Genomic DNA, 72,089 nt, shown 5'->3' on the forward strand with positions numbered 1-72,089 from the left:
CTCACTTCAGCACCAAGCGAGACTATTTGGTTGGGTTTAACTTAACTTTAAGTAACTTAATCTAAACTTATTTCTATCATGCTGAAATAATATGATGATTAGATTTGAATGAGGAAATGAAGTTCCACACCGTAAACATGGCAAATATTATAATCCATCTGCCAAGTGCCTTTACATATATTTTTTCTTAAACTTAGATAGTAAATTAGATACATTAAATTCTTTGGAGGTTATGATATTTTAAACATTTTTTAATATCTTTTACAAGTTTTTTCAAGCAAATTAAACATGTATTATTTCTTCTTAGAACTTTTTATTTTTGATAAAACCTCACCGAAATTAGGGAATTTTATTGAACAACAAAGAAACTAAATACACCTAAAGAGGGGGATATAATGAGTCTTACCTCTTGAAAGCGTGCTAATGCATAATAATTAAAACAAAACAAAAAATGCCTAAGAAACTAAATGCATATATGCACACAATTAACCAAAAGAGAAATGACACAAATTATTTTATTCTTTTGCAAGCTTGAAGACATTCTACTTAATCAATTGTCATGGTTTGATTGTTTGAAGGCATCTAGGGAAGATCTATTGTAGCTGAAAACATATGAGAAATCATTTTCATGGTTGCCCTAAAATTTGGATTGGAATCCAAGCAATCAATTGCTAGCTTTATGCTTGCTATCAATTGATCTTGAATAATAGGTGGAGGAAGTGGAAGGCATTCGTCCAAAACATTATTCAGTAACAAATGCTCCCAAGTGAAAGGAGAGGATATAGTAGGAATGATATCTCCCAAATGCTTTATATTGATCACTTCCAATACTAACTCCCTAAAGCTATATACATCACATTTTTCAGTTACCTTCATTGTGTAAGCGTGAAAGATAAATGATGAGATCACCTTTTTTTTTTTTTTTTTTTACATAAGTAACTAAACAATCAAGACAATAATAAATGAATTATATATACCTAGATCAATATATCCGTATATGCCTGCAACTTGTGTCCAATTGGATGAGTCTGGCTTAAGAAATTTGGCAATTCCAAAGTCTAAAACATGAGCTTCATATTTTGAATCCAACAACACATTTTTGCTCGATATGTCTCAATGGACTATTGGTGGGAAGCTATTGTGGTGTATGTAGGACAAGGCATTACACACACCTTTCCAAACATTTACTCTCTTACCCCAATCCAATTCTCTTGTTGTAGCTTCATTACTCAAGAATATGGCCAAGCTACCTCTTTCAAGATACTCATAAACTAAAACAGAGTCTCTAGAATGTACACAAAAACCGAAAAAATTCACAATGTTTCAATGTTGTACCTCTGTTAATGCCCTTATTTCATTAAAAGCTCTTTTTGGTCTTCTATCTCAAGGGAGTGAAATTTCTTTATCACCAAAATAGTCCCTAACAGAAGCTATGCTCTATAAACACTTCCAAATCCTAGACCACCTTGAATTGAGTCGTAATGCAATATCAATGTTGTACTTTGTGAGAGAAGTTACTTCAATTGTTTATATGGTAACGCATGGAAGGATTCAGGTGGAAGAATGGTTAACAGCATGTGCTTGTATAAAAGATATCATGAAGCAACCAGGTCACCTCAAGTCACTATATGGAGAAGCAACAATTATGTTTATGAAATCACCTCTCATTTATGTACTCAAAGATGGGACGTCAACATTGAAATTACTTCTATCCACAAGAAATCTCTCTCTCTCTCTCCTTTTCTATTTTTTTTGGCAATGGGCAAATGAATATTATTACATCCACCAAAAGAAAATGACTATTATTGCCTCAAAATTGGTACAAAGATAACTAGTTGATAGTATTTTTATTTAGTTAAAAAAGAGAATTGGGACCTCAAAGATAATCTAAAATAAAAACTATATTAATATCAAAGTTGAAAATCAAACCAAATCATCTAAGTTAGGAACATAGAGATACTTTGATGTGTCAAGGAATGTTTCTTATATGTTTCCACTGAGCATGTTGCCACTCAAGAACCTAATAAGAAGAATGTGACATATTTAGCGTGATATAATACTTCATTGTAATTGTAACAGTACAACAATTGCCATCAGAAAATAGTGACTCTGAAACATAGTTGCTTACATAAAGTTTGGAGTCGTTCCAATGCCATTAATTTCTCCTTCCAGCTTGTTAAAGGTCAGATCGCTGTATAAATACGGGGGAGTTTATTAAAACAACCTCTCAAGTTTTAATTTAATTAAAAAGCTATCAAGTTTTAAAGTTTTAAGTAAATAGTCATATTATTGATTAAGGGTAATTAAACTTGATTAGTGCTTAATTATGATTAAAGAAGTATTATGTAATCTTTTCAAAATTATACTATATTCCCACAAACCCGAAATTGTTGCAAACAAACCCAAGCACCCTTCTTCTTCCTCCTGCCATTAACGCATCTCTACCTCTGCATCTTCTTCTCTTCTTCTTAGCTTCGTCTATANCAGAAAATTTAGGGGTGTTCAAAAGAACCGGTTGGAACCAGAACTGGCAGGTACCCTGGGTTTGGTTCCGGTTCCTACCCAGAACCATTTGTCAATGGGTAAGTTCCGATTCCAAATTTTTGGAACCGTTACTGTGCAGTTCCGGTTCCTATTCCTATAGTTAGGAACCGAAACCAGGAATCAGGAACCGAGACTAATATAAAATAAAATTAAGGATTAGAGGGGTTAATAAAAACTTTTTGTAAAAAAAGTAATGTGAATACATTTATATTTATATCTCATAACATTTAAAGTAAGTTGGTTTGACTTTTGAGAATCTACCTTTACAAAGTGATGGAGTTTGTAATTTATAAGTTGTAATTTTATTTTTGTTAACAAGTACCGGGGGGGTATTTGTAAGTTTTTAAGGGTTTTTTTGCCACTTTTTAAAAATTTTGGGGGGTCATGTAATTTTACAGGGTACCCAGAACCGGAACCGTTGTTACAGGTTCTAGTTCTGGGTACTTAGGAACCGAAACCATTGGTTTCGGTTCTGGTTCCAAATTTCAAGGAACCGTTGGTTCTGGTTCTAATTCTGGTTCCTTCAAAAAGTGCAGGATACCCGGAACCGAACACCCCTACTACTCAATACTCACTCAAGGGTTTTATGTTATCTATAGTGTTTTATGATAGAGTTAATGACAATTATTCCCTAAGGTTCAATTAAATAACAAAAATTCTCACAAAATTTATGGGAAAACAGAAATCCCTATATTGTTAAGTTTTATGTGTTAATATTAACGATGAGAGGGCAATTTAGTAAATATTCATTAACTCATAATGATGTATGTTCTAACAGTTTATTAATGGTTCATTAACAGTAAAGGGTATATTTGTTTTAATATTTTTTCCCATCCTATTCATACTATTTCCAAAATATACGCTTGTTTCTTTATTATGAAAATACTATTATATGTTATTCAATTATTTTTTAACCCTTTAAGTTTATTAATTTTACTAAACACCCTCAAAAATAGTTTAGAAATTGATAAAAACACCCCCATCCACTCACATTTGCCAGATTCCGGTCACCACCACTAGAAGGTGACCGAAATCTAGTATAATGGCACACTGNTTCTGTCTTGTATTCATTTCAAAGGACAAACTTGGAAAGCACCACCGGCGAACTTATTAATGATACTTTTTTGGAATTTCTCAACAAAACGACAAACTTGGAAAGCACCACCGCCGAACTACGAAAAGTACTTTTCAGTAAAAGTTGATAATATGGTTCAGATTCTAGTCAATGTCTTGCCTCAATTTTTATTATATTTTTTTTTCTATATAACAAGAATTAAGATAGTATCGAATTCGAATGCACGTTTCAGAGTTAAAAATTAGCATCCTATGAAATTATTTTACACCATTATAAATAGAGCATCCATGGCCACCCAGCTTTGCCAATATACGGAATTAATATAGAATTTATATGAATGAATTGCTATACAACAATACGGACGATTAAGATAAAACTTAAACATTGATTTGATCATTGATATACTTTTTTATTAGAAAAACTATATATATATATAAGTCATTAGATGAATATTTAGACAAAGGGATAATTGTATAGAGATAAATAATATATATGATAGCACTCCCATAGTCTCACCGGTATTAACCATCTTTCATCATATAAAATATCATATGTATTATGACTAAAATTTATCCATCCATGCAAGCATAGTAATCAAAACACAAACCATTCATGACAAACATATATATTAGATTACTGCACGAAATAGAAACTAATACGAAACCAAGATTATAAATATAAATAATAATATGTGCGATTTACTCTTGTTCACTCAATTAACAGGCTACGTCAAACATAGTCAATATTATTGTAATACTGCATTACTTAATATTATTGTAATACTGCATTACTTCTCTCGTAACAATGAAAGTAATTTACCCTATGATTATTATCACTCGTAAACATACTAGGTTTAAAAGACTAAAACCTAACATTACAAGAATCTCTATTCCTAAGCTCAAACCCTATAAATAATTAATAACTTAAAGAAATCCTTCAACAATAGCTCTGAATGCGTCTGCGTGGCCCATTAATACTAAAGTGGTCGACAACTCCAACAATTATCTATTTAATTATATTGGCTAATCTATATCTCCTCAATAACATATTGTTTCAGTTGTTAAATAAAACAAGAAGAGAGAATAAACTCTATAAATTTCCAATTTTAATGACATACAATCCTAAATTAGAATTTAATTCACCTCAACTATTTCTTCTCCACTTCTAGAACATCAAAATAGCATACCACACAAATTTGAAGAAGAAAAGTACACAACTAGGTAAAATTTCCAGGAGTTTTGAAATTTATATTGACTCGATAGAAACATGTAAGACAGAAAATTACATAATCCCAAAGCTACTAACAATATAACTATCATAGAAAAAGACTCAAAATGAACGAGAAAACTGTTGTGGCGAGCGAAATTGAGAGAAACAAAGTGAAGGTTGCCGAATCGGGAAATTTCGTAACCGCTGGGAAAGGGTTGATTCATGTCGGAATTATTTGATTCAGGCTAAGATTGAAGGGGAGAACCGGAGAAATGAAAGAGACGGGGTTAGAGAGATAGGGAATTGAATTTGATGCGGGTGAGAAATGGGTCTTTTATATGTCTTAAATTTTTTTTCTTATCTACATTTGATAATATTCTTATTTTGGCGCAGGGTAGGTGTCAGGATTCAACCAATAGAGCATCCAAACACAGATACACGATGCCATGCCTACGCTGGCATCACATATGACGAGATGCGAATTCACCAACGACTACCTTGACGCAAGCGACATCGGGGTATTTGATAAATATGCCGATGCCAGAATGGTGTTTTGCACCTAAGCATCAACACATGCTTAGGTGCAAAACAATTTTTCGGTAGTGATAAGAGTGGTGTAGGCTTGACGTACGTTGTGTTTCACAAAATTATACCAGCGCCATTTGGCAGGGATAGATCCAAGAAGAGGCCCATTTCTCGACATCTCTATTTAGAAGAAAATAAGTTCACTCTAATACTAAAAAAGAAAGCATTTAAAAAAAATTGTTGAATATCACAATAAGGATCAGGCACATTTAGACCTTTATCTTTCAAGTTTATTGATAGGGAGAACGACTTACAGGTACCCAAGGTTTGTCGTAAAAACAAGTTGGTCCCCAAAAGGTTTTGAAACGACAAATAGGTACCTTCCGTCATGTTCTGTTAGTGGTTTCTGTTTATTACTGTTTATTAATAGTAAAATGACTAAAATGCCCTTAAAGGTTTGAATTTTAGTTTTTTATAAATTTCTAAAAAACCCCCTAAGTTTACAAATTTAACTAAATACCCCAATGTATAAAAATTTTGTAAAATAACAAAAACACCCCCGCCACCTGCAGTGCCAGATTCCGGCCACCATCGCCGGAATCTGGCCGGAAAGTTGCGTTACGACACAGACCCGTCGGATCTGTGTCGTGACGCGTCGATCTGGTCTTTTCCGGCCAGATCCGTGGCTGATCTAGCCGGAAAAGGCCAGATCTACGGCTAGATCTGGCCGTTGACGCCGCAAAACTCCATCTACGGCGTCGACGACTAGATCTGGCAGTAGATCTGGCCCTTTTTGGCCAGATCAACCACGGATCTGGCCGGAAAAGGCCAGATCGGCACGTTACGACACAGACCCGACGGGTCTGTGTCGTAATGTAGTTTTCCGGCCAGATTCCGGCGATGGTGGCCGGAATCTGGCACTGGGGGTGTTTTTGTTATTTAACAAACTTTTTATATATGGGGGTGTTTAATTAAATTAGAAAACTTAGGGGGTTTTTTAGAAATTTTTAAATTTATAAAAAACTAAAATTGAAACTTTGAAGGGCATTTTAGTCTTTTCACCATTAATAAACAGAAATCAGTAACAGAATATGACGGAAGGTACCTATTTGTCGTTTCAAAACTTTTTGGGTACCAACTTGTCGTTACGATAAATCTTGGGTATGCACAAGTCGTTCGGCCTTATTGATATTTCAGCTTCATCTGCTCCCCCGTATTAAATTGTGCAAATATAATTCACTTTTATGTTTCAGTAACTAGATTACGGCTTTCCCTCTAATTGATTAGTCATAGTTCTTCTACAATCAACTAAATCCATTATAACAAATACACAAACGTGCATGAATTAATAGCCGAGTCCCTAACTTTAGATAGATGAATTTCCAGGTCAAGTTACTTTGCGATCTGTTTACCATGAAAGACATGTGAGCATGCACATGGTTGACTTTGAAATAGAAAAATCCCTTTAGTTATAACCAGCAGTCAACAACCATGCTAAATATCATTTTGTTAAGGGACAATTTTTGACACATTTGACAAACATTTGAAAGATTTCAAAGGTGGCAAAGGCACCATGAGAGAATCATGTATTTTCTTGTGAGTCTATGTTCTCCAAGATCTGGCTAAGTTTCTGAAAGAATTTACTATATGATGTTAAAAACATGATATAAGCATTGCCATGGTGAGCGAATTTTTACATAGTGCTGTTCACTTGGAAAATATTAATTTGTTGGGACAGATCCTGACATATTCAAGCTTCTTAAAATCCTGAAGTCCAGTTTTATGTTATTTCATTAATTTCGACTGCCCTTATTTCTATGCTAAGAAGCTTAGCATTACATCAATGAAAACACACAATTAGAAGCACTAAGCATACAATTTTTCGAACTTCTTGCTGCTCAGATTTGGAAAAGCAAACCCTGGCCCAGTCATATCAGAAATCCTCCTACATATAAATACGACATTACTGTAGTTGAATATTCAAGTCCCTACAGTTAATGGGCAAAAAGTTGAGAAGGTTCTTTCTATTTACAGGTCATTCAAACTTCCTAGATCAAAAATAGTAGCAGGGACGGGTCCTTCTAGTCCACGTGAATTCATTTCCCTTCAATAATGCAGCAACACAATGGAAGCGGACAAAAAATTGAGGATCTATATAAATCAGGATCCTACTTATGCATTTCAAAATCAAAATTTGTTAGAGATCAAGATCTTACAGCATTGTGAGATTAGTCCATCCCCCGATAAATTCTGGTACAGTGCCTTTAAAGCTATTATCACTTATTCTACTGCACACAACAAAGTGAAACGTTTTTTTGTTGATATTAAACAATCTAGAATTAGTTTGTAAACATTACTCTTTCACACAACAATGTAAACTGTAAACTACAGACTTAAGAGGAAAACTTTTTCTGCACCTTTCTCTTTACTCAATATGGAGGAGAAAATATATGAGAAATACTTACACAACTTTGTCATGTACTTCAGTTTTGCTATTGTTGAAGGCAAGCTTCCAGAAAAATAATTAGAGGAAAGTTCCCTGAAATTGTGTACTCATGGCAACAAACCAACATAATTATATGATTAGATATTCTCAATTATAGTTGCACATCTGCTGTACTTTCAAGTTCAGATGGCATACAAGTCAATTAAGGTGACCGAATTTCCAAGCTCCTGGGGACAGTACCAGATAACTGGTTGGCTTCAATATTCCTAAATTTAACTTTTGTTGAGACTATGATAGGAACCTAACCAACATGGAATTGCTTAGAGATAACAGAAGCATTGAGTTTTTAAAGATCAAAGCATACAAGATAGTGAGATTGGTAAAGTGTCCCCAGTCAGTAGGAATTTCCCCACATAAATTGCTCCCAGTAAGGAAGCTGCAAAGAATATTCATTGGTCATATCATGAATAAGTGAACCCTAAATCATGATCAAGATCATAGTGGGAAAAATTTCCAACCTTTAAACACACTGAGGTGTCTATATTTTCAAATTTCTTAAAAAAGTACCCTCATGTTTACTCCATTGAAATTAAGAATTCAAGTGCCCATGATAATTATTAAACATTTATCAATGAAAAGGTTACTTTTTGACGAACTTTGAAACTGCAGAAATTCTTAAATTTGAAGTCCACAAAATTAAAGGGTCGGTAAAATTTTCCCTTCAATAAACCAGAAAAAGATGAGTAAACTTTTGCTTACATATTATTCAAATGCCGCATTGAAGCCCATTCTTTTGGAAGTGTACCACTAAGGTAGTTGCGGGAGAGGTCACTGTAAGGAGAAGATAATGAATATGCTATATGTCAAGATTTTCTCCTGAAACAAGTTAAAATTAAGATGCCAATAAGACTACTGTAGTATAAGCATAACCTCAATCTAAAAGCTCCTCCAGTATATTCATAACCTTAGTCTAAAAGCCTGATACAATGTGTGGTTAACCACATTTTGTATTCATTATTATTGTGAAAATATTTTTAATTAAGAGTACGAACTCAAAACAGTATTTTGCCGTTTAAAATCATGCAGTAACATATTGGAAATTTGCATGAATAGGAACTCTTTATTTAATCATTCAGAATTTATTTTTTAAACGGTGAAAATAACAAATAAGTCTTCCAGAAAATTGAGGTTCTTTCAGAGCAATTATTTATTTATTTATTTTTTAATGATCCTGGAAACAATTAATCAAACAAGTTTTGTATTCAATGAGAATACAGAAAACTGTTTTTAGTATTAAAAACTACTTTGGAAACAGAAAATCTAAATTTCCTTATAATTATGGTTATACCTTAAATTAACCCGCATTAACCAGAAATGTCTATTACAAAACAAATCACATGCATAAATCTATTAATGAGAAGACACATAACAAACATAATTATAAAGAAAAGTAGTAATTATATAAAGATCTCAAAACAAATGATAAATTGTTCTTACATTTCTTCTAGATAGGGAAGGTTCACCAGCTCCAGTGGAAGCCTACCTTGAAGGCTCAAAAATTTGAGCTTTCTGCAGTTCAAGGAAGAAAAAGGTCTCAAAACAACAAAATGAAAAGTTCCTTTGAACCAAAGATGAAGCCCCCATAAAAAATTTGATTCGATTCATTGCAGTTACACATTTTGAAATCATTTTAGACTATAGGATTTATTTCATTTAAATTGAAACAAAGAATTTGGTAAAATTGGCAATTCAACAAGAATAGGTACAATTCGAGATCGAACTCTCTTCAACTATCGCCCACTTATAGTAAAATTAAACTACAATGTCCTACCTGCATCCATATCCAAGTATAACTTTAAAACTAAAACCCCAAATTCTAAAATATAAGTATATAATATTTTAGATTATAAATCTCTACGTGAATCGACATTTGAAGCACAAAATGTCCACTATTATTACGAAATAGATGAGACATCTCGCTTTACTATCTTGTTAAGAAAGTGTTAGATCCAAAACATTAAATTATTAAGCAAAATTCTAACATTAATACTAAATTATTAGCTTTAATATCATGTTGAAGTCAATTTGATAATTTCAATTTTGGTTCCATTAAGTAAATAGTAAATCAATTCAATTTTATGTAACTGAAATCGATTAATGTTAATCTCTCATCAAAACTTCACAGAGATAGAGGCTGAAAAAGAAAGAAGAAGAAAGGGAGACTCGCATGTGTTATCGATTAAATCAGAGAAATTGGGGAAGAATTATACCGTTTGTTATTGATTACTTCTAGAACTTACAACACTTATATGGTACTGTAACTAACTCCAGTAAAATATTAACTAAACTCTAGTCAACTAACTATAACACTTTACAACTCAGCTTAACTGTTACAACAACTCAGCTCTATTCTAACTACTGTAACTGTAAAGTATATTACTAATACCCCGTCAAGTTGGAGGGTGATAGAGATTAAGAACATCCCAACTTGTGTAACAAATGATGATGAGTCCTATGGCCAAGAGCTTTGGTAAACAAATAATTTGACTGAGAAGGAATATAAGCCGTCTGAATCAAACCAGCCTTAAGCTTCTCATGGACAATATGTCAGTCAATATCAATGTGTTTGGTGGGCTCATGATATATAGGATTAAAAACAATATGATTAGAAGCCTAATTATCACAAAACAAAGTAACTAGAAGCAAACTGGAGAAACCAAGCTCAGTAAGAGGTTGAGCCAGCCAAACAATTTCACATACAGTAGATGTCATTGCCCTATATGCAACCTTAGACGAAGACTTAGAGATGGTAGCTTGGCGCTTGGATTTCCAAGAGATAAGGGAAGAACCAAGAAAGATGCAATAGCCAGTAATAGACTTTCTTGTCATGAGACAAGATGCCCAGTCAAAATCACTATAAGCCATCAAATTTATGGAATTATCAGTAGGAAAGAATAAACCCAAACCAAGTGCTAACTTAACATACTTAATAATTTTTAGAGCAACATTCAAGTGAGACTGTTTGGGATTATGCATGAATTGGCTCAACACATTAACAGAGTAAGTGAGGCCAGGTCTTGTCATACATAAATAAAACAAGTTGCCAATCAATCGTTGAAAACTGCCTGGGTCAAATAAAAGAAAATCATCAAGAGGTTTAAGTAGTTGATCATAAGCTGCAGAAGTCATCTTCGAATTTTGGTCCATAGGAACTATAGAAGGCCTAGATCTAGAAAGGCCAGATTCAAAGATAAGTTTCAAAACATACTTGTGTTAACAAAAACCAATTCATTTAGAAGACCTGGCCGCTTCAAACCCTAAAAAATACCTCAATAAACCCAAATCTTTCAATTTAAAATTGGAATGCAACAATTTTTTAGTTTGAACAATCATGGCATAATTGTTCCCTATAATGACAATATCATTCACATAGACCAAGATCATCACAATGTGAGAATTATCTCTTTTAATAAAGAGAGAATAGTCTGACTTGGGCAGTTGAAATCCTCCGTAAAAAAGTTATGTGGTAAGTTTATGGTTCTAGGTATGAGAAGCCTGTTTTAATCCATAGAGTGACTTGTATAACTTATAAACAATATTTGACCCCCTCGGTTTAGCAAAACCTTAGGTAAAGTCATCTATATTTCTTCGTGCAAATCATCTTGAAGAAAAACATTATCAAGATTGAATTGATAAAGAGGCCAATGATGTGCAAGGAGGACCATTTCTACGGTTACAAGTGTTATTGTTCACCTGCTCCTCTCCTGTGAGTTGGATGGGGAACGGGAGCATCCTGACTGGCAAGGATCCACATTCGGATTCACGAGTTTAGAGTTCAATGTCTCAGCAATGTCTCCGATAAGGCTCATAGAAACGGAATGGCGCCCACAATTGTTAATTTTTTTTAATTATCTTAAATTATTTTTAGTAATAATTATAATATGCATATAATTAATTATAAAATGTTTTTGTGAAATGATAAAAAAAAAAAAAAAGGTCACAAGTTTCAAATTTATCAATTGAAGGATACTTATTACTTAAGATTGTAGTTAAATCTAGGGAGAACGACTGTTCCCACCCAAGGTTTGACAAAACGACATTTTCCCACCAATCAAGTTTCAAAATGATACTTTTTCACTATTCGTTAGTTTCTGTTATGTTTTTCATTAATATTTTACTGAAAATATGAAAATATCCTTAAATATTTTACTTTATAAATTTTTTATTATTTTTTAATTAGCCAAAAAGTCAAATATTAAAAATTCAAAAAAAAAAAAAATAGTTAACCTCACCTAAAAAGTTAGGAGTAATTCTATAAAATTGTTTAAAGTTAAATAATCTTAGTATTTATTTATAATGTCATCAATATCACATCACTATTATTTATAATGTTTTTCATTTTTACTAATTAACATAAAAAATCAATATTCCTAATTAATTAAATAAATAAAGAAAAAATGTATCTTTATATTTGGACTAATAAATAATTGAATAAAGACTTTGAATTAACTAATTTTAATTTATAATAAACTAATTAAGAAATAAATATTTAAGGATATTTTCGTCTTTTTAGTCAAATATTAACTGAAAACACTAACAGAACCTAACGAAGAGTGATAAAGTGTCATTTTGAAACTTGATGGGTGGAAAAGTGCCGTTTCATCAAACCTTGGGTGGGAAAAAGTCGTTCTCCCTTAAATCTAAGAGAAAATTGTATGAAGACTTAAAATACCCTATATATTAATTTCCTTTAATTTAAAATTAAACTCTAAAATTTAAAAAAACCATAATAGTAAATAATTGAATCAATTTCTGATTTGAAAAATCCAAAAGAATAAAATAATTTGACTGGTTTGTATTCTAATTTTAAGAAAATTCTATAACAAAAAATCGAAGCCACCCATCTTGCATCTCCTTATACTCTTTTTTCTCTCTTTTTAATATCTAACACAAAAAATCAATACAGCTGTAGCCCTGCTCCGCCACATGCGATGCCACTGTGGCTTTGCGAAACCTGATGCGGAGTTGGTTTCTCTTGTTTCTTATCTTGCTCTTTTGGGTTGTTTGAGTTTCTCAATGATTTTGATAAAAATTTTGTTGATGTTTTAGATTGGATAATGTTTGATGTTGTGCTGCGTGAAATAAATAAAATTGGAAATCTAAGAACTTCGATGTTACAGGGTTTGATCTATCATCTGTGAATTTTCCCTTTGGTTTTCATGACTTGGACCCAGCCAAGCGATTTGGCAGATGATTTTTTTTTTTTTAATTTTAAAATTATGTTAATTCTTTAGTATTTGTTAGATCCATGTGTCAAATTATGATGTGATCAAAGTTTTCTTAATCGACTTGCTTTTTGCTTTTCTTTTATAACTTATTTACGTAATTACTAAGTTGCCCTTGGTTCATGGGTAATGCTACAGTTACCGACTGATGTGTACCGAATGACGTAGCACAATCCTGACCGTTTATTTATTATCAATTAATATTAATCAACGGTCAGGATTTTGTCACGTCATTCGGTGCACAAATTCGGTACACATCAGTCGGTAATTCTATCATTTTTCATGTTAAATTTAGCTGCAATCTTCTTTTAAGTATCCTTAAATTGATAAATTTGAAACCTGTGTCCTTTTTTTTTTTTTTTATCATTTTATGCAAACATTGTACCCTAATTGACAATCTCCCTTAATTAATAATAAATATGAATGAGAAATATATTAATTATTAAAAAATTAATTTTTCATAAAATTAATTAGATTAAAAATATTAATTAAAGAAAATAAGTTAATTATAAATGACTGGAAGCTAAGCATATGTTGTCACAGGCAGAACACAACAGAAAATAAGAAAAGAAAGAAGAAGCAAGATTGGTTTTATAAACATGAACATTTTTCAGGTTGAAGAATTTATTGATTTGAATTTCAGGTTGTGGGTTGGGGAGAGAATTGATTTAAATTCATAATTTATGATATAGATTTGGCAATTAGTTAAGGTTACTAAATGAAGTAAGAAATATATTTTTAAATTTTTGCAACAGTATATTGTATTACATTTTCTGCAAATTGAGGAGGGGCAATTAGACGTTTAATACTGTGTTCTTACTAGGCACACACACATATATATAAAGAGAAACTTTTCACACATACATATATATATGTGTGTATATACATATGAAACTTTTCATAAAATTAATGACTATATACACAACCAATTAATTATAAAATGAGTGTATGTTATCAAGTCATTGCCTAGTGAACAGGGGCGGAACCAGCCCATTTGAGGGTAAGCTTTAGATTTAAAAAAAAAAAAATTACTGATATGTAGGCCCACAAAAAATTGCTATTAATATATACTCAGGCTTATTTTCAGATTTAAAAAAAATAAGAATTATTATATATATTCATACTCACAAAAAACTTGCTCTATATATATATATTTCAACTCCACATCATATTAAAAGTTTAAAACTTTTTTCATGGCTCCACCTGTTTTTTATGATTTTATCCCCAAAATTCTTTACTCTCTCATTCTCTTTCTCATGCTATTCGCTTTTAAAACTTTTGAAGATAAAAAATGTTGAAGGTTTTACTACTCAAGGTGCCACAATTAGCTCGGTTTTCTGTTTTATCAGTTTTAGATATGTGTATTGGTCATTTCAATTTAATTTATTTTATAGTTGAATCATGTTTGTTTTTTATTCTAATTTGATGGGAAAAGGCATGGATCTTGTGAGTTTGTTTTGTATTTTGTGTCTAAGAATGTTTCTGCTTTCCCAAATTGAACCTTAACTATATTTTACTGGATGTTATTCTTTATCCTTCACCCACCACTTTCTTACATTTCAAACGTCATCGTTTAGCTGCTCAAAATTATTAAAGAAATTTGAGTTACTATCTATGTTTATACCAATAAAATTCCTTTTTTTTTTAATTAATTCATATTAAAAGTAAATGTAACGTTGACTTGATTTAAGTTTTGGTTTACTTTAGCTTAGGCTAGGTCTGATCAAAGTCATGAAATTTTATATTATAATCTTTGGAAGCCAAAAGAAAAAAAAAAAGAAAGAAAAAATAAGAAATTTGTGTGGAATAGTTTTGGTGGATTGTGATTGTTATAAACTCTTTTGATTATATTGGATTTAAGAGGATCGTTAATTAGATTCCCGAAGAGGTCTTTGTGCATAAAATTTTTTTTGTGTTTCCTTCTGAATTGGATGTTATTTTCAACACATTTGCTCAAACTTTTGCTTCTCATAGATTTATTCAAGTAGGAAAGTATTATGTTATTTCATTCTTTCTTTTCAGGTTCTTGATATTGTATCATTTCATTTGCTTAAGGTTTTGTGATTTTTTTTAAATTTTCACTAGTGGTTTGGCAAACAATGGCGGAGCCGCAGAGGCCCACCTTCAGCAAAAATCCTAGGTCCGCCACTATTACTGACAGTGGTGGAACCCAAAAATTATGTTTAATGAAGAGGTAGATCAAAGTGGAGAAAAAACATATATTAAGGGGATAAAAAAGTTTAAGAAATATGAAGGGTCAAAGGGAGAAGAATTATATATATATAAAGCCTAGGGTGGGGGCGGTCCTTCGCTGCCTATAGAAGACTACAAAAGTTATCATGCACAAGACAACGAGGCTATTTGGCTTGGTTTATCTACGAGTTAGCACTGTTTATAGGATTCCCCTTCCCTTATCGTAACGACGATGCGTGATATACGCCGCGCATTTAACATAATTAATCACAGGCCGTAAGCTCCTTCCAACCTTACCCATAGCTTTTCCTTGCATTTCCACACCCATCGGCCCATACTTATCTTTTCCATAGGACCAAGGGTTTCCTTAGAATATCATATCTGGTGGTTGACAAACTTTCTCCATAGTCCATCAAGCCTTCTGCTACTCGAATTGCTGAGGCCAGGTACTGTAGATTTCGTTTTTGCAGCTCTTTCTGTGCCCACTCCTGGAGACCCATCTCAAACCTAAACACCGCTCTGTGGGCTTCTTCTGCCATTTTCCCGATTTAAAATAAGTTTATCAAATTTTGAGCTTCTCCCTTGAGTTCTTTTTGAACTTATTTAAATTTCAAAAATATCCTTATTTTGTTTTATAAATTTGACTTGATTTATTCTTGTATATTAAAACATTTATTGGTAAATTAATATTATAATTTTCTTTTACATTTCCCTAACCAAAGAACTAACAAATGTTTCATAAAAGATATATTTTCATAAGCTTTACTCCAAGAAGCTCTTCTTCTATGCTAGCTCTACTCGAATAAACCATAATAAAGGAACCCATCAGCTAGAATTGAAAACAGGTAAATTGGGGAGTGAAGAATTACAAATATTTTTCTTCACTTATTTTCTGAAATCTAATAACAGAAATAGAAAAATACTAATTTTGGGATTCTGAAGGCTGTTTAAAAGAAAACTTCAATTTTTAAGAGATTTCAGTTCACATCTTCAAAGTCACTTAAGCTTTAGAGCTACTTCCTAATTTACTTGAGCACCACATTTGGGCCCAACTTTATCTACTTTATCTCCTTTTTCGTTGGACCCAAAACATACAGAGAAATGAATTTTAGTCTTCTAGTTATAACATCATTAATCCGTTATTAACATCTCATTTATATTTTAAAGTATAATGATTAGATTTAAAAAATGTGGAAATGAGGTCCCACATTGTAAACTCGGCAGGCATTATAATCCATCTGCCAAGTTTCTATACATATTTTTTTTTTTCCTTAGACTTAGATACTAAATTAGATACATTAAATTCTTTGGAGGGTATGATCTATGATATTTTAAACATATTTTAATATTTTTTTACAAGTTTTTTCAAGCAAGTTAAACATATTTCTTCTTGGAACTTTTTATTTTTGATAAAACCTCAACAAAATGAGGGAATTTTATTAAACAAAAAAGAAATCAAATACACCTAAAGAAGGGGACGTAATAAGCCTAACCTCTCGGAAGCATGCTAATACATAAAGATTTAAAAAAAAAAAAAAATGCATATGCCCAAGAAACTAAATGCATACAAATAACCAAAAGAGAAATGACACAAATTATTTTATTCTTTTGCAAACTTGAAGACATTCTACTCACAATCAGGTGTCTTGGTTTGATTGTTTGAAGGCATCTAGAGAATATCCGTTGCGACTCAAAACATATGAGAAACCATGTTCATGGTTGGCCTAGAATTTGGATTGGAATCCAAGCAATCAATTGTTAGCTTTATGATTGCTATCAGTTGATCTTGAATAGTAGGTAGAGGAAGTGGAAGGCGTTCGTCCAAAACATTGTTCAGCAACAAGTTCTCCCAAGTGAAAGGAGAGGATAGACTAGGAATAATATCACTTGGATACTTTCCATTGATCACTTCCAATGCTAACACTCCAAAACTATATACATCACATTTTTCAGTTACCTTCATGTGTAAGCAAGTTCTGCAAAGTGAAAGATAAATGATGAGATCATACTGTGTAAACTATATGAACAACAGTAGAGAGTAGAAGAAAAACAGAGGAGAAAGAACAAAAAGTATATATAGATCGATTTGTTTATAATTACATTTGAGCCTCCATGATCGAAATTCAATGTGGCTCCATATTCAGCACCATCACCTTCATACATGGTATTGTTTATAATTACATTTGAGCCTCCACAATTTATATGGAGTGACCGATAATCTGGCACATATGTAATGCAATCATTAGTACCATTGAAATAATTTTCCAAGTGCATGATCAAAACTCTGTTATTTTGACCAGCATATATAGCTTAATCTTACTACACAAAGCCTTAGTCACTGCTATTTTGGTCAGCTATAGATAAATCTGATTCTAAAACCAATACAACAAAAGATCATGTTAAGCTTAGCTATCTTAATACCATTGCAATACTGATGCTACAAGACAGTCTATTGGTACTAAATGAGGAGACAATACTCAATATATGTAAAGTCCTAGAAGTTGCTGGAGAAAGTACTCCGAAATCAGATTGTATTCAAATTGAAAAGTTTCAAAAAATTGCAAATCACATTTTGATCCAGGAAATCGTACTTACATTTTTGACAGCGGGATATTCTGGGGCATGAAAGATTTCCACTTCTATATGACATGAGAATCTAGATGTGTTAGTATAACATATATAGAGGTAACCTTCACAAGTTTGATATCATTATATCCGATCCCTAACAAACAAAGCTCTTATAGCATGTAAAGATTCTACAAGTGAAGAGAGTTATGATTTTACACATTGTTGACATCATATAAAGAATCAATTCCAGCTTAAATTTTTATGCAGACTATTGAGGAAACTAACATGAATATCTAGAGAAATTTGGCTAGCATTCTTCATTTATTTGTTATTTTTTTTTTTCAAAAATAAAATTGAAATGAAAATAAGAAGTTCTAATTTTGTATTTTCAAACTTTGAGAATGCCTGGTTTACATTTTCTTAAAACAAACTGAAAAAATTAATATTTATGTTATCATCTTATGAAAAATATGAAACATGTTAATAAAACAGAGAAAGAAACTGTAAAAGACATCCTTCACATATTGTTGTATTTTTAGCTTTATTTGTACATGTGATTTTCTATTTTTCCGTTCTATTTGCAAAAATGGATTTGATCAAGTGAATGGATATCACACATTTTTTAAGACAAATATGAGAAAATGAGACAAAAATAGAAGTGAATTTTCGGTCAATCTTTAGATAATATTATTAAGTCAATACGGATAGTTAGGTCATATGTGTTGTTTCTTATGGTGCAAATGTCTGTACTAGAGAAGCTTTGAGGTAAGGGTAATATAAATTCAAAAGTACTGTTAACCTTAAAGAAAATAAGAGAAGCCTTACATGTTGTTCTTTGAATAGAAGCTTCGGAACATGTTTAGATTACTGATAAAACAGTTAAGAAGACTATGAGTGGAAGATTTAAAGGGAACTAAGCTGACATTATGATATAATTTGAATTTGTTTACCTGTTCTCTGGACAACTACTTAGTGGTGTAAATTTATTAAAGGAAAGATCACTGCAAACAATGGATAAAAAATAAATTCATATATCTACTTTTAGATTAAATAATTGTACAATGAATAGTTACTAGATTTAGAAAAAGAAAATTCAAATAGTGGCCCTCAAATGAAAAGCAACATTAGAACTAACCAAAGTTGATAATCTTGATGGGTGGAAAAGACCTTTTGTGCCACAAAAAACAAAGAGGAAATTGTACATGCCATCCCAAAGTCAACAACAAGAAATCGATTAAGACATAGAAGAACAGATTTTGAAATAAGAGAGCATTTTCAAAAAATGTTAATGAAGATGTGGTTGATTACGGAGCTTCAGGTTCAAAATTATTAAATCTGGACTTCCATCCAGGTTTCAAATTATACCGGAAGTAATAACTACACAAGCTAATCACTTAACTCTAAAGATGCTACCAAAGGACAATGTTACAGCACCTTGTCAATAGGGTAGGTCCCTCCCTAAGCTCATCAAATATAGTTTCTTATACATTTAATAAAACAACTCAAGCTCTGAGCTATTAAGGAAGCAGTTGGCCATAATTTGGAGCATACATCAGGTATACCAGGTTTGGCAAACAGCTTGACAGAAGGTGGTGGTGATGCCTAGACCTTCTTGAATTGAGTCGTAATGCAATATCAATGCTGTACCTTGTGAGAGAAGTTACTTCGATTGTTTATATGGTAATGCATGGAAGGATGCAGGTGGAAGAATGGTTAACAGCATGTGCTTGTATAAAAGATATCATGAAGCAACCAGGTCACCTGAAGTCACTAGATGGAGAAGCAACAATTATGTTTATGAAATCACCTCTCATTTATGTACTCAAAGATGGGACGTCAGCATTGAAAGAAATCTCTCTCTCTCTCTCTCTTTTTCTATTTTTTTGGCAATGGGCAAATGAATATTATTACACCCACCAAAAGAAAATGACTATTATTGCCTCAAAATTTGTACAAAGATAACTAGTTGATAGTATTTTTATTGAGTTAAAAAAGAGGATTGGGACCTCAAAGATAATCTAAAAAAAAAAACTATATTAATATCAAGTTGAAAATCAAACCAAATCATCTAAGTTAGGAACATACAGATACTTTGATGTGTCAAGGAATGTTTCTGATATGCTTCCACTGAGCATGTTGCCACTCAAGAACCTAATAAGAAGAATGTGATATATTTTAGTGTGATATAATACTTCACTGTAATTGTAACAGTACAACAATTTCCATCAGAAAATAGAGACTTACATAAAGTTTGGAGTCGTTCTAATGCCATTAATTTCTCCTTCCAGCTTGTTAAAGGTCAGATCGCTGTATAAATACTAACAAAAGTTTAAGGAAATATAAAAGACTGAAGGTTATACGTAAAGGTATAAGGAAAAAATATGTTCTTCAGTTTAAATTTATTACTAAATATGTCACATAGCATGAACACAGCAGAAACATGAGATAGACACAATACAAGTATGATATGAGACAATACCATAGCAACATGACAAGAACATGGTATGGGTCTCATGCCTTGTCATGCCTAAAATTAGGTTCATCATGTTTTCCATGCCTTTTTTGAGGCCCATTTATAAGAAAATACTTCCACTCTGATAGGAACATAAAACATTTTAAGTGGAAAAAAAAAAGCAATATGTTGATTAGCACAAGAAGGATCATGCACATTTAGGCCTTATCTTTACAGTTACCACCATTTACTTCTTAAAATGATATTTCAGCTCCATCTACTCCTATATATTTAATATGTGCAAAAAATAATTCACTTTTATGTTTATGTAACAATACCACGACTTTCCTCCTAATTTATTTACCATGCTTCTTCAACATTGAAATAAATCTATTATAACAAATATAGAAACATGCAAAATTAGCCATGTCCTTAAGTTTAGATGGAGAATTTCCAGGTCCAAGTTACTCTGCAATCTATTTACCAGGAACACACATCTACACGGAAATGCCACTTTGAAATAGGAAAGACCCTTTCACAATAAATGTAGTAACCAGCTATCAACAACCATGCTGAATATCATAATTTTTCAGAGCCAAGCTTAAGTGTTATCAACTCCAATTTTATAACATGTAAACAAACATGAGGGTTATTGTTGTAAGATTTCACAGGTGACTAAGGCACCAGGTAAGAATCATGTCTCTTATTCTTGTGAGTTTACGTTCTTCAAACTTCAGTGATACTGAGGTCCTTTAAGCTTCTGAAAGAATTTACTAGGTGATATTAAAACATACAATATATAAGCATGGCAATTAATATTTGTAAACAGATATAAATACATTGGTGAGTGTAGCCTTACAGTGTGGTGGTTACTTCGAAATTATTGGTGTGGACAGATCCTGACATATTCAAGTTTCTCAAAATCCTGAAGACAAGTTTCACGTAACTGAGTGATTCTGACAGCAATTACTTCTATGATACGAAGCTTAGCATTAAATAAATAAATACAAAGAATCAGAAGCACCAAACATACAATTTTTTGAACAGGTTGCTGGTCAGATTTGGAAAAGGAAACTTTGGTCCATTCATATCAGTAATCCTCCTGTATATAAAGAAGATTTACAATTGTAGTTGAAAATTCAAGTCCCTACAGTTAATAGGGAAAAAGTTGAGAAAGTTCTTCTACTTACAGGTCATCCAAACTTCCCAGGCTGAAAATTGTAGCAGGGATAGGTCCTTCTAGTCCACTTGAATACATTTCCCTTCAATAAAGCAGCAACACAGCGGAAGTGGGCAGAAAAAAAAAATGAGGATCTATCTAAATCACAATCCTTCTTATGCATTTCAAATCAAAATTTGCTACAGATCAAGATCTTACAGCATTTCAAGATTAGTCCATCCCCCAATAAATTCTGGTACGGTGCCAGTAAAACTATTATCACTTATTCTACTGCACACATCAAAGTGAAAGGTATTCTGTTGATTTTAAACTATCTCGACTGGAGGAGAAAATATATGAAAATACTTACAACTTCTTCATGTTCTTCAGTTTTGCTAGTTTTATAGGCAACCTTCCAGAAAAATAATTGGAGGAAAGTTCCCTGAAATTGCATAGTCATGGCACCAAACCACCGTAGTTGTATGATTACTATTCTCAATAACAATTGCAAATGTAATATCAAGTTAAGAGTTAAGATACCATACAGGTTAGTTAAGTTGACCAAATTTCCAAACTCCTCAGGGACAGGACCAGATAACTGGTTTGCTTCAATGTTCCTAAATTTTGTTTTTACTGAGATTATGAAAAGAACTGAAACAATATGGATTTTCCCAGAGATAGTAGAAGCATTGAGTTTTTGAAGATCAAAGCATACAAGAAAGTGAGATTGGTAAAGTATCCCCAGTCGGTGGGAATTTCCCCTGATAAGTTTTTGGCGGTAAGGGAGCTGCATACAATTATTCATTAGTCATTATTCGTTATTCATTATTCATATCATGAAGAAGTAAACCCTGAATTGTGATCAAGATCATCAAAGGAAATTTTTTCTAACCCCTTAGTCTAAATACACTAAGGTCTCTATAGTTCAAATTTCTTCAAAAAGTACCCTTATGTTTACTCTCTTTGAAATTAAGCATCAAAGGGTCAAGTGATCATTTCTGAACATTTATCAATGAAAAGGGTACTTTTTGGTGAAATTTGGAACCACAGAAATCTTTTTTATATTAAGTCCACGAAATTAAGGGGTCAGTAAAAATTTCCCTTCATTAAACCAGAAAAAGTTGTAAATTTTTACTTACATATTAGTCAAATGCTGCATTGAAGCCCATTCTTTTGGAAGTGTACCACTTAGGTAGTTGCGGGCTAGGTCACTGTTAAGGAGAAGAATATGTTACATACAAAAATTTTCTCCTGAAACAAGTTAAAGTTAAGATGCCAATAAGACAAGGGATATTCAGAGAATGGAATGCCATGTTCTTTCCAGCAGTTCAGACCTCTAACACATACTTTTAGCGTATTTATAATATCACCCTAAAAGCTACTGTAGTATATCCATAACCTCGCTCTAAGAGCGCCTTGGTATATTAAATTATTCATAACCTTATTCTAAAAGCCTATGTCCAAAGGATGATTCAGGTTACAGTTAGCTTCATCTTGTATTCACTATTATTTTAAAGAATGAGAACTCAAAAAAATATTTTTTTGTTTTCAATTACAGTGTATTTTGATAGTTAAAATTGTGTAATAACATATTGAAACTTTTCATGAATAGGAACTTCTCATGTGATCATTCAGAATGATTTTTTAAACAGTGAAACTAACATGTATCTTCCAGAAAATAGAGGTTCTTTATGAACAATTTTTTTTAATGATCCTGGAAACAATTAATCAGCCAAGTTTCTTATTAATTGAGAATACAGAAAACTGTTTCTGAGCATTAAAAAACTATTTTGGACACAGAAAATCTAAATTTCCTTAACAACTAGGGTTTTAAACCTAAAATTAACCTGCATTTACTAGAATTGTCTATTATGAAACAGATCACATTCATAATCTATTAAAGAAAAGATTCCTAACTAACACAATTATAAAGAAAAATTTTTATTATAGAAAGATCTCATGGCAAAGACATAGAGCACAACCTGTCCAATAAGTGTTAACGAGATATGATAAAATGTCCTTACATTTCTTGGAGATACATAAGGCTCACCAATTCCCGTGGAAGCGAGCCCTGAAGACTCAAAACTTTGAGCTTGCTGCAGTTCAAAGAGGGAAAAGTTGTAATGAGGAAAGTGATCTCAATACAATGAAATAAAAACTTCCTTTGCACCAAAGACGAAGTCCCCATGAAAAAAAACTATATCCGATTCCATAACAATTACATAGTTTGAAATCAAATCATTATAGACTGCAGAATTATTTCCTTCGAAATTGAAAGAAAGAATTTGGTAAAATTCACAATTCAACAAGTATAGATACAATTTGAAATTGAACTCTCTTCAATAATAACTAAAACTACAATGTCAGGCCTGCATCCTTATCCAAGTGAAACTTGCAAAACTAAAGCGCCAATTTCATAACTCTGATATAAACTTCTACATGACTTTAACATTTGAAGCACAAAATATCCTCTCTTATTACGAATTAACAGTGTTCAGAAACAACTTGACAAAAGCCGAAACAGAACAAGGAAACGGAGAGACTTAATGGAGTGAATTGAGGTACGGGGGGATTCGAACTTGAGATAGGTGAGACATCATCTAGCTTTACTATCAAGTTAAGAATTTATTAGGTCAAAAAAAATTAAATTATTAACTTTAATATCATGTTAAAGCTCAATTTGATAATTTCATTTTGGTTCCATGCAAAATTAAGTAAATAGTAAATCAATTCAATTTCACCTAATTGAAATCGATCAGTGTTAAATTTTCTTATCAGAACGTACTAGAGATAAGAGGATGAAGAAGAAGAAGTAAGGGGGACTTACATGTTTGTAATGTGAGAGAAGGAGCCAATTGTGCGGTTACAAAAGATGGTGTTAGTCTGGCCATCTCCCGAGTGTTGAATGGCTAACGGGAGCATCCCTAATTGGCAAGGATCTGTAGAATTCAGGAGTTGGGCGCCCAATTTCTTAGCTATCACTCGAAGTACAGCAGCTGAATAAGACTCATTAGAATGGCGCCCCCGTCATTATATTTGAATACAAAATATTATTAATTTTATACGCCGCTAATATTTTAAATGCCCCAGGAATTATTAAAAACTATCAAATACCACCCTACTCACTCAGGGGTTTATGTTATCTATAGTGTTTTATGATACAGTTAATGACAGTTATTCCCTAAGGTTCGATTAAATAACAAAAATTCTCATAAAATTTATGGGAAAACAGAAATTGCTATGTTGTTAAGTTTTATGTGTTAATATTAACAATGAGAGGGCAATTCAGTAAATATTCATTGACCATCAACGATAGCCACATCTTTGGCTGTCGTTGACCATCAAACATGGCCAGATCTAGCCATCAATGACCAGATCCAAGGTGGATCTATTTGGAAAAAGTCATCTCGACGCATAATCAGTCAGATCCTATTGGTCATGCTCCAATACGGTGACTCCAGCCACCCTCTGGCAGTGGTGGCAGGCTGCTAGTATTCAATGGGTAGGTGGGGGTGTTTTTGTAATTTTTAATGTTTTTATTACATGGGCGTTTAGTAAATTAACAAACCTATGAGGTTTTTTTCATATCTTATCTCGTTATTCCCACCTAACTCTTACTTTTTCAAAAATTATATCCAAAATAATAAAACAAATTGACCAGAGAAATTTTTATTATTTTAGAAATTTCAAGGGGTACGTTTGGTTTATTATTTTGGATATGATTTTGGGAATAATATTGGGTGGTTGAATAGGGGAGTATTACGAGGTAAAATTTAAAAATTTATAAAAAAAGCCCCTAGGTTTACTAATTTAATTAAACACCCCAATATATAGAATGACAAAAATATCCCCACCACCTGCAGTGCCAGATTCCGGCCACCATCGTCGGAAACTGGCTGGAAAATCGCGATACGACACAGACCGGTCGGATTTGTGTCGTAATGCGTCGTTATGGCCTTTTTCGGCCAAATCCACCACGGATATGACCGGAAAATGCCAAATCTACGGCCTACTATGGCCGCGACGGCCGGAAAAGGCTAAAACGACGGCCAAAGATATGACCATCGTTTTCGGTCAATGATGACCAGAAAAGGCCAGATCTGACCGTCAGCAAGATATGATCGTCGTTTTCGGTCAATGATGGCCAAAATTTGACCATTTCTTTGGCCATCGCTGACGGCCAGATCCACTGTGGATCTGGCTGGAAAAGGCCAGATCGGTGAATTATTAGCTAGTTCCTGTTGGTAATTCACCGTTGTGGCAGATTCCGGCTACCATCGACGGTGGTTGCCGGAATCTGGCAAGTATGGGTCATGGGGGTGTGTTTGTTAATTTTTAAACTTTTTTTCAGGGGGTATTTATGAAATTAATAACCTTATGGGATCTAAAAGTAATTAAAAAATAGGGTAATATTTCTAGAATAATGTGCCAAACATTATTTAAAGAATAAGATTGGAAATATGGGTAGAAATAATAAGCCAAACATGCTCAAGGATATTTTTTTATCATATCAAACCTCAATGGCTCTATGTCTTTTAACTCTTTATGAGGGGTTTTATGATATTTTATTATGATATTTTATTGGGGTTATATTTAATAATGTTGGAAAATCACTAGGGCCCTTTGGACCCAATTTAATTATCACTAGGGACAAATGAAATAAACCTTAAATTTAATTACAAACCCCATGTATAAATTAATTACTATATTATATAAATCTTTTTTATAATTTATTGTCACTTTTTACCCTTACCTCTTTAATTTTCCCTATTTTCAATATCTTTCTCAATCTCTTATTATTTAGAAGGCATATTATCAATTTAGGTACAATGTTTTATCAAAATAATCAAAAAAGGGATACAAGTTTCAATTTTCTTTAATTTAGGGACACTTAATGGTGATTTACCGTTAACTTTAAAAAAAAAAAAAAAAAAAAAAGTCTTAAATACTTTATTTTAGTTTTTTTTTTCATTTATCATAAGCTAGAAATTCATTTACCTATTACTAAAATCCAATCGTCAAAATCTTGTGACTAGAAATTCATCACGAATTTTAATATTAAAACGACCGTCTTTGAATGATCTATCTATTTATGCAATTGTTAGTGACAACAAAAGTGACACCTTATTTGGATTTGATAAAGAAATAAATATTATGTGGTTGAAATTTTCTCCATCAAATATGATCAAATGTTGCATCCATTGCTATATAAAATTGTAAGTAAGGTTAAATAAATTATTTAGAAACGATTATTTTGATACTTACTGTTTCCAAAATAAATTGAAAAAAAAGATTTTTATTTACAGCAACCAAATTCCAAACCAATTACCGTATTAAATTTTATTTTAAATAAATTAATCATGTCTTATTTAATAGTCTTAAGTAAGTTTATATCTATTATGAAATTTAGGTAATTATATAATTACAGTATAATTTATCCTTTCTCTTTTATCGATTCTCTGAAATTCAATAAATTAACTGTTAAAGGAAAAAAATACCATAATGATTAAATATTACGAATTGGATAACAGCTAAGATATGACAAAGAAGTTGGGAACTATAAATGAGTGATTAAAATTACCTTCTCCGGGATGCAATGGAAGCTGAGCATATGTTGTTTCAGGCAGAATGAAAGAGAAAGTAACAAGAGAAAGTAGAAGCAACAACGGTTTGATGAAGATGAACATTTTTCAGGTTGAAAAATATCTTGTTTTTTGGTTAACGGATGTGAATTTCAGGCTGCAGGTTTAGAAGAGGATGTGTGGGAGATTAGATTTATAATATAATTGAAGTCGTTGATATATTAAATGGATTCCTAGATCTTGTGGACGACATCATATGATGGACCAGTAGAATACAATCGAGATCGAACTCCTTCAACTATCGCCCACTTAAGTAAAATTAAACTACAATGTCCTACCTGCATCCATATCCAAGTATAACTTTAACTAAAACCCCAAATTCTAAAATATAAGTATATAATATTTTAGATTATAAATCTCTACGTGAATCGACATTTGAAGCACAAAATGTCCACTATTTTCGAAATAGATGAGACATCTCGCTTTACTATCTTGGTTAAGAAAGTGTTAGATCCAAAACATTAAATTATTAAGCAAAATTCTAACATTATACTAAATTATTAGCTTTAATATCATGTTGAAGTCAATTTATAATTTCAATTTTGGTTCCATTAAGTAAATAGTAAATCAATTCAATTTTATGTACTGAAATCGATTAATGTTAATCTCTCATCAAAACTTCACAGAGATAGAGGCTGAAAAAGAAAGAAGAAGAAAGGGAGACTCGCATGTGTTATCGATTAAATCAGAGAAATTGGGGAAGAATTATACCGTTTGTTATTGATTACTTCTAGAACTTACAACACTTATATGGTACTGTAACTAACTCCAGTAAAATATAACTAAACTCTAGTCAACTAACTATAACACTTTACAACTCAGCTTAACTGTTACAACAACTCAGCTCTATTCTAACTACTGTAACTGTAAAGATATTACTAATACCCCGTCAAGTTGGAGGGTGATAGAGATTAAGAACATCCCAACTTGTAACAAATATGATGAGTCCTATGGCCAAGAGCTTTGGTAAACAAATAATTTGACTGAGAAGAATATAAGCCGTCTGAATCAAACCAGCCTTAAGCTTCTCATGGACAATATGTCAGTCAATATCAATGTGTTTGGGCTCATGATATATAGGATTAAAAACAATATGATTAGAAGCCTAATTATCACAAAACAAAGTAACGAAGCAAACTGGAGAAACCAAGCTCAGTAAGAGGTTGAGCCAGCAAACAATTTCACATACAGTAGATGTCATTGCCCTATATGCAACCTTAGACGAAGACTTAGAGATGGTAGCTTGGCGCTTGGATTTCCAAGAGATAAGGGAGAACCAGAAAGATCAATAGCCGTAATAGACTTTCTTGTCATGAGACAAGATGCCCAGTCAAAAATCACTATAAGCCATCAAATTTATGGAATTATCAGTAGGAAAGAATAAACCCAAACCAAGTGCTAACTTAACTACTTAAAATTTAGAGCAACTCAAGTGAGACTGTTTGGGATTATGCATGAATTGGCTCACACATTAACAGAGTAAGTGAGGCCAGGTCTTGTCATACTAAATATAACAAGTTGCCAATCAATCGTTGAAAACTGCCTGGGTCAAATAAAAGAAAATCATCAAGAGGTTTAAGTAGTTGATCAATAAGCTGCAGAAGTCATCTTCGAATTTTGGTCCATAGGAACTATAGAAGGCCTGATCTAGAAAGGCCAGATTCAAAGATAAGTTTCAAAACATACTTGTGTTAACAAAAACCAATTCATTTAGAAGACCTGGCCGCTTCAAACCCTAAAAATAACCTCAATAAACCCAAATCTTTCAATTTAAAATTGGAATGCAACAATTTTTTAGTTTGAACAATCATGGCATAATTGTTCCCTATAATGACAATATCATTCACATAGACCAAGATCATCACATGTGAGAATTATCTCTTTTAATAAAGAGAGAATAGTCTGACTTGGGCAGTTGAAATCCTCCGTAAAAAAGTTATGTGGTAAGTTATGGTTCTAGGTATGGAAGCCTGTTTTATCCATAGAGTGACTTGTATAACTTATAAACAATATTGACCCCCTCGGTTTAGCAAAACCTTAGGTAAAGTCATCTATATTTCTTCGTGCAAATCATCTTGAAGAAAAACATTATCAAGATTGAATTGTAAAGAGGCCAATGATGTGCAAGGAGGACCTTTCTACGGTTACAAGTGTTATTGTTCACCTGCTCCTCTCCTGTGAGTTGGATGGGAACGGGAGCATCCTGACTGGCAAGGATCCACATTCGGATTCACGAGTTTAGAGTTCAATGTCTCAGCAATGTCTCCATAAGGCTCATAGAAACGGAATGGCGCCCCAATTGTTAATTTTTTTTAATTATCTTAAATTATTTTTAGTAATAATTATAATATGCATATAATTAATTATAAAATGTTTTTGTGAAATGATAAAAAAAAAAAAAAGGTCACAATTTCAAATTTTCAATTGAAGGATACTTATTACTTAGATTGTAGTTAAATCTAGGGAGAACGACTGTTCCCACCCAAGGTTTGACAAAACGACATTTCCCACCAATCAAGTTTCAAAAATGATCTTTCACTATTCGTTAGTTTTCTGTTATTTTTTCATTAATATTTTACTGAAAATATGAAAATATCCTAAATATTTTACTTTATAAATTTTTATTATTTTTAATTAGCCAAAAAGTCAAATATTAAAAATTCAAAAAAAAAAAAAATAGTTAACCTCACCTAAAAAGTTAGGAGTATTCTATAAAATTGTTTAAAGTTAAATAATCTTAGTATTTATTTATAATGTCATCAATATCACATCACTATTATTTATAATGTTTTTCATTTTTACTAATTACATAAAAATCAATATTCCTAATTAATTAAATAAATAAAGAAAAAATGTATCTTTTATTTGGACTAATAAATAATTGAATAAAGACTTTGAATAACTAATTTAATTTATAATAAACTAATTAAGAAATATATTTAAGGATATTTTCGTCTTTTTAGTCAAATATTAACTGAAAACACTAACAACCTAACGAAGAGTGATAAAGTGTCATTTTGAAACTTGATGGGTGAAAAGTGCCGTTTCATCAAACCTTGGGTGGGAAAAAGTCGTTCTCCCTTAAATCTAAGAGAAATTGTATGAAGACTTAAATACCCTATATATTAATTTCCTTTAATTTAAAATTAAACTCTAAAATTTAAAAAAACCATAATAGTAAATAATTGAATCAATTTCTGATTTGAAAAATCCAAAAGAATAAAATAATTTGACTGGTTTGTATTCTAATTTTAAGAAATTCTATAACAAAAAATCGAAGCCACCCATCTTGCATCTCCTTATACTCTTTTTTCTCTCTTTTTAATATCTAACACAAAAAATCAATACAGCTGTAGCCCTGCTCCGCCACATGCGATGCCACTGTGGCTTTGCGAAACCTGATGCGGAGTTGGTTTCTCTGTTTCTTATCTTGCTCTTTTGGGTGTTTGAGTTTCTCAATGATTTTGATAAAAATTTTGTTGATGTTTTAGATTGGATAATGTTTGATGTTGTGCTGCGTGAAATAAATAAAATTGGAAATCTAAAACTTCGATGTTACAGGGTTTGATCTATCATCTGTAATTTTCCCTTTGGTTTCATGACTTGGACCCAGCCAAGCGATTTGGCAGATGATTTTTTTTTTTTTAATTTTAAAATTATGTTAATTCTTTGTATTTGTTAGATCCATGTGTCAAATTATGATGTCAAAGTTTTCTTATCGACTGCTTTTGCTTTTCTTTTATAACTTTATTACGTAATTACTAGTTGCCCTTGGTTCATGGGTAATGCTACAGTTACCGACTGATGTGTACCGAATGACGTAGCACAATCCTGACCGTTTATTTTTTATCAATTAATATTAATCAACGGTCAGGTTTGTCACGTCATTCGGTGCACAATTCGGTACACATCAGTCGGTAATTCTATCATTTTTCATGTTAAATTTAGCTGCAATCTTCTTTAAGTATCCTTAAATTGATAATTTGAAACCTGTGTCCTTTTTTTTTTTTTTATCATTTTATGCAAACATTGTACCCTAATTGACAATCTCCCTTATTAATAATAATATGAATGAGAAATATTATTAATTAAAAAAATTAATTTTTCATAAAATTAATTAGATTAAAATATTAATTAAGAAAATAAGTTAATTAAAATGACTGGAAGCTAAGCATATGTTGTCACAGGCAGAACACAACAGAAAATAAAAGAAAAGAAGAAGAGCAAGATTGGTTTTATAACATGAACATTTTCAGGTTGAAGAATTATTGATTTGAATTTCAGGTTGTGGGTTGGGGAGAGAATTGATTTAAATTCATAATTTATGATATAGATTTGGCAATTATTGGTTACTAAATGAAGTAAGAAATATATTTTTAAATTTTTGCAACAGTATATTGTATTACATTTTCTGCAAATTGAGGAGGGGCAATTAGACGTTAATACTGTGTTCTTACTAGGCACACACACATATATATAAAGAGAAACTTTTCACACATACATATATATATTGTGTATATACATATGAAACTTTTCATAAAATTATGACTATATACACAACCAATTAATTATAAATGAGTGTATGTTATCAAGTCATTGCTAGTGAACAGGGGCGGAACCAGCCCATTTGAGGGTAAGCTTTAGATTTAAAAAAAAAAAAATTACTGATATGTAGGCCCACAAAAATTGCTATTAATATATACTCAGGCTTATTTCAGATTTAAAAAAAATAGAATTATTATATATTCATACTCACAAAAAACTTGCTCTATATATATATATTTCACTCCACATCATTAAAAGTTTAAAACTTTTTTCATGGCTCCACCTGTTTTTTAGATTTTATCCCCAAATTTCTTACTCTCTCATTCTCTTTCTCATGCTATTCGCTTTTAAAACTTTGAAGATAAAAATGTTGAAGTTTTACTACTCAAGGTGCCACAATTAGCTCGGTTTTTTCTGTTTATCAGTTTTAGATATGTGTATTGGTCATTTCAATTTAATTTATTTTATAGTTGAATCATGTTTGTTTTTTATTCTAATTTGATGGGAAAAGGCATGGATCTTGTGAGTTTGTTTTGTATTTGTGTCTAAGAATGTTTCGCTTTCCCAAATTGAACCTTAACTTATTTACTGGATGTTTATTTTATCCTTCACCCACCACTTTCTTACATTTCAAACGTCATCGTTAGCTGCTCAAAATTATTAAAAAATTTGAGTTACTATCTATGTTTATACCAATAAATTCCTTTTTTTTTTAATTAATTCATATTAAAAGTAATAGACGTTACTGTGATTATGTTTGGTTTACTTTAGCTTAGGCTAGGTCTGATCAAAGTCATGAAATTTTATATTATAACTTTGGAAGCCAAAAAGAAAAAAAAAAAAGAGAAAAAATAAGAAATTTGTGTGGAATAGTTTTGGTGGATTGTGATTGTTATAAACTCTTGATTATATGGATTTAGGATCGTTAATTAGATTCCCGAAGAGGTCTTTGTGCATAAAATTTTTTTTTGTTTTCCTTCTGAATTGGATGTTATTTTCAACACATTTGCTCAAACTTTTGCTTCTCATAGATTTATCAAGTAGGAAGTATTATGTTATTTCATTCTTTCTTTTCAGGTTCTTGATATTGTATCATTTCATTTGCTTAAGGTTTTGTGGATTTTTTTTAAATTTTCACTAGTGGTTTGGCAACAACATGGCGGAGCCGCAGAGGCCCACCTTCAGCAAAAATCCTAGGTCCGCCACTATTACTGACAGTGGGGAACCCAAAATTATGTTTAATGAAGAGGTAGATCAAAGTAAAAAAAAAAAAAAAAAAAAACATATATTAAGGGGATAAAAAAGTTTAAGAAATATGAAGGTCAAAGGGAGAAGAATTATATATATATAAAGCCTAGGGTGGGGGCGGTCCTTCGCTGCCTATAGAAGACTACAAAGTTATCATGCCAGACAACGAGGCTATTTGGCTTGGTTTATCTACGAGTTAGCACTGTTTATAGGATTCCCCTTCCCTTATCGTAACGACGATGCGTGATATACGCCGCGCATTTAACATAATTAATCACAGGCCGTAAGCTCCTTCCAACCTTACCCATAGCTTTCCTTGCATTTCCACACCCATCGGCCCATACTTATCTTTTCCATAGGACCAAGGGTTTCCTTAGAATATCATACTGGTGGTTGACAAACTTCTCCATAGTCCATCAAGCCTTCTGCTACTCGAATTGCTGAGGCAGGTACTGTAGATTCGTTTTTGCAGCTCTTTCTGTGCCCACTCCTGGAGACCCATCTCAAACCTAAACACCGCTCTGTGGGCTTCTTCTGCCATTTTCCCGATTTAAAAATAAGTTTATCAAATTTTGAGCTTCTCCTTGAGTTCTTTTTGAACTTATTTAAATTTCAAAATATCCTTATTTTGTTTTATAATTTGACTTGATTTATTCTTGTATATTAAAACATTTATGGTAAATTAATAAATTTTCTTTACATTTCCCTAACCAAGAACTAACAAATGTTTCATAAAAGAATATTTCATAACTTTACTCCAAGAAGCTCTTCTTCTATGCTAGCTCTACTCGAATAAACCATAATAGGAACCCATCAGCTAGAATTGAAAACAGGTAAATTGGGGAGTGAAGAATTACAAATATTTTTCTTCACTTTTTTTCTGAAATCTAATAACAAATAGAAAAATACTAATTTTGGGATTCTGAGGCTGTTTAAAGAAAACTTCAATTTTTAGAGATTCAGTTCACATCTTCAAAGTCACTTAAGCTTTAGAGCTACTTCCTAATTTACTTGAGCACCACATTTGGGCCCAACTTTATCTACTTTATCTCCTTTTCGTTGGACCCAAAACATACAGAGAAATGAATTTTAGTCTTCTAGTTATAACATCATTAATCCGTATTAACATCTCATTTATTTTAAAGTATAATGATTAGATTAAAAATGTGGAAATGAGGTCCCACATTGTAAACTCGGCAGGCATTATAATCCATCTGCCAAGTTTCTATACTATTTTTTTTTTTTCCTTAGACTTAGATACTATTAGATACATTAAATTCTTTGAGGTATGATCTAGATATTTTAACAATATTTTAATATTTTTTTACAAGTTTTTTCAAGCAAGTTAAACATATTTCTTCTTGGAACTTTTTATTTTTGATAAACCTCAACAAATGAGGGAATTTTATTAAACAAAAAGAAATCAAAACACCTAAAGAGGGGACGTAATAAGCCTAACCTCTCGGAAGCATGCTATACATAAAGATTTAAAAAAAAAAAAAATGCAATGCCCAGAAACTAAATGCATACAATAACCAAAAGAGAAATGACACAAATTATTTTATCTTTTGCAAACTTGAAGACATTTATCACAATCAGGTGTCTTGGTTTGATTGTTGAAGGCATCTAGAGAATATCCGTTGCGACTCAAAACATATAGAAACCATGTTCATGGTTGGCCTAGATTTGGATTGGAATCCAAGCAATCAATGTTAGCTTTATGATGCTATCAGTTGATCTTGAATAGTAGGTAGAGGAGTGGAAGGCGTTCGTCCAAAACATTGTTCAGCAACAAGTTCTCCCAAGTGAAAGGAGAGATAGATAGGAATAATATCACTTGGATACTTTCCATTGATCACTTCCAATGCTAACACTCCAAAACTATATACATCACATTTTTCAGTTACCTTCATTGTAAGCAAGTTCTGCAAAGTGAAAGATAAATGATGAGATCATACTGTGTAAACTATATGAAACACAGTAGAAGTAGAAAAAAACAGAGGAAGAACAAAAGTATATATAGATCGATTTGTTATAATTACATTTGAGCCTCCTGATCGAAATTCAATGTGGCTCCATATTCAGCACCATCACCTTCATACATGGTATTGTTTATAATTACATTTGAGCCTCCACAATTTATAGGAGTGACCGATAATCTGGCACTATGTAATGCAATCATTAGTACCATTGAAATAATTTTCCAAGTGCATGATCAAAACTCTGTTATTTTGACCAGCATATATAGCTTAATCTTACTACACAAAGCCTTAGTCACTGCTATTTTGGTCAGCTATAGATAAATCTGATTCTAAAACCAATACAACAAAAGATCTGTTAAGCTTAGCTATCTTAATACCATTGCAATACTGATGCTACAAGACAGTCTATTGGTACTAAATGAGGAGACAATACTCAATATAATGTAAGTCCTAGAAGTTGCTGGAGAAAGTACTCCGAAATCAGATTGTATTCAAATTGAAAAGTTTCAAAAAATTGCAAATCACATTTTGATCCAGGAAATCGTACTTACATTTTTACAGCGGGATATTCTGGGCATGAAAGATTTCCACTTCTATATGACATGAAATCTAGATGTGTTAGTATACAAATATAGGTAACCTTCACAAGTTTGATACATTATATCCGATCCCTAACAAACAAAGCTCTTATAGCATGTAAAGATTCTACAAGTGAAGAGAGTTATGATTTTACACATTGTTGACATCATATAAAGAATCAATTCCACTTAAATTTTTATGCAGACTATGAGAAACTAACATGAATATCTAGAGAAATTTGGCTAGCATTCTTCATTTATTTGTTATTTTTTTTTTCAAAAATAAAATTGAAATGAAATAAGAAGTTCTAATTTGTATTTTCAAACTTTGAGAATGCCTGGTTTACATTTTCTTAAAACAAACTGAAAAAATTAATATTTATGTTATCATCTTATGAAAAATATGAAACATGTTAATAAAACAGAGAAAGAACTGTAAAAGACATCCTTCACATATTGTTGTATTTTAGCTTTATTTGTACATGTGATTTTCTATTTTTCCGTTCTATTTGCAAAAATGGATTTGATCAAGTGAATGGATATCACACATTTTTTAAGACAAATAAGAAAGGACAAAAATAGAGTGAATTTTCGGTCAATCTTTAGATAATATTATTAAGTCAATACGGATAGTTAGGTCTATGTGTTGTTTCTTATGGTGCAAATGTCTGTACTAGAGAAGCTTTGAGGTAAGGGTAATATAAATTCAAAGTACTGTTACCTTAAAGAAATAAGAGAAGCCTTACATGTTGTTCTTTGATAGAAGCTTCGGAACATGTTTAGATTACTGATAAAACAGTTAAGAAGACTATGAGTGGAAGATTTAAAGGGAACTAAGCTGACATTATTATAATTTGAATTGTTTCCTGTTCTCTGGACAACTACTTAGTGGTGTAAATTTATTAAGGAAAGTCACTGCAAACAATGGATAAAAAATAAATTCATATATCTACTTTTAGATTAAATAATTGTACAATGAATAGTTACTAGATTTAGAAAAAGAAAATTCAAATAGTGGCCCTCAAATGAAAAGCAACATTAGAACTAACCAAATTGATAATCTTGATGGTGGAAAAGACCTTTTGTGCCACAAAAAACAAAGAGGAAATGTACATGCCATCCCAAGTCAACAACAAGAAATCGATTAAGACATAGAAGAACAGATTTTGAAATAAGAGAGCATTTTCAAAAAATGTTATGAAGATGTGTTGATTACGGAGCTTCAGGTTCAAAATTATTAAATCTGGACTTCCATCCAGGTTTCAAATTATACCGGAAGTAAATACTACACAGCTAATCACTTAACTCTAAAGATGCTACCAAAGGACAATGTTACAGCACCTTGTCAATAGGGTAGGTCCCTCCCTAAGCTCCAATATAGTTTCTATACATTTAATAAAACAACTCAAGCTCTGAGCTATTAGGAAGCAGTTGGCCAATATTGGAGCATACATCAGGTAACCAGGTTTGGCAAACAGCTTGACAGAAGGTGGTGGTGATGCCTAGACCTTCTTGAATTGAGTCGTAATGCAATATCAATGCTGTACCTGTGAGAGAAGTTACTTCGATTGTTTTATGGTAATGCATGGAAGGATGCAGGTGGAAGAATGGTTAACAGCATGTGCTTGTATAAAAGATATCATGAAGCAACCAGGTCACCTGAGTCCTAGATGGAGAAGCAACAATTATGTTTATGAAATCACCTCTCATTATGTACTCAAAGATGGGACGTCGCATTGAAAGAAATCTCCTCTCTCTCTCTCTCTTTTCTATTTTTTTGGCAATGGGCAAATGAATATTATTACACCCACCAAAAGAAAATACTATTATTGCCTCAAAATTTGTACAAAGATAACTAGTTGATAGTATTTTTATTGAGTAAAAAAGAGGATTGGGACCTCAAAGATAATCTAAAAAAAAAAACTATATTAATATCAAGTTGAAAATCAAACCAAATCATCTAAGTAGGAACATACGATACTTGATGTGTCAAGGAATGTTTCTGATATGCTTCCACTGAGCATGTTGCCACTCAAGAACCTAATAAGAAGAATGTGATATATTTTAGTGTGATATAATACTTCACTGTAATTGTAACAGTACAACAATTTCCATCAGAAAATAGAGACTACATAAAGTTTGGAGTCGTTCTAATGCCATTATTTCTCCTTCCAGCTTGTAAAGGTCAGATCGCTGTATAAATACTAACAAAAGTTTAAGGAAATATAAAGACTGAAGTTATACGTAAAGGTAAAGGAAAAAAATAGTTCTTCAGTTTAAATTTATTACTAAATATGTCACATAGCATGAACACAGCAGAAACATGAGATAGACACAATACAAGTATGATTGAGACAATACCATAGCAACTGACAAGAAACATGGTATGGGTCTCATGCCTTGTCAGGCCTAAAATTAGGTTCATCATGTTTTCCATGCCTTTTTGAGGCCCATTTATAAGAAAATACTTCCACTCTGATAGGAACATAAAACATTTTAAGTGGAAAAAAAAAACAATATGTTGATTAGCACAAGAAGGATCATGCCATTTAGGCCTTATCTTACAGTTACCACCATTTACTTCTTAAATGATATTTCAGCTCCATCTACTCCTATATATTTAATATGTGCAAAAATAATTCACTTTTATGTTTATGTAACAATACCACGACTTTCCTCCTAATTTATTTACCATGCTTCTTCAACATTGAAATAAATCATTTAACAATATAGAAACATGCAAAATTAGCCATGTACTTAAGTTTAGATAGAGAATTTCCAGGTCCAAGTTACTCTGCAATCTATTTACCAGGAACACACATCTGCACGGAAATACCACTTTGAAATAGGAAAGACCCTTTCACAATAAATGTAGTAACCAGCTATCAACAACCATGCTGAATATCATAATTTTTCAGAGCCAAGCTTAAGGTTATCAACTCCATTTTATAACATGTAAACAAACATGAGGTGTATTGTTGTAAGATTTCACAGGTGACTAAGGCACCAGGTAAGAATCATGTCTCTTATTCTTGTGAGTTTACGTTCTTCAAACTTCAGTGATACTGAGGTCCTTAAGTTCTGAAAGAATTTACTAGGTGATATTAAAACATCAATATAAGCATGGCAATTAATATTTGTAAACAGATATAAACATGGTGAGTGTAGCCTTACATGTGGTGGTTACTTCGAAATTATGGTGTGGACAGATCCTGACATATTCAAGTTTCTCAAAATCCTGAAGACAAGTTTCACGTAACTGAGTGATCTGACAGCAATTACTTCTATATACGAAGCTTAGCATTAAATAAATAATACAAAGAATCAGAAGCACCAAACATACAATTTTTGAACAGGTTGCGGTCAGATTTGGAAAAGGAAACTTTGGCCATTCATATCAGTAATCCTCCTGTATATAAAGAAGATTACAATTGTAGTTGAAAATTCAAGTCCCTACAGTTAATAGGGAAAAAGTTAGAAAGTTCTTCTACTTACAGGTCATCCAAACTTCCCAGGCGAAAATTGTAGCAGGGATAGGTCCTTCTAGTCCACTTGAATACATTTCCCTTCATAAAGCAGCAACACAGCGGAAGTGGGCAAAAAAAAAATGAGGATCTATCTAATATCACAATCCTTCTTATGCATTTCAAATCAAATTTGCTACGATCAAGATCTTACAGCATTTCAAGATTAGTCCATCCCCAATAAATTCTGGTACGGTGCCATGTAAAACTATTATCACTTATTCTACTGCACACATCAAAGTGAAAGGTATTCTGTTGATTTTAAACTATCTCGACTGGAGGGAAAATATATGAAAATACTTACAACTTCTTCATGTTCTTCAGTTTTGCTAGTTTTATAGGCAACCTTCCAGAAAAATAATTGGAGGAAAGTTCCCTGAAATTGCATAGTCATGGCACCAAACCACCGTAGTTTATGATTACTATTCTCAATAACAATTGCAAATGTAATATCAATTAGAGTTAAGATACCATACAGGTTGTTAAGTTGACCAAATTTCCAACTCCTCAGGACAGGACCAGATAACTGTTTGCTTCAAGTTCCTAAATTTTGTTTTTCTGAGATTATGAAAAGAACTGAAACAATATGGATTTTCCCAGAGATAGTAGAAGCATTGTTTTTGAAGATCAAAGCATACAAGAAAGTGAGATTGGTAAAGTATCCCCAGCGGTGGGAATTTCCCCTGATAAGTTTTGGCGGTAAGGGAGCTGCATACAATTATTCATTATTCATATCGTTATTCATTATTCATATCATGAAGAAGTAAACCCTGAATTGATCAAGATCATCAAGGAAATTTTTTCTACACCTTTCTAATACACTAAGGTCTCTATAGTTCAATTTCTTCAAAAAGTACCCTTATGTTTACTCTCTTTGAAATTAAGCATCAAAGGGTCAAGTGATCATTTCTGACATTTATCAATGAAAAGGGTACTTTTTGGTGAATTTGGAACCACAGAAATCTTTTTTATATTAAGTCCACGAAATTAAGGGGTCAGTAAAAATTTCCCTTCATTAAACCAGAAAAAGTTGTATTTTTACTTACATATTGTCAAATGCTGCATTGAAGCCCATCTTTGGAAGTGTACCACTAGGTAGTTGCGGGCTAGGTCACTGTTAAGGAGAAGAATATGTTACATACAAAAATTTTCTCCTGAAACAAGTTAAAGTTAAGATGCCAATAAGACAAGGATTTCAGAGATGGAATGCCATGTTCTTTCAGCATTTCAGACCTCTAACACATACTTTTAGCGTATTTATAATATCACCCTAAAAGCTACTGTAGTATATCCATACCCTCTCTTAAGAGCGCCTTGGTATATTAAATTATTCATAACCTTATTCTAAAAGCCTATGTCCAAAGGATGATTCAGGTTACGTTAGCTTCATCTTGTATTCACTATTATTTTAAAGAATGAGAACTCAAAAAATATTTTTTTTGTTTTCAATTCCGTGTTTGGATAGTTAAAATTGTGTAATAACATATTGAAACTTTCTAATAGGAACTCTCATGTGATCATTCAGAATGATTTTTAAACAGTGAAACTAACATGTATCTTCCAGAAAATAGAGGTTCTTTATGACAATTTTTTTAATGATCCTGGAAACAATTAATCAGCCAAGTTCTTATTAATTGAGAATACAGAAAACTGTTTCTGAGCATTAAAAAACTATTTTGGACACAGAAAATCTAAATTTCCTTAACAACTAGGGTTTTAACCTAAATTAACCTGCTTACTAGAATTGTCTATTATGAAACAGATCACATTCATAATCTATTAAAGAAAAGATTCCTAACTAACACAATTATAAGAAAATTTTTATTATAGAAAGATCTCATGGCAAAGACATAGAGCACAACCTGTCCAATAAGTGTTAACGAGATATGATAAAATGTCCTTACATTTCTGGAGATACATAAGGCTCACCAATTCCCGTGGAAGCGAGCCCTGAAGACTCAAACTTTGAGCTTGCTGCAGTTCAAAGAGGGAAAAGTTGTAATGAGGAAAGTGATCTCAATACAATGAAATAAAAACTTCCTTTGCACCAAAGACGAAGTCCCCATGAAAAAAACTATATCCGATTCCATAACAATTACATAGTTTGAAATAAATCATTATAGACTGCAGAATTATTCCTTCGAAATTGAAAGAAAGAATTTGGTAAAATTCACAATTCAACAAGTATAGAACAATTTGAAATTGAACTCTCTTCAATAATAACTAAAACTACAATTCAGGCCTGCATCCTTATCCAAGTGAAACTTGCAAAACTAAGCGCCAATTTCATAACTCTGATATAAACTTCTACATGACTTAACATTGAAGCACAAAATATCCTCTCTTATTACGAATTAACGTGTTCAGAAACAACTTGACAAAAGCCGAAACAGAACAAGGAAACGGAGAGATTTATGGAGTGAATTGAGTACGGGGGATTCGAACTTGAGATAGGTGAGACATCATCTAGCTTTCTATCAAGTTAAGAATTTATTAGGTCAAAAAAATTAAATTATTAACTTTAATATCATTTAAAGCTCAATTTGATAATTTCATTTTGGTTCCTGCAAAATTAAGTAATAGTAAATCAATTCAATTTCACCTAATTGAAATCGATCATGTTAAATTTCTTATCAGAACGTACTAGAGATAAGAGGATGAAGAAGAAGAAGTAAGGGGGACTTACATGTTTGTAATGTGAGAGAAGGAGCCAATTGTGCGGTCACAAATGATGGTGTTGTTTGGCCATCTCCGAGCGTTGAATGGCTAACGGGAGCATCCCTAATTGGCAAGGATCTGTAGAATTCAGGAGTTGGCGCCCAATTTCTTAGCTATCACTCGAAGTACAGCAGCTGAATAGACTCATTAGAATGGCGCCCCCGTCATTATTTGAATACAAATATATTATTTATACCCGCTAATATTTTAAATGCCCCAGGAATATTAAAAACTATCAATACCACCCTACTCACTCAGGGTTTATGTTATCTATATGTTTTATGATACAGTTAATGACAGTTATTCCTAAGGTTCGATTAAATAACAAAATTTCTCTAAAATTTATGGGAAAACAGAAATTGCTATGTTGTTAAGTTTATGTGTTAATATTAACAATGAGAGGCAATTCAGTAAATATTCATTGACCATCAACGTAGCCACATCTTTGGCTGTCTTTGACCATCAAACATGGCCAGATCTACCATTCAATGAGAATACAGAAAACTGTTTTTAGTAGTAAAAACTACTTTGGAAACAGAAAATCTAAATTTCCTTATACCTTAAATTAACCAGAAATGTCTATGACAAAACAAATCACATGCATAAATCTATTAATGAGAAGACACATAAAAAACACAATTATAAAGAAAAGTAGTAATTATATAAAGATCTCAAAAACAAATAATAAATTGGTCTTACATTTTCTTCTAGATAGGGAAGGTTCACCAGCTCCGGTGGAAGCCTACCTTGAAGACTCAAAATTTGAGCTTTCTGCAGTTCAAGGAGGAAAAATTAAAACGAAGAAAAAGGTCTCAAAACAACGAAATGAAAAGTTCCTTTGAACCAAAGATGAAGCCCCCATAAATTTTTTGATTCGATTCATTGCAGTTACATATTTTGAAATCATTTTAGACTATAGGATTTATTTCATTTAAATTGAAACAAAGAATTTCGTAAAATTCGCAATTCAACAAGAATAGGTAACGTTAAACTAAAATGTCGTAACCCAGCCAAGAAATTTGGCAGATTGATTTTTTTTTTTTTTTAATTACATTAATTCTTTAATATTTGTTAGATCCATGTGTCAGTTTCTGATGGGATAAAAGTTTTTTTAATCGACTTGCTTTTTGCTTTTTGCTTTTTTTGCTTTTATAACTTATTTACGTAATTACTAATTTGCCCTTGGTTCATGTTAAATTTAGCTGCAATCTTCTATTAAGTATCCTTAAATTGATAAATTTGAAACTTGTGACCTTTTTTATAATTTTATGAAAACATTGTACCTTAATTGATAATCTCCCTTAATTAATAATACATATGAATGAGAAATATATTAATTATTAAAACATTATTTTTTCATAAAATTAATTAGATTATATTAAATATATTAATTGACACAGATGTTTTTTATGATATTATCATTTGTAAATATATATAATTTTTAAGAATGTATTATTAAATAAAATATAAATAATTTATAACATTAAATTAAATTTATTTAATATTCCTAATAGGCTAATACATAATATATGAAAGAAAGAAATTATTTTTTTTTTCTTTTTCAAAAATTGTTTCTCTCTAGATTATGAAGAAATTAAATTAATGGATAATATATTTGAAGTAGCTGATAATATTGATTTGGCAATTAGTCAAGGTTACTAAATAAAGTAAGAAATATATATTATGAATATTGACATACATGTTGAGAAAAGTTAACTCGGACATAGAATCTTGTTACAATGACTAATATACCCTTATTTTATATTTTCTCCACAACAAAAAGAAGCAAATATTTGACATTTGTTTTACGATCAAATTATTAAATATATTAAAAGATTTAAAAATATTAAACTTTGACAACTTGATAAGTTATTTTTACATATATCTTAAGCAGTACTTAAAATTAAGTTGTGAAAAAATGATCAGAACTTATTGGATGGTTAAATTTAATTACATCGAGTTTTTGATATATTTGCAATGACAGTCTAAATAAATATATCAGAGTTCTGAGAAATCTCATAAGCAGGGGCAAAGCTAGGGGGTTTGGAGGAAAAAAAAAATTTCTATAATTATATTTAAATTTATAGTTCATATAATAGATAATAATATTTTAATTATTTTTAAAAATATCTCGTAATTTTGATAAATAATTTTAGTTATCTTAATTTTAAACACTTCTTGTTATACCATTTTTTCTTTTGTTTCCACACCGGCACCCTTCTTTATCTTCTAAATTGTTAATTTAAAATTAACTTTCAATTACAATAAATATTAAGAAAGAAAGAAAGAGGAAAAAGAAAAAGAAATATAAAGAAATACATTGTTCTCATTGTTATTCAAATTATTGATGCATGCAGTAACGGCTTCTACTAAATGTTTATTTCTACATAATTGAAGGGATATGTCGGCGACGTTGGTAATTTGAGCTGAAAAATATTTACATAGATTTATATATGAAAAAAAAAAAAAGAAAAAAAAAATCTCTCTTTGTTGTTCATTTATGATACGATGCTTTGAAATTAATTAAAGGAATGATAATTATCAAAATTTCTACAAATACATCTCATTTCACGTTAGAGGATTAAAAGAGTAATTTAACAGTTTAAACTTTCAACAAATTGAGGTTTAATGTTTGAGAGTTAAAAGAGTAATTTAAATAGTTTATACTTTCTATAGTTTGAGGAGGGGCAATTGGACGTTTAAGATTCTGACCAACTTTCAAGATGAAACAAGTAAATCTTACTAGGCATATATATAAAGAAGAAACTTTCATAACATTAAGTGTAAACGACATGTTTCCACCCTAGGTTTAGTGAAATGACAAGTTGGTATCCTTGGTTTCAATTATTTCAGATTCCCACCCTTGAAACAACTCCATTTCCTTTCTTTTAATAATTAAAGGTTAAAATAGTCATTTCATATATTTTAATATTTTCATTTTCTGCAAAAACATCTCTCACACCCAGCCACCATCACCGCCACCATCCACCCAGCGCCTTTTAACCCCAAAGTCACCACCATCACCGCCCACCGCCATTCCACCCATCCACCACCATCGCAATCCCTCAAAACCCCAAAGTCATCCCTGCCGCCACCAAACAACCACCACCAAGTCACTCAAAGATTGAACCACAAACTCAACACCCAACACAACCAAAATTAGCACACAACCACAAGCAAGAGGTTGACCTAGGTACGGGCGTTGGTTGGCGAGTGTGGGAGGCAACGTCGTGCACTGGTTGGCGAGCGCCAAAGGTGACGTCGCGCGCAGGTGATCGCGTTTAGGTCACACGCTGGTGAGATCTTGTGTAGATTGTGTAATGGAGTAGATTGGTGCAGCTAGAAGCAATGGCAACGCAAAACGCAGATATGGGGAAGGGGAAGCATGGCGGTTGGGCGATCTGCAATTGGTTGCGGCGCAAAGAAGTGCGGCAGAGAGGGTGATTGATGCAATGTTGAAACAGGGGATGGTAAAGAAACTGGTTGAATCTTAGAGATGGGACTAGGTGGGGATTTGATTGAGATGTAGAAATTTGATGAGGAGCTGACAGAAGAAGAATGGGAAAAATGGGGAGACGAAGAAGAAGAAGATGGGAGGGCAGTTCGGTAATTGCAGTCTCTACATCTGTGTCAGAATCCAACAGTAGCTAACAGTGTTACTTTAAGGTGGAAATCTGAGATAAATGAAACTAAGGTACCAATTCTTGTTTCGCTGAACCTCGGGTGGGAGCATGTCGTTTACTCTAAAATTAATGACTATACACAACCAATTAATGATAGCGCAGGTGCATATTACATATACTGATGTAACGTTTATAGGTGATTTAAGTCTACAGAAGTCGTTAGACATAAGTCATTGCCTAAAGAACCCAAGTCATCGCCTACGGACAATGGTGGAACCTAGAAATTATGTTTAGGGGGCAATTTAATGTTTAATGAAGAGGTAGATCAAAGTAGAGAAAAAACATATGTTAAGGGGATAAAAAAGTTCAAGAAATATGAAGGGTCAAAGGGACAAGAATTACTTTTAGAGTAGACCTGACAAAACGGGTGGGCGTGCCGAGTTAGGTTCGGGTCCAAATGGGTATGGCTCAAAATGGGTCGATTTAAACGGGTCCAAAATATTATACCCGGACCCTATCCTATACGGGTATAGGTGGACTCGCGGATACCTGTTTTTCTCACTCCAGTTTTCAGTTTTGTAGTTATACCCCCAAAATTCCTGCAGTTTTTATTTTTTATAATTACACCTTCACAATCAACTACTCTAAATTCAATTCACTTCACTTTACATCCCCATTTCTTTCTTTCTCACAACCCAAACTCATCTTTTTATAATTTTAAAGTAGCATCATTCAACCATCCAATCCCATCAAATTTATAAAACAAATTAAAATTAAATATTAAATATTCATTCAATTCCATTATCCCGTCTCCCTTTTTTCCCTTATGACTGTACACTTTGTTATTTCACCCTCTCCCACATCTTCATTTACTTCAAAACCATACCTAATTTCCCTGCTTTCTCCACCATTAAAGCCAAAAAAAATAATCTTGTAACTGCCCACCATTTCTCTACGTCGTCTACGATATACATGGTGGTTTCACCCCCTCTCAAAATAATCTTTTAAGCCTCCCTAATTAAAGCAATACTATGAATACTAGGTACGTATCTACATCCAAACGCAGCAGCCAAACACACACGAACGCACCTCAACAACAGTACTCTAAACACATCACTACACATCCAACATAAACCCATAACATCCACGCATTTTATTTCTCTTATATTTTCTCCAGCGACAAACAAAAACACAAAGCATGAAGTGAACAGCAAGAAATAAGCAACAAGAAATAAGCAAAGTAGTGACAGAGCAATAAATTTTGGAAGCGAGAAGCTAAGATAGTAAAGTGAAAAAGGTTTACCTGGTTAAACCTTATGGATCAGTAGCTGAAGACTTGGTAGTACATAGTTGAAGAAGAAGAAGAAGAGAATCGATATATCAGAGAAGAGAAAGTAGAGAAGCAGCGGTCGGTGGCTGTGAGAGTCTGAGAGAGGATATGTTGATGGTGGACTGTGACGGTTTGACAGTGAGAGACGAGAGTGAGTGAATGTGAGAGAGCCAGAGAGGAGATGTCGAGATGAGGGACTTAGTTTAGGGTTAGGGATTTCAATTCCAAAATAATTGGTTTTTTTTTTTTTTTTTTTAAAATAAATGGGTACCCACAGGTCAACCTGTCTCACTTGCTGGCAAAACGAGTCGAGCCGAGTATGGGTCCAAAAGAAGGATCCAATATATAAGACCCGTATATTATAACTTTTACGCGGGTGCGGGTCGACCCGCGAGTCTAGACTCGTTTTGTCAGGTCTATTTTAGAGTACAAAAGGGCAGTCCTTCACTGTGGTGGAGTTGTCGACCTTCAGCATCAATAGGCCACACAGATGCTTTCGAGGGTCTTACTGCCCAATTAGTAGGCGAGGCTCCGCTCCCCGGTGAGTGGGCGATTTGGATCTTTTCCATGTATAACTATTGAAAGATTTCTTTAAGTTAATAATTTTTTATTAGGTTTAAACTTACGAATAGGAATCCTTGCAATACTAGGTTTTAGTCATTTAAACCTAGTATATAAACATATTTTTCTCTAATAATGAATAATAGAAAACAATACGACAAATTCATTCATTGTAAACGAGAGAGGTGGGGCAATATTGAAATAATATTAACTTTACTGGACGTGGTCTATTAATTGGGTGAAGTAGAGTAAATCATGTTTTTTTCTTCTTTTTCTTTACTATTTATGTTTGTGTGTTTACTGTTATTTTGGTTTCGTATTAATCTCTATTCTGTTCACACTGCCTATAGAAGACTAGAAAAGTTATCATACGTTAGACAGTGAATCTATTCGGTTGTGTTTATCTACTAGTTAAAAATGTTTATAGCATTCTTAATAAGCAATTTTATCAAAATTTGAGCTTCTCCTTGAGTTATTTTTTAACTTATATAAAGCATTTAAATTTCAAAAGTATCCTTATTTCATTTTATAAATTTGACTTGATTTATTGTTGTATTTTAAAACACTTATTGGTAAATTAATTTAATAAAAGTAATAGTACACTTACAATTCAATCTCACAAACTTTCTCTCATAACCCCTAGGTGGCAGCTTTTAGTTTTGCTGATGAATTTCCCAAAATTCAAAATTTATAGCATAAAACTAGGAGCTGCCACCTAGGGGTTGTGAGAGAAAGTTTGTGAAATTTAGTTGTGAGCCAATCTTTATTAATATTATAATTTCTTTTACATTTTCCTAACCAAAGAACTAGTTTTATTTTTCGTAAACTCTACTCTAATAGCCTCTTCTTTTATGTTCTTGAATAAAACATACTAAATAGACCCATTATTTAGAACTGAAAACCAATAAATTGGGGGAGTGAAGAATCACGGATATTTATCTTCACTTAATTATTTTCTGAAATTTTCTAGCTCAACAATTGTGTTTGGCTTATAAGAAAGAGAAAATAAAAAAAAAAAAAAATCATATGTCGATTATATCGTGATTAATGGTGTTATTTGCACCTAAAATTTCTCTTTACATTACCTAAAATTATAATGTTGGAATAGCCTTCACTAAAATTCCTATTAAAGACATTTTGTTCTTCTAAAATACGTCTTCTTCTAATTACTCTCCATGAAATACATTTTTCCCCCAAATATTCATTTTAATTAGAAATATTTTCTATTTTGAATAAAAAAATTCATAAGTGAATACATGTCAAAACAATCAATTTGATGTCAGTTATTAAATTTTATTAGTTTTTAAGGAATTGAATTTTCTTGTTCTTTTACTTTCTCTCTTAGAAAGATTCTTTAAATTATGTTAGAAAATTAGTTAATTTTCGTTCATAAAGAAACATAATAACAATCAAAAGTCTTTTATAATAAAAACTTTTGCATGTTAGGAAAAGGAGATTAAGATTTAGAAAAAATATATAATTCCAAAGATATTGTAATATGTTAGATGTAGAAATTAAATCTGAAAGTTAAGAACAGAAAAAGAAAAATACTTACTTTTGGGATTCTGAAGGTTGTTTAAAAGAACAGTTCAATTTTTAAGAGATTTCAGTTCAGATCTTCAAGCTCACTTCAGCTTCAGAGCTACTTCCATTTTACTTGAACACCACATTTGGACCCAATTTTATCTCCGTTTTCGTTGGACCCAAAACATAAAGTGAAATTAATTTCAGTCTTCATATAACATCATTATTCCATTATTAAATACATCTCATTTATATTTTGAAGTATATTTTTAAACATCACTTAACAATAAAAACATCATGTTAGATTAATTAATTTTTTTTCTTATACATCTCTTTTTCTCATTTTCCAATTCAGACTTCTTAAAATTTGAAAGAAATTATTGTTTGTTTTAGTGTTTAACTTAACTTTAAATAATTTAATCTAAACTTATTGCTATCATATTAATTAGTTTGCAATTGGTAGCTGGTTTCAAGTTTTTATCTTCATTTTAAAGACTAACTTATGCTGAAATAATATAAATAATATAATGATTAGAAATGAATGTGGAAATGAGGTTCCACGCTGTAAACTCGGCTTGCGTTATAATGCATCTATCAAGTGTTGGGATAGTGCCTTGAATCTCATATTGCTTGGGAGTGGGAGTTGCAAGGTGACTCTCCCCTTTAAATAGACTAATAGATTAGACTTTTTAAAGTATCTCAACAAGTGTAAGATAGACAAAAAAAAAAAAAAAAAAAATAGTCATTGTGGGTTGTTATTAAGGGTGTAATTGGGCTTTTTGGGATAGTTAAGGAGTTTGCAATTCTTCTCTTCTAAAAATTGCATAGTTGTAAGCTTTTGCTTAGTGGATTGTTTGCGTGGATAGTGGACGTAGGCTAAATTGATTAGGCCTAACTACTTTAAAATTTTTGTATTTGGTTTTCTTTATTTTTAGTTGCTTGCTTTAATTTTGCGTTTGAGTTATGAAAATCTTTTTCAACAAGTGGTATTAGAGCCCATGGTTCGTGATCTGGGAGAAGGCAAAGAGAAGGCAAGCTTGAAAGGAGGTTGGATTTAAGAGTAGATCGGCGACTATCAAGCATCTTAAATTTTCTGGAGGTATATCTAAGTTGAGGTTCCTTTATTTGATGGTAAAATTTATTTTATGTTATGGCAAAGTACGATACAAGACATACAAGACCTTTTGGTATAACAAGGTCTTGATCAGACATTAGAACAGAGTAAGCCAAAGAAGATGTCTAATAGAGAATGGAATAGAATTCAGAGGAGAGCTATCATTACAATCAGATTGACTTTAACTATAGATATAAAGTACAACGTGCTCACTGAGTTTACTTAAAAGGGTTTTTGGGAACAATTGGAGGGCATTTATGCATTGAAATCTTTGACTAACAAACTGTGTTTGAAGGTGGATCTATATTCTCTGAAGATGGATGAAGGTACGAGTCTCCATGATCATTTAAATGAATTTGATAGGCTATTATCTCAATTGTTGGCTATTTTTAACGAGTTAAAGGATGAAGAACATGCATTGATATTGTTGTCATCTTTGCCTAAATATTATAGACCTTTGGTTCAAACTTTGTTGGTAGGTAAATCTACTTTAAAATTAGATGATGTGATTGTCTTGTTGTGCGAGAATAAAAGGATTGTGGGATCAGAGAACTCATCACGTAGAGGAGATTACTAGTTGCAGAAGGTTCTAATTAAGGGAGGACTCAAGAGAGAGGTGATGAATCAAGATAGAGATCTAAATCAAAAGTTAGAGATTACGGTAATAAGGGGTGCTATTATTGTGGAGAGAAGGGACATATCCAACCATGCTGCAAGAAATTAAGGGAGGATATGCTTGCTTTCAAGAAGGTTCAAACAAATGAAGGATTTGAATGATGATGCTTGGGTTGTTGATAATGAAGGTGAATTTTTTGTAACACGTCAAGATGAACTCAAACTTAAAAGGGTGAAAAAGGTTTAGGGTTTTAGATTTTGTTGCATCTATGCATGTTTGTAATGATAAAGATTGTTTTGTTGAATTGAAAAAAGATGGAAATTATGGAAATATTGTTGCCAGTAATAAAGAGAAAGTGAAGACTGAAGGCGTTGGTAGCATTCGTCTCAAGCTTCACAATGGTATTGTCAAGAATCTTCGTCATGTGAGGTATGTACCAAGTTGTAGTCACAATTTGATTTCTTTGAGTGAGTTGGCTTCTCGTGGATATACCTACATTGGTCAAAGAAGTGGATGCAAAGTGTGTAAAGATGATGTTATGATTTTGCAAGGCAAAAAGAATGAAAAACAATTATATTTGCTTGATGAAGGTGTGTGTCTTAAGAAATCAAGAGATAAAGTTGTTCTAGTTCCTATTGTGAAAAAAAAGAAGACTATCATCTGAAAGAAGACTATCATCTTAGTAAGGTTTTTAGATGCTATTGTGATGTTTGGGGATTCAAGCCAAGGGAGGAATTGTTGGGATAGTGCCTTGAATCCCATATTGCTTAGGAGTGCGAGTTGCAAGGGGACTCTCCTCTTTAAATAGATTAATAGATTGGACTTTTAATGTATTTCAAAAAGTGTAAGATAGACACTAAAAGAATAGTGATTGTGGATTGTTATTAAGGGTGTAATTGGACTTTTTGGGATGGTATAAGGAATTTGCAATTTTTCTCTTCTAAAAATTGCACAATTGTAAGCATTTGTTTAATAGATTGTTTGAGTAGATAGTGGACGTAGGCTAAATTGACTGGGCCGAACCAATTTAAAATTATTGTGTTTAGTTTTCTTTATTTTTAGTGCTTGCTTTAATTTTGTGTTTGAGTTGTGGAAATCTTTTTTCAATACCAATTGCCTGTATATATATTTTTCCGTAAACTTAGATAGTAAATTAGATACATTAAATTCTTTGGTCTAGTATATGATATTTTAAACATATTTTAATATTTTTTACAAGCTTTTTCAAGCAAGTTAAACATGTACTTCTTCTTGCAACTTTTTATTTTTGATAAAACCTCAACGGAATGAGGGAATCTTATTAAACGAAAAGGAAATCAAACACACCTAAAGAGGGGGACGTAATGAGCCTTACCTCTTGAAAGCATGCCAATACATAAAGATTAAAACCCAAAAAAAAAAAAAAAAAAAATGCCTAGGAAACTAAATGCATACAATTAACTAAAAGAGAAACGACACAAATTATTTTTTTCTTTTGCAAGCTTGAAGACATTCTACTCACAATCAATTGCCTTGGTTTGATTATCTGAAGGCGTCTAGGGAAGATCTGTTGTGGCTGAAAAAATATGAGAAACCATGTTCATGGTTGGCCTAGATTTTGGATTGGAATCCAAGCAATCAATTGCTAGCTTTATTAATCCTATCAATTGATCTTGAATAGTAGGTGGAGGAAGTGGAAGGCGTTCGTCCAAAATATTGCTTAGCAACAAATCCTCCCAAATGAAAGGAGAGGATAGAGTAGGAATGATATCACCTGGATGCTTTCCATTGATCACTTCCAATGCTAACACTCCAAAACTATATACATCATTTTTTTCAGTTACCTTCATTGTGTAAGCAAGTTCTACAAAGTGAAAGATAAATGATGAGATCATATTTCATAACTATTTTTTTTTTTTTTTTTTTATGTAAGTAACAAAATAATCAAGACAACAACAAATGAATTATATATACCTGGGGCAATATATCCGTATGTGCCTGCAAGTTGTGTCCAATTAGATGAGTTTGGCTTGAGAAATTTGGCAATTCCAAAGTCCGAAACATGAGCTTCATATTCTAAATCCAACAACACATTTTTGCTTGATATGTCTCGATGGACTATTGGTGGGAAGCAATCGTGGTGTATGTAGGACAAGGCATTACACACACCTTTCAAAATATTTATTCTCTTACCCCAATCCAATTCTCTTGCTGTAGCTTCATTACTCAAGAATGTGGCCAAGCTACCTCTTTCAAGATACTCATAAACTAAAAAAGAGTCTTTAGAATGTATGCAAAAACCGAAAAATTTCACAATGTTTCGATGTCGTACCTCTGTTAATGCCCTTATTTCATTTAAAAACTCTTTTTGATCTTCTATGTCATCAAGCTGAAGGGAGTGAAATTTCTTTATCGCCAAAATAGTCCCTGACAGAAGCTGTGCTTTGTAAAAACTTCCAAATCCACCCCTCCCAATGCAATACTTGGCATCAAAATTCTCGGTTGCACTCACGATTTCTTCATACAATATTTTTCCATCAAAATTTAATACCAAAAGAATTTCATCCTTGTTCACACTTCTACGTTGTTTCGGTAACTCTTGCTTTTTTCTTCGAAAACAAAAGAACATAAAACTCACCACAATTAAAAGAGCAAGTGCTCCTGAAACAAGAAAGGAGATTATCAACCTCTTTCGTGTGACATGTTTGTGTGATATGAGAGCCTTGCAAGGTGTCAATCCACTTACATTACCACACAATCCTTTATTCCCTTGTAACGCTTCAATGGGAGCATCTCGAAATGCTGTGTTGTTGGGAATTGGACCTTCTAACTCATTGTAGGATATATCAATACTTGACAAGCCATGCATGTCTTCAAAACAGCTTGGAATTAAACCAGAAAGGTTATTGTAGGAAAGATTTAGTTTTTCCAAACTCTCCAAATTACATATCTGAGATGGTATCTCTCCTTTGAGTAAGTTATGACTCAAATCCAGTTTCGACAGTTGAAACAGCTTCCCTAATTGGAATGGAATTTCGAGGTTAAACTGATTGTTTCTCAAATTCAAGTAGTGCAATTTTGACAAGTACCCTAAATCTCCTGGGATTGACTTGCTTAATCTATTTATCGACAAGTCAAGGTACTCAAGTTCTGTAAGTAAACCAACTTCATGAGGTATACCACCAGAAAGTTGATTCCCAGTTAAAATAAGCTTGTTAAGAGAAGTCAGCTTTCCAAGTTCCACTGGAATCTCTCCAACTAAATGATTTGAAGAGAGGTCAAGTTCATGTAGTTCGGTTGAGTTTTGAATCTCAGGGAAGATGCTCCCAGTAATATTATTCCCTGAAATATTTAAAGTGCCTAACTGTGAGCACTTTCCCCAAGTAGATGAGATCTCACCATAAAATTCGTTATGACTAAGATCTATGAAATTTAGATTTGGATAGATGCCAAAATCTTCTGAAATATTTCCACTGAAGTGGTTTTTTTCAAGGCGAACTCTAATTAAGCTTGTGCAATTTCTCAAATCTTTTGGGATATGGCCAAGCAAATGGTTCTCACCAACGCGAAAGTGCGTAAGTGATCCACTTCGACAAATATTATCAGGAAGAGAACCAGTGAAGTAATTCTGAGACAACTCTATGTCAATCAACTTCAAGAGATTTCCTATCTCCATAGGAATGGTGCCAGAAAGGTTGTTAATAAAGAGGTTTAGAACTTTTAAGTTGCTCAAATTTCCAATAGAAGGAGGAATAGAGCCACTCAGTTGATTTTCGCTCAAATCTAGGTTCGAAAGGGCCTTCAAGTTGCCTATCTCCATAGGAATGGCACCAGAAAGGTTGTTGGCATAGAGGTATAGAACTTTTAAGTTGCTCAAATTTCCAATGGGGGGAGGAATAGAGCCACTCAGCTGATTTTCGTTCAAACCTAGATCCAAAAGGGCCTTCAAGTTGCCTATCTCCATAGGAATGGCACCAGAAAGGTTGTTGGCATAGAGGTATAGAACTTTTAAGTTGCTCAAATTTCCAATGGAGGGAGGAATAAAGCCACTCAATTGATTTTCACTCAATTCTAGATTCGAAAGGAACTTCAAGTTGCCTATCTCCTTAGGAATAGAGCCAGACAACTTATTGGCAAAAAGGTAAAGGGTGTCTAGATTTGTTAGGTGATCGATTTGAGCAGGGATAGAACCAAAGAGTTCATTCTGGCTTAGATCAATGTATGCAAGATTGGGAAATTTTGAAAAAGATAGTTCATGAAGAGTACCTTTTAAATTTGTACTAGTCAGGTTAATACTAATGATACTTTCGGCATGGTTGCAAGAGATTCCAAACCAAGTACATGGGCTTATTTTGGTTTTGAGGTGGGTAGAAGTATTTGTGGCATTCACAGAAGAAAGAGTCCATGATGACAGACGAGAATGGCTTTGGTTTTGAAGCCTGGCTTTCCATTTGAGAAGAGCCAATGCTTCTTGAGTAGAATTAGAAGCAACATCAAGTGAAGAATATTGTGACATAACAACAAACAAGACTAGGGAAACAAGTGAAAAAACTCTCTTCAAGTTTGACAACCCCATTGTTTTTTATGTTATGTAATTCATATCATAATTTGGAAACTCTTATATATATATATATATATATAAGCAACTCATAATACATACTTTAAAGCTTGAAAAGTTTCCTCCTCTAATTTCGCGCTCAAAAATTTCTGCAGCCTCTTGACGTGGATACTAATCTTTCTTATCCTCTACCAATGACAGATGCGTATATGCTCAAACGTATTAGACTTGACTTAAAAGTGTCCCTGTCTTGCATTCATTCCTAATTTAACAATGAAATTTAAAAATGTAGAGGTGGACCACTTCAATTTTCTAACTATAATAGTAGCTCTAATTGGCAAATTAATTGCTCACATAGTTTTCTAGTACTAACAGTGAATGGAGTTTGATGGAAACAAATTTTGATCTGAAGGTGACAACTGTAATATTCATCATATGGTGAATGCAACTCCATATATGTGTATAGTCAGGATCTTGTAACTTACAAGACAATTGATGCTTGAAAGTCTCCAATTCCAATTTTGTTGTTTTGTTGAGAAATTCTACACATAAATTTTCTGCAACTTGCCTCTTGATCATGTGGACAAGAAATATGCTTATTCTTCCTCTAGGTATTATTAAGAAATTTTATAACATAAATTAAGTGATGGAAGTCTATAATCTTCGTATTAAGTTTCAATGTTTCTTTACAATGATACACTTGTAACTACCAATGATAATAAATGGTAGAGTAAAAAATTAAGTTTGGAGGGGTTATATTATAAATTTTAATAAATAAATAAATCATCCAGAAAAAACATTTTAAGTGGTGAAAAATAATTCTTATATATAAAATTAAATTTTTTTTATTGGAACCTGCATGGGTAGCATCGCCCTGGCAATAATAAAAGTGAAAAATAAGATGAACTTATAATATACAACATTGACATAGCATGTTCCAAGTATGGAGTAAATATTGATTTCACAATAAACTTACGAAAGGGGTACAAATGCATTAGCAACATATTAGTCAGAATCCAAAAATATAATATTGTAGTAACATATAATAATACTAGTATGAGCGAAATACATGTATAAGAAAAAAGTGGGAGTTTCCATGAAAGTGTGACATGCAAAATCGGAATTGGATTATGAAATCAACTATAGTTATTTGTTTGAAGTATGACCATAATTAGTATAAAAAAGAATTGATGTAAAAGAGATTTGGTCGACAGAGGAATGTACGGTAAGACTGGTAGTAAAGACTAGCAGGAAACAGTATTATTCAATCACTAATAAAAAATAAATATTGAGTGGTTAAATGTTAACTTCTTGGTTACTCATTTATATAATTGGATGCTCAACTTTATCAAATTATTTATTTCGGATATTTTTTTATTTGAAAGTTGGGGACGTTTGTAGAATTTTCCAGAGGCGAATTTTATTCAATCACTAATCAAAAATAAATATAGAGTGGTTAAATGTTAACTTATTGATTACTGATTTATGTTATATAATTGAATGCCCAAACTATATCAAGAAGATTTTTCATGCCACATCATATGTATAATAGTCAATTGGGGGTTTTTGCAATACCAAAAATAGTTTTAGATAGTCAAATCATGTCCTTGATTGGTTTAAAATTTGGTGTATATTTTGTTAAAATATTAAAAATAGTAATATTTTTTTAGTTAAAAATAATTAACAATTTGAGTATTTTTAGATTATTTCATTAATAATTATCTGATAAACTTTTTAAAACATTTTGTGTTGCACCCTAAATGAGCTTCTATTCCACTAAAACCAATATTATAGATTATGAAATCAAATTTACGCAAATTGAGGGATTAGGGAGAAGTTATCGATGCCATTTAAATGAAAAACCTCATTTTATGAAAGATTTTGGCTTTTGAACGAGGGATATTATCAGTTTAGGTACAATTTTTTTCATGAAATAAAAACTGGACACAAGTTTCAATTTGTTCAATTTAGAGATACTAAGTATTTTTGTTCAATTTAAGGACAAAACGGACACCAATTTCAATTTGTTCAATTTCTGAACACTAAATAACTTTATTCAATTTATGGACACTTGTAGATAATTTTAACATAAAACAATAAAGAAACTTAGATACCCCTAGTTTTTTACTTGGTTTTAGTCTTTCAATTTTAAATTTAAAAACTAAAAAAATTGTTTGATTTCGAAGTGTAAATATTAAAAATAATAAGAAAATAATAAATAATAAAACAATTTAATTAAAAAGAGAAAAGCCAGTTTTAGAATTAAATTAAAAGCTGACAAAAAAAAAAATTATTTAAAAGAAAGGACAACCATTTTTATTTTAAAGTTTAAAAAAATATAAAATAAAAAGACAAAGAAAAAGAAATAACGTTTATTTATTAAAATTGTTTATTAACGTCTCGCCACAACTTTTTTTTTTTTTTTTTTTTTTTGGCCTTGAGTTGGTCACATATTAACTAAATTATTGTTCGGTAGTAAACAAGTAAACGTACATAATCTAGTGGAGTTTGTAATAAAAATTAATTAATATGACTTTGGTTTATAAAAAAGCCAGTCAGATCTTATATAAGAAGCATTTTATTTGGTAGTGGATAAAAAACGTGTTTGTCTAAACTTATAAGCTGATCAAACCAGTTTATAAACTTTAAAATCAAACTGATCTGTTTATTTATAATATTTTAGACTTATAAGTCAAAAAAATAAGTTGAGGAAACCAACTTTTTTTTTTTTTTTTTTTTTGGAGCTTATAAGCACTCTATTTATAAATTACATTGACAAAATATATTACCATATTACCTTTATTTAATTTTTAAGTTTTATCATATAACCTTATTTTAATATTTCAAACAACTCACGCTTCTAAAAATTATAAATTTATTTTTTATTGAAATTTTATTTTTTTGAATATAATTATAATTCACTATATTTGTTCACTAGTTTATTTTGTATAAAAATCTAAAAATTATTCTTATAAATTTTTAATAAACTATTTGTCTATAAAATATTTGTTTATTTAATTCTAAAATTAAATTATATTGTAATAAGATCGAAATATACTTTGATAACATTATAGTAAAAAATTGACTTAATATAATTTATTATTTGATAAAATAATATAGCATTCTTTTTAGTTATTTTAATAATAAAATATACTTATAAACCACATTTTACTAAACGCGTTAACTACTAATCAATCACATATAAATATTTTAACCAAATACAAACTGCTTAAATTTTAAATGCTTATAAACTCAAAATACCTTATAAACAACTAATTTTCATAAACCCCATTAAATGAGCTCTAATTAGTAATTATACAAGAAATTTTGATCTCTTAACTTACCTGAGATGGAAATGGTATGGAAGGACGTGTCATTTAAGATATTTAAATTGATAACGAAACGTCAATGGTATCTGCATGGGCTTCAACGCCACACTAATTGTAATTTTCTATTGTTTTATTAAATTGATAACTCATAATTTCCGACTAATTCAACTTAATATGGCCAGTAAGTAGTATAAATAAGATGGTCAAGGCTATGGCTAAGAATTTTCCACATAAGCAAATAAATTCTGGTTCAATTTTAAGGATTTAATTTATTTGAAGATTCTTATTATTGCCACATTCTACACGTTAAATATTTTAACCTCACAACTGCATGATCCAAAAGTTTAATAGTAATTTTGTTTTTATTTTTTAGTTTCCAATAAACAATATCAACATAACTAGGTCAAATTAATTCATTATTTGATTAAACTGCAACTGTTGAGATATTGTGGCTTGCTTATTTGTTCCTACGTGAAATTATATGTCTTCAGGAAAGCTATTTAATAAAAAATACAATTGTAAATAAAATATAATTTAGGAGTCCGATTAACAATTAGAATATGAATCCTATTAAGAAAATAATATCCCATATACTATCTATAAATATAAGGATGAGAACTAATTCAAGATTATGAGAGAATGTGAGACTATAAGATATTTGATGTAAGGGTTATTAAACACCATGGGGAAAGTGTTTTAGAAACTAAGATTGTTTCCACTCTAAGTACTGGGTTAAGCATGGTTGTTTTCGCTTTGTTTTATGTTTTTGGTTTACAGTATTGTGTACTCTTGTATATTGTGTTCATGAAACTATACTAAATTTCTCACATCCGTAGATGCAGGCGGATAATACTGAATCATGTAAATACTATGTCTCTTTGTGTGATGTGATTTTATTCATATGTTATTTATCTCAAAAGTGTGTTTTTAGCTGTGCGATCTCCTAACAATAGACACTAGCTCAATTTTATAACTAGAAAATATAATATAAATCAAAAGTTCTAGACTATAGAAATATAAATAAATAAATAAATAAGAAAGAAAGCACAAAAAAAATTCAAAAAGAGAATGTATGATATTTAGTTTTTACTATTAATATTCCAACTTTCCGAAACCATTGTATAAATCCCCAAAACTTAAAATCAATGGAATTGATATAAACTGATATGTCATATATTTTTTTATTAAATTCATGTTATAAACGTTTCTTATTTTTGGAAATTTAGTTAGTTATATATCAAGTAACACTCTTGTAAGAATTTAGAAAAAAGAAAAGATGTTTATAGCGTGAAGTTATCAAACCGAGCTGAAGAAGCATCCTCAGTCGTTGAAATTTATGGCACAGGCTTTAGAGGACGTAAAATCTATAATTATCTAGTTCATCTCACGTAAATTAAACTCCAGAACCACTATGTAAAACTGAAGAACTCCTATTAGGGTTCAGAGATATGGTCTCAGAATTGAGTGGACAGAGATCCTCCCTTGATGTGAGGTTTCTTATGCACTCTAAATAGATCAATAATGTTAGATGTACAAAGAAATTTTACAAAGATTTTTATACAAACTGATGTGACAAAAAATGAATGAAAGAATGAATATGATGAATTTGACTCTTTGTGTTCACTCTTTCATTCATTTCTTGTCACATCACTTTGTATATAAATCTTTGCAAGATTTCCTTGTACATGTATCATTACTCCTAAATTGATAGAGTAGAGATCATGTGCAGATGTGGTGGGAGATCCAACCCACGTTTTGTCCAAAGAAAAGTTTGGGGCAATTGAGCTTCCTCTTAAATTCTGGTTAAATTGTTGTAATGACGGATGCATGTATGCTCAGAGGTATTCGACTTGACTTAAAAGCGTCTATGTCTTGCATTCATTCTTTATTTAACAATGAAATTTGAAAATATAGAGAGGTGGACCACTTCAATTTTCTAACTATGATAGCAACTCTAATTGGCAAATTAATTGCTCACGGTACATGCATCTGTCATTCATTCATGTAATGACAGTTGCACGTATGCTCAGAGGTATCGACTGGTGGACAGAGTCTGATGGAAACAGATGTTGATATGAAGGTGATAACTCTAATGTTCATTGTATGATGGATGCAACTCCATACATATGTGTATGATCAAGACCTTGTAACTTGCAAGACCTTCCAATTTTGTTGTTTTGTGGAGAAATTCTTCACATAAATTTTCTGCTTGCCCCTTATCATGTGGATAATAAATATGCCGTAGTTAACACCCTAGTTAAGGCCTTTGTAGAGTAGGACATTTAATTAAACGCTATAACGAAGTTGACATTCTAGTCAAGGTCTTTGTATTATAGGGTTGAGATTATCCTCTTATGAGTGGTTCTGCTTTTACAATAAATTTTCATCACATATGTGTATATTCAGGCTCTTGTAACGTACAAGACTTGGTGCTTGAAAAGTCTCCAATTCTAAGTTTGTTGTTTTGTTGAGAAATTCTACACATAAATTTTCTGCTACTTGCCCCCTTGATCATGTCACCATGTGGACAATAATTTTGCCTTTTCTTCCGCTAAGAAAATGATATTATGTTAAGCAATGAAATTCTAATAACGTAGTTGACACTCTAGTCAAAGTCTTTGTCTTTTAGGGTTAAGATTTTCCTCTTATGTGAGTGGTTCTGCTTCTATGACCAATGTTCGTTACTTAGCTACCTTTCTCTTAAATCTTTACCATCTTTACAAATCAAGTAATTCTAATTTAAGCTTTAAGTACTGAAAAAAGACCTTGAAGACTGCACATTTTGTTACATCTTTCTTTCTTCAAGTCCTTTGTCTTGTCACTTGAGCTTCCATGCTACTTCCCTAGAGCCAAATTTGGGCAAACTTTATTTCCTTTCCTTTGGACCAAATTTTGGTTTTTATAATCACGCGGTGGGGAAATCATAATTGAAATATGGGTCATGATTTTTAGTTCTCACCTTTTCTTTTAATAGTCTCCCATTTTAACTTTTTTTTTTTCTTTTTTTAAACTTTTGACAGGTTTAATTTAAATTAAATTACTATAAAGAACACTATACGTTTAACATATTTTAATTGCTCACTTCAGTAATTAAATAGACCAATTTTAATTCCTTCATAGATTATTATATCTCATGTTCAAAGTTACAAGAAATGATTTTTAGGTTTGAATTTCAAATTTATTAAGTAATAATATATATATACTTTTTTTTATTTTTTATGAAATCATATATTTTATATCTAATAAAAATTTTGTAACATCTCTCGTCACTTGCGAAGGAGAAGTGAAGACTAATTAAATATCTTGTGGGCTTCTAAGTTATTAAAAAACATTTTGGGTTGAAGCCTAGAACCAAAAGCTTTTGTACTTTTAGAATAACAAATGTATAATTTATATTTACTAGGAGTAAATTAAAATTTAATCGAAATTTATTCTCATCTTATTTCCATATGTAAAACCCAGTTATTGGAATGAATTATAAAAAAAAAAAAAATAATAAGATTCTTTTTCTATCAAAACAAAAAATAAAATCAATTTTAAAATTTAAATATTATTTGAATTTTTTGAAGAATTTGATGGAAATCTATATTGATCTTGGTATTAAGTGAGATTTCAAGAGAAATTTTATAACATAAATGTGGTGTAATTAATAAGGAGAATATCAGAATACTAACAAATTAAATAATGGAAGTCTACAATCTTGGTATTAAGTTTCAATGTTTCTTTACAATGATAAATGCATTAGCGACATATTAGTCAGAATCCAAAAATCCTAGCTATGATGGTTCACAATCGCAATATATTAATTAGGACAAAAAAAAAAAAAAAAAAAAATCTATAATGATTCTGTAGTTCATCATATGTAAATTGAGCTCAAGAACTATCATGTAAAATCAAAGAACTCTCACTAGGGTTCAAAGATACGGTCTCAAGATTGAGTAGACAGAGATCTTCCGTTGATGTAAGGTTTCTTATGCACTCTGAATTGATAAGAGTAGAACCAAAACAATTCAATACGGCTCCATGTCTAGCACCTTCATACATGATATTGTTTATAGTTACATTTGGGCCCCCACAATTAATATGGAGTGATTGATAATCTGGAACATATATAATGCAATCATTAGTATCACTGTAATATATTTTTCCAAGTGCATGATCAAAACTGTGTGATTTTGACCAGAAATAAAAGAGCATACGGAGTAATATTTTAGTCAGATGTAGATGAAATCTCATTCCAAAACCTATACAACAAAAGATCATATTTTGTTAAGCTTAACCATCTTAAATCATTGTAATATTTGTTGAAGTATGAATCTTTTGGTAGAAGTTGAAGATGCCTGGCATAAAAAAAGTAATGTTGCGGCGAGAAGATGGCAAGCATGAAGTTGAAGACCGACCGCTGCAGCAATAGGAGTTTGCCGCAGTGTGCGTGATTGGCTGTGTTGTGCGAACTGTTTTCAGATTTGTTCAGACAGCAGTTGTTTTTCAGTTAAGTTCAGATTAGAGGTGATGTGTAGACCTTATTAACAACCGCATTTGAATATTAACAAATGTGGTTGTTAATAAAAGCTCTGCATGGTATGTACTTTTGTTGTTGAGGTGGCAATTGATTTATGCCATGTGGAAGTCAAAGTTTGACAGGGGCAGTCAAAGGGTTTTTTGCTAAAAGCTAAGGGGCAGTTCAGTAAAACTCCAGCCTTCAATAAACCTAATAACAATTAGGTTTTTTCGATCATTTCTCTTTCTCTGGAACTTTCTCTCTTGGTTAACAGAGAGAGAAAGTTTGTTGCAAGATGAGGATGCGCTGGAGGTTTCGAACAGCGTTGATTGAATCAACGGTTGTGGTAGGTCTTAGCTGGTGTGTTTTCTGTTATTTTGTTCTTCTGTATAAATCGTTTCTAATGCTTGGTTATTGGTGTGGGTGTATGAGAGGTGTACGAGATCTGGGTTTACAGAGGGGTGTGTACACTGTGTAAAGGGTGAGCGTATCTCTGTAAGAATCTCTTTATTCTCATAGTGAAAACTTACTTATTGCCCTGGAGAGTGGACGTAGGTAATCTATAAGATTACCGAACCACTATAAATCTCTCTCTCTCTTATTTTCATCTTTATTTGCTTCATATTATTGTGGTTTAAAATCTGCTGGTTATATGTTGCTGTTATCTGCTGGTTATATGTTGCTGTTATCTGCTGTTGAATCTGATTTTGCTGCCAATTGGTTCTGTGATTTGGTCTCTTGATTTATAACAAGTGGTATCAGAGCTAGGTTATCATTCTAGCACCTAGGGTTTCTCTAGGTTAAGAGATCTTTTGCGAATCAGGAACATCTAGGCTTAGATTTGAGTTCTTTTTAAACAGTTGCAAGTTAGGGTTTTCTGTTTAAGTCTTAGGTAAATTAGGGCTTTTTACTCTAAGCATCTGTGAAGTATAGGAACCAGGAATATGTCTAAGTTTGAGGTGGAGAAATTCACAGGGGATAATGATTATGGTTTGTGGAAGATGAAAATGAGGGCTATCTTAGTTAAGGATGGTTTAGCTGACACTTTAAAAGGTGAGGATAGTTTACCAGACTCTTTGTCTGAGAAGGAGAAGAACCCCTTTTTCATTGTATTCGTATGTACAATAATATAACTGATTACATGGTATAAATTGAAATAGAATAATTGTAATTACAGACAATATCCCTAATCAAGCTATCCTAAAATGTAATATGACCCTAAGAATTGGCAATGATTCTTGCTCTACCGTAGTCTTATCTGTCAATTGCCTAATATGCCCCTAAGATTGGGGTACCAGAATGGCTCCCAATCTTGGCCGCAGTGCTTCAAGGATCTTCGATTCAACAGTTTGGTAAGGGAATCTGCAAGTGATCAGAAGAGGGACGTGACTACACGAAGTAGACGCTTAAGAACTGATCACAACAAAATGATAGTCATGGCCAAATGTTTGATGCGAGAATGAAAACGATTTGCAGAGAGATAAGTGGCACCCAAATTGTCACAATGATTGTAGGCGTGATCGAAGAGCTAAGACGTAGCTCACTGAGTGATTTTGAATCCAATTAATTTCAGCAGTAGTGGAGCAACACACGATACTCAGCTTCGATGGAGAGCGAGCAATAGTGGGTTGCTTCTTAGAGCTCTCAGCTAATAGATTTGCACCTAGAAAGACTACATAGGAAGATAGAGGAGCGATTGTCAGGATCACCCGCCCAATCTGTGTCACAAAGGCATGGAGCTGAAGAGGAGTGTGACGGTGGAGAAAAGACCATGTGAGATGGTGCCAGAGAGATAATGAAGGACTCGTTTCATTGCCCGCCAATGTTGCCAGTAGTTGATGCATGAATGAGACATTTGTGACAACAATGAGATTCTGGCCGAGTGAGGGAGAGGTATTGCATACCCTACAATCTTCCGAAAAGGCCGAGCTTCGACGAAGGGCTACCACGTTAAGGCAGAGAGATTCAGTGGCCGATAAAGGTGTAGACACAGGCTTGCAGTCTTGCTATGGTTGTTGACCAAAAGATCATGAATATACTTTTTCTGAGTAAGAAAGCCCGGAAGGAGTGGAAGTACTTCAACCACAGAGAAAGTAGTGAGAAACCCATCTTTCAGAGAGAAGCGTGCAACGAGACGATGAATAATGGTTGACCAATGGAAGAGAATTCCCGTGATAATGATGTCGTCAACATAGACTAGCAAATAAGGGTTAATCCGTGACGAGAGAAAATAAAGAGATGTGTCGAACCTGGAATTGCTGAATCCTTGACGCAGAAGGAAGGAGCGGACCTCATTATACTAAGGCGAGGTGCTTGACGAAGACCATATAGCTTTCCGTAATTTGCAAACATGAAGTAGGTAAGCAGTGTGAATAAACCCCCTGCTGGCATATAAACATCATCCTCCAAATGGCCTTGAAGAAAGGCATTATTGATATCCAGTTGACGAATGGGCCATCCAAAGTGAAGTGCCAGTGTAAGAATAAGAACACAGTGTAGCTTGACCACAGACTAAACGTGGATTAAAAATCATGCCAGGTCGTTGATGAAATCCTTTTGCAACTAAAACCGCCTTAAACATTCGATAGACCCATCAGCGTGCCTCTTTATCCTATAAACCACTTACAACCATAAGTTTTGTGAGGGATGAGAGGGGACTAGGTCCCATGTGTGGTTATGGGTTAAGGCATCAAATTCTTCATTCATGCTTACGCCATTTTGGTTGTTTTTGGGCTTGCCGAAATGTGGGTGTTTTCCGTGGTATCAAGAGTAGAACGACATGATCCATGTAGAGGTATAATCGAAAGAGTGGTGTGGTTGGACAATATTGTTGTGGATCGAGTAACCATACGATGGGAGGGTTGGGGAGTGGAGATCGGTGTGTCGTCAGTGATTGAGGTATGAGATGACAAGTCGTGGGGGCGAGTTTTTCATGGTGTGTTGGTGAGTGTGAAACAGTGGTGTCTAAACGATAGGTCGTGGGAGTGGAGTTTGGGGTTTTAGGGAAAGTGAATGTAGTGTTGAGGAAGTAAAAGAGGATGAAGGTGAAGAAACAGGGATAGGGGGTAGTTACTTGATCTGGGATACGGTCATGAGGGATCCGCAAAGGTGAAGCACTTGCACCAGTCGGAGTAGGAGATGTTGAAGGGTGGTGTGCACTATCCCGAAGTTACTGAGGGTGATGGACGAGAGGGGAATGAGTGAGTCAATCCCTGAGTTTTTGGACACATATGCTTGGACGCGAACTCGGTGGAGATTTGAGGTGAGTGATGGGAGATTCTAGAAAATGGACATACTCCCAAGATGCCGAATGTTTGTGGGTGGAAAGGTTGTGGAGGTAGGTAGTAAAAGATACCGGCGATCAACACAAACGGTCAAGGAAAAGGAAGTACCTTGATTTTGATCCGGGAAATTTATCCTCGACAAAGAGTACATGACGAAATGAAGAATTTGGCAGTGTTGGGGTCAAAACATTGTAAGCATAGAGCAATGAGGTGCCAAGAAAAATGCAAGGTTTTGATCTTGGTTGTAATTTGTGCTTGGGTGTACGTTTCAGCCAAGGATAACAAAGGCACCAAAGACACGTAATTTTGGTGTAATTTGGAAAGGGAGAATAATTTTTCAAAGGAGAGATATGTGAAAGAAGAGGAGTTGGAAGACGATTAATGAGATATATGATAGTAAGAAACGCTGTAGGCCAGAATGAGAGGGGGATAGAAGCTTGATGAAGAAGAGTAAGACCAGTTTCATATTGGCGGTGACGCTGTTTTGGCTGTACCAACATTTCGGGTGTGTATGGTGGTGAGGTCATATGTTGAATGCCAAGTGTAAGAGCAGTAGTGTGAACACCATTATATTCGGTGCCTCCATCGGTGTATAGAGTGAGAATTTTTGTTTGAAAATAATTTTCCACTAGTTTTTTTAAACGGGTAAGATGAGTGGGACTTCGGATTTTAATTTGACAAGCAAGCCAAGTGTACTTAGTATATGATCTACAAAAATACACTAATATCGTTGACTGATCAAAACCAAGTCCAGGAGCAGGTCCCCAAACATCAGAATAAATTAATTCAAGAGGTCTAGAGCTAGACATTTGTTAGGTCCAAATGGAAGCCTATGACTTTTATTGCAAAGACAAGAATTACGTGACTGGAAATAGGAGACTTGGAATTTTAAGAGAGTGATGGGAAGCAATTTGGTGAAGGATACGGTTAGACGGATGACCTACACTTCGGTGCCATTGATTAAGAGAGTTTGGTGAGAGAAAAAGTTGAGAAGATGGTTGAGATGGTTGCTGCCACTATAGAAATTTCAATTACTCCGGCCTTTGGCAAGCGATGCCCCCGTGCTCAGATCCTTCACAAGAAAATTGTTAGGGAAAAATTCAATAAAGGATTGTTTTGTTTGCAAAATTGTGAACACAGAGATTAGGTTCTTTAATGGAGGGAACACACAAAACATTTAAGTTGAAAAGTAGATTACATGAGAAAGAGTGGTAGAGCTAGTATGAGTATCAGTATACCTGAGCCATCACCGATTATTATGCCACATTACCCACATAATCAAGAATAGCCATATTTGGAGATCAGAAATGATATATGAGAGGCTCCAGAATCCAGATCCAATTGGTGTTGTGTGTTTGTCTCACTGGCATATAGTTGGCTTGAGGTGAGGTCTGCAAGAGCGAGCTGTATGGCCAGGCTTATACGCATAGTTGACACACTGTTTGGGTTGGTAATTTGAGTTTCCGTGCCAAGGTTGGTGTTCCACTGCTGGTTGTTTTTGTTCCCTGGTTGTGGTTACCTTGCAGTTGCCACCGCTACCTTTGAAGGCTGAAAGTTGTTGGACTCTGGGCCGAGAGTTGTTGTCCGATTGTGTGGATTTCGATTGTGCCATGATTTGTTGTTGTAACTTCTGCCGCTGCTATTGAGGCTTGATCGTTAAGAGTATTGACCAGTAAACGGTGGGAATCTTTACGAGCGTCATCAAGCTTTAAGAACATTTCATGATCAGACATTTTTTCATGAAGTTCCTCAAAAGAATAGCTTCAAGCGTGCCCGATTCCAGCACTGATTTCTTTGAATTCGGAAGTGGGGCCTCTTAGAACATGATGAACAATTTCATCCTCTGTGAGGGGATGCCCAATCAGGCTAGATCATTACCACTGTTTTAATGGCTAGCATATATTCAGAGACATATTTTTCTTCCTCTTTGCTGATGTTGGAGAGAAACATCTCGAAGTGTGAGATATCGATTACAGAGCGTTTGCGTAGGTCTCATTCAGTTTTTTCCAAGCTTGAGCAACTGTTTTAAACCATTAAGTGAAGGTTGAATGGCAAAGGTGGATGAGGAAGAATCGCATGACGAATAAGCATCTTGACGAAGCCATTTACGATGATCTGGTTAGAAACATCTGTTTTTTCATGAGTGATTGTTTTTGGTGGGCAAGGAAAGAGCCATCGAGATAGCCATCGGTCAAGGCCAAGCATTAAGGTTTCAACCTGAGTTTTCCAGGATGAAATTGGTAGGGGTTAATTTCAAGGATTATGGAGTGGTGTTAATGGTGATAATTCCACCAATTGAAGATGAAAATCGGGTAGAAGGTTTTTTGAGTGGAATTGATGTTTTCACTCATTTCTGACATGATTAATTGAGGAAAAAAGAGGGAGGATCAAGGAGCAAATCTCGTGAGAGTAGATGCTCTGTACCATATAGGAGCAATAGTGGAAGAGGTTAATTGGCCTTTCCATTGTATTCGATATGTACATATAATACTGATTACATGAGTATAAATTGGAAATAGAATAATTGTAATTACAGACAATATCCCATACTATCCTATAAATGTAATATTGACCCTAAAGAATTTGGCAATGATTCTTGCTCTACCGTAGTCTTATCTGTCAATTGCCTAATAGTTACTGTTGCTATGTCCGGCTACTACTAATTGAATGGTTGTGCTTTCGACCACCATACTGGGCATTTCATTTTGCCGTCTCCTCTTCTGGAATAACAGCTCTTGTTAGGGCCGGTTTCAACACATAATTGTCGATTTCTTCCTGTGATACATATTGCTTTAGTATTATACAATACAAACTACAATTTGCCACTTATAAATTCAACAGAAAATTAAAAAAAAAAAAAATTATCATTCGATTAAAAAATTGATCTATTAGAGTATGGGGCCAAATGCATTGACAATAATAGTAGACTTCTGATGTATTGAATGGTAGATTTGATAGAATTAGGTTTGCAACAATATGAGCCAAAAATAGAATATAATGTCAAATTTTTGTATCATCTACGTGATAGTTTATGTAAAGATGAAGCATATCATCACATGACACTAATTTATGATCATAATTTTAAATTTTAAATCTTAATCATATAATATGTAATATTGTCACATGGTTTACCTAATTTATCAATGTTTAATTATATATCATGTCTTCATTAGCGTTAAGAACATTAATGAATGTATGGTTCTTTGAATATATATATTAATTTATTTAAGGGTTGACTTCAACTAGGTAGAATCATGGTAAAAAAGATTCAATATCAGCAATTTTTAACATTATCACAGTACTCATCAAGCTAATTTTATTATCAAAATATGAGGAATTATATATATAAATTTAATTACTGAAAAATAACCATATAGTTAGAAATTGTCAAATTTCCAAATATGAATGTTTAATTAATGCTCAATCTTTAGTGTGAATATTTTAAAAATTTTATCATGTTCATTTCTATCACTATTAGGATGGACTTTACCTAGATTTAAGAATGAATCAATTCTTAAGTTTTGACTGAAAAGTTCTTTTGCCTATTTTTTTCAGTAATCTATTATTAACAACTTCTTCCCAACTCCTTACACTGTCTAATATATATTGAGGTTAGGCAAATAACATGCTGGAATCTATTGAAAATTTGTAGAGAAAATAAACAAAAAGCTGGATAGACCCGATATCTCATTTTATTCAATTTTTCAGCCCATAATGGCTTTCGATTATAAGTGAGTTGATGACTATTTTTCGACTTTTTTTTATGGTCTAATCAATACTGAGATTTAAATAAATAACATACTCAAGGCTAAAAATCTGTAGATAAAATGAGTAAAAAACTGTACAGGATATTTGATACTTATCTCAAACAAACAAACAAATAAAGAAATAGAGAAAATGATTATTTATAACTATTCATGATATGTTCCCTATAATAATAGATCTATGAATTATGATTAACAAACAGTAGGGTGGCACGTACATTGGTCAAAAAGTTTCATAATTATCTTATCCTAAATAAATTATTTACATGTACCTATTAACTATTCGAAATCCTAATGAAAAATTAATTAAACACATGAAAGCGTTGTCGTAGGGAAATTCATTTTGAATTTGATAAATATATTACTTGTGAAGTATATATATGTGTTCATATATACGAACCTTATTGATGCGTGATTTTGACACCAACCAAACGCACGTATAAAATACTGAATTGGTCCAGAGGACACACTTGAATGGGAGAATGAGAGTGAAAGAGATGGAAACCAGTGTTTAAAGTGGTTCGGATGCTCAAGAAAAGCGAATTCTACTTCCACTGGTGTTGTATTAATAATAACAATCAGGTTACGTTCGACGAGCTGATTTACAAAAGATTACAAGTGAGAGAGAGAGCGTATGCTATTTTTTTTAGAGAGATTAACCAATCCCCCAAATGAGAGGGGAGTCTTCAATTTATAGTGGGATGGGTTAAGATAATGATTGCTAAATTTGTGAGTTGGTCAGACTATCCGTATAAATCCTTTTTTATGTCCCGTTGCCAACCTACTAGAGCGATTTGGTGCAGGGATTGGACACGTGGAACCTCTCTAGCCCCTGGCTAGTCTGGCGCGCACCCACTGCACTGACAGAAGCATGGTGCTTATGTCATCACGCGATGTAACGGCGTCTGGGTAGCTGCAGGTCTATCGAAGCTCTGATATTTATGCTAATTGGGCTCTGCATCAGCCCTACTTTTTCAGGCATAACAGATAATCCCGACCTAACACTAATTTTATAAATAGTTGATTTGTATATTAAAAATGTTGTGACACCCCAACTGAGAATTTTGCCGTTCAATTAATAACCACTCAAAACTTGTGTTTGACGTCATAGCTACAGTACTAATTAAGCTTCTAACTCGGTCTGCCACAGCTACTTCGCCAGCTTCTTCAACAAGACAAACACTAGACTTACGAAAAAGCTCAATCCAACTAAACAAGTGACAATGGCAAGCCCTAAAGAAGGAGATAATACTACATATGTGCCTGTAATAAAAGCAACCACCATTGCTTCCATGGCGAGCACAGTGGCCCGATAGGCGTACGTATTCAAATGCCAATATCTAGATGTGTCCACTGATACAAACAAGTGGACAAGGACAGCGAAACTGAGCACCATGGCTATTGCATCCGTTCTAATAAACGCTTTAAAAGAACTAGGATTGCAGTTCCTTGGTCTTGGTCTTGTTCTTGGCCTTCTGCGCTTTGGTAACCACCAGGCATTATGAAAGCTATTGCGAAGGTTACTATAGGAGCAGATAGTGAAGAGGTTAATTGGCCCTTTTTCATTGTATTCGATATGTACAATATATATACTGATTACATGAGTATAAATTAGGAAATAGAATAATTGTAATTACAGACAATATCCCATAATCAAGCTATCCTATAAATGTAATATTGACCCTAAGAATTTGGCAATGATTCTTGCTCTACCGTAGTCTTATCTGTCAATTGCCTAATATGCCCCCATAAGATTGGGGTACCAGAATGGACTCCAATCTTGGCCCGATGTGCTTCAAGGAGTCTTCGATTCAACAGTTTGGTAAGGGAATCTGCAAGTTGATCAGAAGAGGGGACGTGACTAACACGAAGTAGACGCTTAAGAACTTGATCACGAACAAAATGATAGTCAATGGCCAAATGTTTGATGCGAGAATGAAAAACAGGATTTGCAGAGAGATAAGTGGCACCCAAATTGTCACAATAGATTGTAGGCGTGATCGAAGAGCTAAGACGTAGCTCACTGAGTAGATTTTGAATCCAATTAATTTCAGCAGTAGTGGAGGCAACAACACGATACTCAGCTTCGATGGAAGAGCGAGCAATAGTGGGTTGCTTCTTAGAGCTCCAGCTAATAGGATTTGCACCTAGAAAGACTACATAGGAAGAGGTAGAGGAGCGATTGTCAGGATCACCCGCCCAATCTGTGTCAG

The 72,089-nt window shown here is 32.6% G+C and overlaps 2 protein-coding genes across 4 annotated transcripts; both read right to left on the reverse strand.

Annotated features, from left to right (window-relative positions):
* Positions 1-17,181: 17,181 nt before the first annotated feature.
* On the reverse strand, positions 17,182-41,785 carry LOC116121908 (probable LRR receptor-like serine/threonine-protein kinase At1g29720). 3 transcript variants are annotated; one of them, XM_031407815.1, is made up of 18 exons: positions 27,038-27,207; positions 24,284-24,452; positions 23,481-23,552; positions 22,596-22,667; positions 22,172-22,243; positions 22,002-22,073; positions 21,827-21,898; positions 21,676-21,747; positions 21,488-21,559; positions 21,331-21,399; positions 21,157-21,222; positions 20,090-20,152; positions 19,931-19,996; positions 18,796-18,846; positions 18,671-18,712; positions 17,873-17,916; positions 17,378-17,496; positions 17,182-17,253 (listed from the first exon to the last, which is right to left on the reverse strand). In XM_031407815.1, exons 1-18 carry the CDS (start codon positions 27,141-27,143, stop codon positions 17,227-17,229), a joined length of 1,326 nt encoding a protein of 441 aa, XP_031263675.1. In that variant the 5' UTR covers positions 27,144-27,207; the 3' UTR covers positions 17,182-17,226. The 3 variants fall into 3 exon arrangements, 2 of the variants coding, with proteins under 2 accessions (XP_031263675.1, XP_031263676.1); XM_031407816.1 differs by lacking the exons at positions 24,284-24,452; positions 27,038-27,207 and adding an exon at positions 41,662-41,785; XR_004126799.1 differs by lacking the exons at positions 17,182-17,253; positions 17,378-17,496 and adding an exon at positions 18,981-19,012.
* A 10,094-nt stretch (positions 41,786-51,879) lies between these two features.
* LOC116121926 (MDIS1-interacting receptor like kinase 2-like) lies at positions 51,880-55,043 on the reverse strand. Its single transcript, XM_031407831.1, has 2 exons — positions 52,415-55,043; positions 51,880-52,304 (listed from the first exon to the last, which is right to left on the reverse strand). Exons 1-2 carry the CDS (start codon positions 55,014-55,016, stop codon positions 51,997-51,999), a joined length of 2,910 nt encoding a protein of 969 aa, XP_031263691.1. The 5' UTR covers positions 55,017-55,043; the 3' UTR covers positions 51,880-51,996.
* Positions 55,044-72,089: the final 17,046 nt, after the last annotated feature.

The sequence above is a fragment of the Pistacia vera genome, unplaced genomic scaffold, assembly GCF_008641045.1.
Source record: "Pistacia vera cultivar Batoury unplaced genomic scaffold, PisVer_v2 Contig129, whole genome shotgun sequence".
NCBI lineage: Eukaryota > Viridiplantae > Streptophyta > Magnoliopsida > Sapindales > Anacardiaceae > Pistacia > Pistacia vera.

Excerpts from the sequence above, each read along its gene's own strand:
- LOC116121908 (XM_031407815.1), bottom strand. The coding sequence starts at position 27,143 with ATGTTCATCTTCATCAAACCGTTGTTGCTTCTACTTTCTCTTGTTACT. Across the intron at positions 21,560-21,675 it reads TGGACTAATCTTGAAATGCT|GGAAATGTATTCAAGTGGAC; the intron begins GTAAGATCTTGA and ends GCTTTATTGAAG. Across the intron at positions 17,917-18,670 it reads TTCTATTCAAAGAACAACAT|AAGTGGAAATCTTTCATGCC; the intron begins GTAAGGCTTCTC and ends CATGTCATATAG.
- LOC116121926 (XM_031407831.1), bottom strand. The coding sequence starts at position 55,016 with ATGGGGTTGTCAAACTTGAAGAGAGTTTTTTCACTTGTTTCCCTAGTC. Across the intron at positions 52,305-52,414 it reads ATACGGATATATTGCCCCAG|AACTTGCTTACACAATGAAG; the intron begins GTATATATAATT and ends TTCACTTTGTAG.